This window comes from Camelina sativa, chromosome 2, assembly GCF_030686135.1.
Source record: "Camelina sativa cultivar CO46 ecotype springtype chromosome 2, ASM3068613v1".
Classification (NCBI taxonomy): domain Eukaryota; kingdom Viridiplantae; phylum Streptophyta; class Magnoliopsida; order Brassicales; family Brassicaceae; genus Camelina; species Camelina sativa.
This window is the reverse complement of record NC_141881.1, coordinates 12,377,980-12,450,068: the sequence shown is the minus strand read 5'-3', so window position 1 is coordinate 12,450,068 and position 72,089 is coordinate 12,377,980. Positions and strand designations below refer to the sequence as shown.

Genomic DNA, 72,089 nt, shown 5'->3' with positions numbered 1-72,089 from the left:
TCGGGTAGCGAGTGAAGTCTGAATTCCACAAGCCAAGCCCACTCTCGGCGAAGCCCACCAACCGAAACCCTAGCCTATTTAAGGAGGTCGAACCCTTCTCCCTCTTCATCACCGATAAGTCTCCCTCATTCTCTTAAGCTTTTCAATTTCTATAAGTTTCTATTCTTCTCTCTCGATTCCAAGCTCATTCGATTTTTTTTGGAGACTAACCCTATTAATCCCAAGAACTAGCTTTTCTTTTTCTTCTCAAGGAATCGACATGGAGCCAACCGCTAGAACCTACCAAAGGAAGAGAAGAAGATCCACCTCCGGCGCTGCTACAACCGGAGGAGACGCCACCGAAGTTCAACAACCCCAAGGAAGAGGAAACGTTCCACATTCCAGACCGTTAGGTGGACGTTTAGCCTCCCCAACCCGATGCACAACTCGATCCACCACCCGACCTGATGCTCGAGTAACCGATCGAGTAAGCCCCCCGAGTTCGCTCAACGAGTCCAATGGCGAGTGCTGTCCGCCGTTCTCCTCGACGTAGGGACCTGTCTACGTCCGAAAAGACGCTTACCGACCCTATGGAGGTTGATTCTGATGCTGGAGGAGAAAATAAGGTGAGATCCAAACCTCTCGATCAAGGAGTAGAGCCGCAATTGCAAGGGGGAAGAGACCGGCTTCAGAGAAGGCTGAGAAGGTGGTTGAGAGAGCAGTGGTTGAAGAAGATCAACACGCTGAGGAGGAGGAAAGAGAAAGAGAAGAGGAGCATAGAGAGAGGACCCGCCAAGCCTCGCAGCGGCTTAAGCAAAAGGAAGTCGACACTCCGGCGAGATTGTTCAAAGTCTTCCGGAAGATGAGCTTCGTTGGTACCCGATACCCTCACCGTGAGACAATGAAGCAATTGGGCATCGCTAGAGACGTTGAGTTTTTGTTCGATATGAGCCACCTGGGTAATATGATGCGATCCAATCTAGAAGCTTATGAAGAGGAGACGGTCCACTTCCTTTCAACCCTGAAGCTGCACTATTTCGAGGACCACCCGACCCTACTACCCGATGGGGGGATCGGGTTCATCACCTTCTCCGTTCGGAACACGGAATACCGGCTAACTTTCAAGGAGATGGAGACGTTGTATGGCTTCAAGGCTGGTAGTGGGGAAGGTATGGAGGTCAGCAAGGAAGAGATGAGGTCCCTATGGCTGACAATAGGAGACAAGCACCCCTACAAGTCCACGAGCTCCAAATCTGCTCAAATAAGGAGCCCTGTTTTGAGGTATTTTCACAAGTCCCTCGCATGCACTCTCTTTGCTAGAAAAGAGACTGGGAACGTGAACGACCATGAGCTTCAGTTATTGGATGTTGCATTGTGTGGAGTTTTGGATAGTGCTAGGGATGGAACACCGCTAGTAGGAGACATAGCTGATACTAGTATGTTGTTCGTGCTACTCGATCAATTCCTGTACTTGAAATCTTGGGCTGTGAAAAGGAGAGAAGGAGGCGGAGAGATCTCTATTGGGGGACTAGTTACACCAATCTTAGTGGCATGCGATGTGCCCTTAAAGGGAATTGTCCACAAACCAAGGTGGCTGGATACGGACTACCTCGTGCTGGCGAGATTCTTGGCCTATGAAAGGCCTAATGACATGACATTGTTCAAGTTTGTCCATCCAACCGCTGGAGCTGCTCAAATGGTTTTACCCAATATCGCATACACCAAGGTTCGGTTAGGGCACAACATTGACTTCGCACCACCGTTGGAAGAGCTGTACAACCCGGAGAAGGAGTCCGAGGCTGAGAAGAGAGAAGAGACCGGGCAAAAACAAGGAGGTAGCTAGGAGGAGGTTGATTTTGAGGAGTACGCATGCTCTCAAAAGCAACCAGTAGGAGTGAGGGAAGCTCACAAGAGAATTGGCTGCCTGAAGAAGATGAACAAGTTCCTGGTGAAAAAGGTGAAGGATCTTGCCGGTTCAGTGAAGGTAATGGGAGGTCAGATCAAGGAGTTGCAAGACAAGGCAAGCTGTGCCTCAGCTCCTACCTCGGCACAAGCACCTCCAGAACCTCAAAGAGCATCATCATACGAGCCCCAAGCTGAGGAGGATATCACCCGACCAGAAGCATCGAGGAAAAGCCACTCTGACGCTTACCCGACACCCAATCCGATGGGGTACACGATACACTATCCGATGCACCCATCGAGCACCCAATCAGGTGATTATGCTGGAATTTTTCTTCCACCGTACCAGATGCCATACACGATGCCGTACACGATGCACCCTGCGAGTGGATACACCAATGATCATTCTGTGCCTCTTCCGCCATTTCCATCCTACTACCCGATGCCCTACCCGATGAGCTACGCGATCCCATCCTCGATCAACACCTCGGATGCTGGTCCGAGCAAGTCGTCTGTACGCATATCTGAGCTCTCTGACGAGCAAACACCGACACCTGCTGAAGCCGGAGATGACCTTGACTATACGTTGGCAAGCATGGAGGCTGCTGCAACCTCCTTCTTCACCAACCCATGAGGTACCAATTTCATCCAACACTTGTATATAACATTGAATTCAGTTTCATCTTATTTTGTGTGCTTCTTGGATTCTTTTCCAGCTTTTATACACAGGGACTGTGTAATTTAAGTTTGGGGGAGGGTCCTAGAATGTATTTAACATTGTGTTTTATTTTCTTATTTTTATTATTTCAAATTTTTGCATGGTAGTTTTATTCATTTGAGTTTGCATCTATGTGCATTAAAAAACCCAAAAAATTTGAAAATTTTCGAAAAAAAAATAAAAATAAAAAAAATAAAAAAATAAAGAAATAAAAAAAAATAAAAAAATAAAAGAGTATTCATGTAGTTGCATTTACATATTAGGATTGAGTCTAGTTTGTTTCATATAGGATTGTTGCATATGCATCTTAGGGGACAATGATTAAAACCACCTTGTTTAAAATCAAACCTTAGGATTGAAGCTATAGCCCTTAATCACAGTTCATTGTTGCTATATCAGTCTTTGGAAAAAAATGAAAAATCTTTGCTTAGACCCTTTGTGTCGACTGAATGCTTCCTCCACTTGCTTGAACATTAGAACATCTCTATATTATTGGATTTAATTTGAACTTTAATTGTCTTGCTTATGGAACTTGAATACTTGCTCATGGTAACTCTAAACTCGGGTTAGAACTCCACTTTCTACCAATCTTTTCGTTTAACCCGATTCATTTGTCCTACCCATGAACCCAAACCTTTCTTTCAAACCTTGTTGTGAATTGTTGAGCGAGGCCTTTTTCATTGTGCTATAGGTTGTGAAACTTTGAGAGTATTGATAACGACAAAGAATTGCCTCTTGATTTAGCTAAGTTAGATTTGAACTAGCTAATAGATTCGGTTTTGAAGGATATGTGGTTAGAATGTTTATTTGGGAATGGGTTGTGGAATATATAAAAAAAGAGAAAAGTTCCTAAGGTTAGAATTAATTAGCTCTAAGTCTCTAAGTAAAAAAAAAAGAAAGAAAAAGTTCTTGCTATAGTCTCCTAGAAAGAAAGAAAAAAAGAATATATGTATATTAGGAATTTAGCAAAGAAACAAAAAATAAAATAAAAGAGAGATTAAGAGATAGAATTTTAAAGTCTAAAAGTCTAAACCTTAGGGAAAAAAAAAAAGAGAGTTAAAATCAAGGGTGTAGGTAGTTAAATTCTAGGAGGTTTAAATAAAAAAAAAATCATTATGAATGTATGAGAAAAGGGTAGATCATCAAGAGTTAAGCTTTGTATGCCCAAATTGTTCTCAGTCTTAGATAGTTTTCACGACTGTCTAGCATTCCACTTTTTGAGAGAAACCACCTAAAGAATTTGCTTGAAACCATCTTATCAAAAAGCCTTACCCTTGAAACCGATTGAGCTTGATTCACCTTCCATTTGCAAGAATTCGCCAAACACTTAATTGAATGTGAAAGATATGTTCCTTATCTTTAGTTGGAGGTTGAGCTAGATCGATACATGGCAATAAGCATAGAAAAATATTTGTAAGTATGTTGATTGATCTTAGCACCATTAAACTATCTTTAAGGACTATAGCTTGCATCCTTCGGTTACCATCTTAAGGTTATGAGTACCCACTTTCAAACCGTACTTTCTTACTTACTTGCTAGAGGACTAGCAATATTTAAGTTTGGGGGTCTGATAACACTCTAATTTACATATTTTTAGCATCCCTTTTTGTCCATATTTTGCATTGTTCATACCTCTAACTTAGCATTTTTTGACCATTTACTGTAGGAATCAAGTTTTAGAGCATGTAGGGTGTTGCATTTCTGCATTTGCATATATTGGATGAAAACAGGTGCTAAAGAGCCAAAAATGGGGAAAACAAGGACAACTCGAGCATGTACCCGAAGGAGCCATCGAGCTACAAGAACAAGTCCGAACCCTAACACGATCGAAGAGGATCCAAGAGCGCGGAGAGCAACCCGAAGATCCACTCGAGGAGTTACCCGACTCAAGCCTCGTGCACCCTATCGAGTAGACCATCGGGAAGGTCTGGGAAGCTAGGTCAAATGGGTTTCCATATATAAACCCCCTCTTTCCCTAGCTCGCAAACGAGCACGCCGCAGACCCTCAAACCAGAGAGCGAGAGCTTCTGTGAGAGAACTGAGCGACTCAACATTTCTTCTTGTTTTTGTACTTTTAATTTGTAGTTTTTCATAGATGTTTTATCCCTACTCTTTTCTACTCTACTCTATCTTTTTAATAATGTCATTTTCGTTTATTTCTATGGTTTTATCATTCGTTTCTATGTCCGAGTAGTGTAGCAAAGTTTCTAGGGATGGGATAGATGATTAGGTGTTCTTGATCGGTTAGGATGCTTTAGTTGATTGTTATGATAGATAAATTTCCTTCTAGGTTGATGTTCTTAATGCGGTCAACTGACCGACAGGTTGAGACTAGATCTAGGGCGTTTATGAAAGGACCGACCCTTTTTTTTTTAAATAATAAATAATAAATATAATATAATAAATTAAACTACAGCTAGTGGTCCCATACCCACTAGCCACCTAACCACAAACTCATTCAACAGCGGAAATAACCAACCAATATTTAATAATAATCCAATAATAAATTATAACCATATTCCAACATAAACAATATCCAAAACAACATGAATCATAGAACCAGCAACCTAGCAATGTTCTAATGACCCAACTCTAGCAACCTAGCAATGCCAGACAACATAAAACCGAGTCCCTAGAACATCCTCCTCTTCATTGCCTTGATTCCACGATCATACTTTGCCTTTACCTGCACCACAAACACATATTGCAATGCATGTGTATTTTATAAACACTCAGTAAGGCAATCCTCCCATCTACTGGGCTATACACACAAGCAATAGAGTATCAATAACCAACACACAACAATCATCAAACGACTAATAACAAACCAGGACTCAGCATCCACCGACGCCACACATGCATCGATCGATGCCAAATGGGGAAGCATCGATCGACACAGAAGCTGCATCGACCGATACCCAATCTGCATCGACCGACGCATGCTCGACGCAACACGAAAACCCTAGAGTTTACGTGCCGTCCTCGCACTTGCATCGACCGATGAAAGATATGCATTGATCGACGCAACGTCGAGCTCCGTGATTTCCCGAAGCTTCTCGCCGGATCTTCGTTCCTCCAACCACAAAACTCGATCCCAAGCCACAAGAAAGCTTCCTAACGTCCATAGCAATGAACTAACAAGCCTAACATCACACAACAAGCAGATTAAAGAATCCTCTAGCTTAGATAAGCCATGGTCATGCACTTACCTTTTCCAAGACGAATCTGAACCTAACACAAGGAAGAAAACGCTTCTAGGAAGCTCCTACAATGATCCCAGCTACAGATCTCTCCAGGAACAGCCTCAAATCTCCCAGAAACGCTCAAGAACTCTCACCAAGCTTTTTCTCTCTTTCTCTTTCTCAAAAACGGCCACACAACCACGAATTAGACAAAACTCGCATCTAAGGGTTTTCCTTAACCCCAAAACGCAGCGTTTGACTTAAGTCAAAACGCACAGAATTGAGCCATCATCGACCGATGCTCCTACTGCATCGATCGATGCACATCCCAAACCGGAATTCCGGTTCACAGATATTACAATTCTCCCACTCCAAACTGGATTCGTCCTCGAATCCTGAACAACCATCAGCCAAGGACTTTCGTGCAACCGTCTCCACGGCCCGCACTCCTCCGACTGATCTACAGAAGGTCACCTCTAGGCGATAGACTCACGCTCCAGGCGTCATTTGCTCTCGACTTTTTGGACTTTCCTTCACTCATAGGCCTAAACCTTGAGTTTTTATTGGCTCCTCATCAGACCTAAGTCTGCATGCCATAATGTTGGCTCCTCATCGGGCCTAGACCCGCATGCCATAATATAAGGAAAATCCAAACTCGTCTCTCGGGTTGCCACCCTACAGCGTGCCCCCGGATCGTCATCCGAAGTCGATATACCAACCATATTCCCAAGTCACAAAGTCTCTGAATATGGCAGTACTAGGAGAACCTAAGTTCCCTAAGAGTCGCGTGCAAACGATTCTGAACACGTCTGAGTCCCATCCCTATCCAGGTTTCCTTCCCGTGGCTCCCGTAAAACATCTCAATGTCCTACCAACCACATATCCCCTCACTGGAATACCTCATGACCACACAAGGATCATATACACGCCACAAGGGCCGCCACTAAGGCCAAACAAAATGTCCTAAAGAGGACCACCACCAAGGCCAAACAAAATGTCCTAAAGAGGACTGCCACCAAGGCCAAACAAATGTTCTAAAGAGGACCGCCACCAAGGCCAAACAAATGTCCTAAAGAGGACCGTCACAAAGATACTCTGGCTAAAAAGCCCGTCACAAAGACCATATGTCCCGAAGGACCGTCACAAAGACCATCTGTCCCGAAGGACCGTCACAAAGACCATCTGTCCCGAAGGACCGTCACAAAGACCATCTATCCCGAAGGACCGTCACAAAGACACTCTGGCTAAACAGCCCGCCACAAACGCCAAACAAATGTCCTAAAGAGGACCGCCACCAAGGCCAAACAAATGTCCTAAAGAGGACCGCCACCAAGGCCAAACAAATGTCCTAAAGAGGACCGTCACAAAGACACTCTGGCTAAAAAGCCCGTCACAAAGACCACACAATGTCTAAAAAGACTGCCACACACGGGCACACTGACTCAAAAGTCCGCCACTAAGGCAACACACAAGCCCCTCCAAGGCTCTCTACAACTAAAATGGACAAATTCTAACTCCCGTAAAACTTTCCATATTTAGCACTTTCCATTTTTGGAAACTTTCCACTTTTGAAAACTTCTATTTCAGGAAACTTTCCTCCAAAACCCCGCCTCACGGAAACTTTGTACCCCGAACACCACCTCATCTTGTTACTGAGTGATATGTATATATTTTACACACATTCATGATGCATTTGTCATTCATTTTGTTATCTTAACTCATTGCTTTGTATTGTTTTTAGTCTCTTTTGTACAACATGCATATCTAGGTAGTCTTTGCATTGGTCTTGCACGCATCTTGCATTTTGGAGTTGTTTCAGGTGTTTTAGGAGGTGTCCAAACCATCAAATGCAAACAAAGATCAGAAGAGCAGTTAAGCGACTCGATCTACACTACCCAGCGACGCAAGCTTCCACGTCTTTGATCGAGTCGAGTGAAGATTTTACTTTGGGATTCAGCTTTCGACGTCTTCATCAAAGTTGTAGAGAATTGAGTCATCTTTCCAGTGCAGTTTATATCAAACCAATCGGAGTCGTGGTTCATGAGTTATCTTTGTTTTAGTGGATGCATGTACGTTCAGAAATCTGACTCGACCCGCACGCAAAGGAGAGCTCCCACTCGATCGGATGTTAGCAGCAACTCGACCAAGACGTCCCCGGATGGCTCCCAAGCACCCTCAAGACGCAACTCGATCAGCAGCTCCTGAGCATCCTCACGTCGCGACTCGATCGACAGTTTCTGAGCACCCTCACGTCGCGACTCGATCGACAGTTTCTGAGCACCCTCACGTCGCGACTCGATCGACACTCTCACGTCGCGACTCGATCGACACTCTCACGATGCGACTCGATCGACACTCTTACGTCGCGACTCGATCGACACTCTCACGATGCGACTCTATCGACGCTCTTAAACCGACGTCCTGGTTATGTCCCGAAGACGCATCCGAGAAGGATTCTCAAACCGACGTTCTACATTGTCGTTTTATGTTTTAGAGATTTCCATGTTTTTCCTATAAATACGTTTTGTTAAGTTTTCACTCGGACATCTTAGCTTTTATCTTGTTTTTGTTCTTTCCCTTAAGGTTTACCCTAGCCACCTAAAACGCTTGACACTTTGTATCCCGATACCTTTGAATTTATTCAGTATTTTGATTCGATTTTTTCTACAATCTTGTTCATCTCATTTTTACCTATCTAAGAATGCTTGTTTCAATGTTTCTGAGTTTGTATCTTTGATGATGATTTTCGGATCTGAGTAGTGTAGTAGTTCTTGAGGATGGGATAGATTAGGTGGAGGATCTTAGGATGTAGTGTGTTTAAGCTTTGATTGTATGATTCCTTTCTGGACTAGAGTTAGAAATACTAGTTTCTCTCTGATAAATTGGAACTGGGTTTTAGACATTTCCGCATCCAAAAGGTGTTCGATGAAATGTCTGACCAACTAGTGCCAGAGACTTACGTTCCTAGCCTAAGAGATTAGTTGTCTAGGATGTTTGTTGACGTGAATGAACTTGTTTTTCATGCCATGCTCGATTATGTTTCTCTAGCGAGAGCTAGGTTTGGAAGTGATTGAGTTTGAGTAGCTTCTGTCAAGAGATTGGATTAGCTAAGAAATGATGTTCATTGTTTAGGGATGGTTTGCTTGTGGCATGTTAAATACTCTATAGACTAGGATACTCCACCGACATCAATTACTCCCATCCTTAGGACCTCTTTCTTTCTGAATTTTATTACATTCCTGAGACTGTTTCGTTTCTTGCCTTTTAGTTCATGCTTAGACTCGTTTATGTTTTTATTCATTTTCGCCTCTTGTCATGCATTCTTGTTTCTAATTCTGTGACTTATTTTCCTTTCGTATCGTAAATTCTAGGACTGTTAGACAAACACTCTCTTTGAATTGGCTTGACTTGTGATTTCTTGATTGCATCTTGATTGCTAGTAAAGTTTCCCATTTGGATTGACACCTTAAGTACTACAACTACATAAGGTTAATTGAGACCTGCTAGGATAGATACACAAAAATCTTAGTATCAATTTGGCGCCGTTGTCATTTGGGATTCGTTTTGCTACATTTAAGATTTCAAGTTTTGCAAGATTAAGTTCTGTTACACTTATCATTCTGGGTACTGACTTGTTTTGGTTGTCTGCTTGTTTGTTTTGCATCTCAGGTACCTATTGATTGCAACCTTGCATGCACACCAGATCAAGAGGGCATCAGAATCTCGTTCCTGTTATCGACGAAATCAACCGATTGCAATGCCCACGACAAGCTCGTCAACCCACTGATCATCCCACACAAGTCACTATGGAACAACAGCATGAACCACATCACGGACCGCGAAACATTGGTGCTGGGGATGCACCAAACACTCATACTCAGCGTGCTGGAATCGTCCCTCCCGCCGTGCAGAACAACAACTTTGAAATCAAAAGTGGCCTGATCTCCATGATCCAAGGAAACAAGTTCCACGGGTTGCCTATGGAGGATCCACTCGACCACTTGGACGAGTTCGACCGTCTGTGCAGTCTCACCAAGATCAACGGTGTGAGTGAGGATGGTTACAAGTTGCGCCTTTTCCCTTTCTCCCTGGGAGACAAGGCTCATCAATGGGAGAAAAACCTTCCTAAGGGATCAATCACCACCTGGGATGGTTGCAAGAAAGCATTCTTGGCCAAGTTTTTCTCCAACTCCAGAACAGCACGTCTCAGGAATGAGATTTCCACCTTCACTCAGAAGAGCTCCGAATCATTCTGTGAAGCATGGGAGCGTTTCAAGGGTTACCACAGCCAGTGTCCACACCATGGTTTTAGCAATGAGTCACTGCTGAGCACTCTCTACCGTGGTGTACTTCCAAAGATACGCATGCTGCTTGACACTGCTTCAAATGGCAACTTCTTGAACAAAGACGTAGATGAAGGTTGGCAACTCGTCGAAAATCTCGCCCAGTCTGATGGCAACTACCATGACGACTATGATCGCACAGTTAGAGGAGATGCTGGCTCTGAGGAGAAGTACAAGAGAGACCTCAAGAATGTTAATGACAAGCTTGATCGCCTCTTGCTCAACCAACAAAAGAGCATCCACTTCGTATCTGAGGGTGAACCTTTTCACGTCCAAGATGGGGAGGGTGAGCAGTCTGAGGAGATCAGCTACGTCCAGAATCAAGGTGGATACAACAAGGGTTACAACCCCTATCAGACGAACCCCAATTTGTCTTACCGGAGCACCAACGTTGCAAATCCACAGGATCAGGTGTACCCTCCTCAACAGCAACAACTAGGTCAACAAAAACCTTTTGTGCCTTACAATCAGGGATTCGTCCCTAAACAACAGTTCCAGCAAGGTTACCAAGCTCTCTCAGGACCACCACCAGGATTCCGCCCTCAACCAGTTCAGCCTACTCCAGCCCCAGATCAAGAAATGAAGCAAATGATGCAACAACTTCTTCAGGGTCAAGCTAGCGGTTCTCTAGATACTGCTAAGAAGTTTGCTGAACTCAGTCAGCGAATGGAGTGTTCATACAATGATCTTAATGTCAAGTTTGAAGCTCTTAGCTCCAAGATGAAGTACATGGAAGGCAAGACTGTTTCTACTTCTACCCCAACACTTGGCCAACTACCTGGAAAAGCTGTAGATGTACGGCTCACTGAGGACAATGAGAGTTTAGATGGGGAGGATTTTCTTCAAGATGTAGTTCAGATAAAGGATCCCGTCGAGGTGCTCAAGGATCCAATTAAGTCAGCCAAGCAATCTGATCCTGAAGCTACTAAAGAACCCGCTGCTCCCAAGGATAAACCTGTGAGATTCATTCCTCCACCATCAAGCCACCTCTACCATTTCCAGTGAGGTTTAAGAAGCAGCTTACTGAGAAGTATAAAACTCTGTTTGAAAACCAAGTCAAGGAGATTGAACTTAGGATGCCTTTGCTTGATGCATTTGCACTTGTGCCTCAATATCAAAAGTTTTTAACTGACTTGGTAACCGAAAAGACCAAAGAGAAGGAGGAGATAGCTAAAGGAGCTCAAGCTAAGGCTCTGGAAGATGAGAGGGTAGTGCATGACATAGGTGGGGTTATTCATGAATGCAAGGCTGTTATTCAGAAGATGATTATCCCAAAAAAGCTAGAGGACCCTGGTTCTTTCACCTTGCCTTGTTCTCTAGGTCCATTGGCCTTCAAAAAGTGCCTATGCGACCTTGGTGCTTCAGTAAGCCTCATGCCACTCTCTGTAGCTCAGAGGCTAGGATTCAACGAATACAAGTCATGCAACCTCCGCTTAATATTGGCTGATAGGACTACTAGATTGCCTCATGGTCTATTAGAGAACCTGCCCATCAAAATTGGACATGCTGAGATTCCTACTGACTTTGTGGTGCTGGGAATGGATGAAGATCCTAAAGATCCACTAATCCTGGGAAGGCCTTTCTTAGCTACAGCTGGAGCAGTCATTGATGTCAAGAAGGGGATTGATGTGATCACGGGTTCGACCCCTTGACCAAGACGCCCGAGACGTCCCGGACGGCTCCGAGACGCATGACGGAGAAGCATCGGACATGGACAGAACGCCTATCTCGAACGCGGCCAAGGCACCGGCGACCCTCCCAGGAGCCTCAACGCGACCAAGGGAGCTCCAGCAAGGCGACCAAACGAAGAATCAACTTGGAGGAGCAAAACATTTCACCTCTTGAGTACTTCAAGGCCAAGCTTCAACCTACGGACAAAGGACCCGAGGTTAGCATCACCACTTAGGCACATTGAGCCGCAACCAGCTTTGGGAAGCTTGAATTGAGTGTCTTCACCATCACGCCAGTGTGAAGACATCCCTAAGCCATTAGAAGGAGCTGTACTCTTTTTCCTACTTTGGGTTTGTCCCAATGGGTTTACCAAAGAGGTTTTAACGAGGCAGCAAACTCTAGTGCATCTCCACTTTGATCCCACTTGGCTCATGACTTGGAAACACTTATTGACATGCTTAGGAGCCAAGGAAGTGAAGATCCTATCCACGTTCAGCCAATGACGTGGCCACCCTATCCCCTTCCCTTCTTTTCTTTTGAATTTCTTCTAGATCCCTCTATGACCGTTAGATTGGTCTTTGCTTTGCTTTATCTTTGCTTTTGCTTTTTGGCCATGTGTATGGTTTAGATCATGGCCACGTCCCTAGGGTTTTTAGAGTCTCCTTATGTAAGCCTCACTATATAAAGGCATCAACCCTCATTGTAAAAATCAGACTTGAAAGAAATAGAAATTTTCACAAAGAGAGATTCTTTGTTCTTGTCTCACCTCTCTCCTTAGCCTAAGTCCGGGACTTGGCTCTTGAGAAACCCTAAGAGATTCACAAACCGGGTTTGTAATCTCTTAGTTGACCGTATCAAGAGGAGAGCCAACCCTCTTGTGTCGTCACATCAAACCACCTCTATTCCATCGCCCATCTCTTTCGTCCCACCGTCCCAACCTCGAGTTCTCTTCCGCTAGCTCTCGAGTCTATCATCGTTTCCACTTCGCCAGCCTCGAGTTCTTTACCATCAGCCCTCGAGACTTCCCAGTACCATCTCGCGTCGTTTCCACCTCCGTTTCCCACCGAGTCCTGCCATTAGCCGTATCCGCTCAGCCGTGTCCGTACGTTCTGAGAAGGCTTCACGACCGTCTTCACAAACCGTTCGTTGGAACCTCCTCAACTCTCGTTTCTATCGTTTGAATCCTCTCTGGATTCGAACCCTTGATGCTTGGCCGAGGAAAGTCCCACCGATTCTGACTTGACCGAAGATACACTCCTCCATCGATCCATAGCCACGTCCGCGGGTCACATCAGGGATGGTTGATGTCAATATGGGTAAGAATTTCAAGATGAAGTTTGATATCAAGGATGCTAAGAAGAAGCCAACTATTGATGGGCAGCCCTTCGTGATTGAAGAGAAAGATCAGAAAGCTGGGTTTGACATCTTTGAGGGTGTGAATGAGGCAGAAACAGGAGTTTGGGTAACCAAAGAAAAAACTCGAAGGGGCACTCGATCGTGTTCCAACTCGAGTGCAGTTGTTGCTCTCCCTAAGCGTCATGACCTTCTTCCTAAACTTCACCAACAGCAAGAGACAAGTCCTCCCGCGCTTGACAGTTTGTCTGAACTCCAAACTACCAAGATTCTAGGGGATTCAGTGAGAGAGTTAACAGCTATGGTGAAGGAGATGAGTGGGCAAATTAAGAAGCTCCTAGGTACAATGAGAAGTTCTCCTCCAAGGAAATTAAGGAAGAGGTTTGGGATAATGAAGAAGAGGAGTTCATTTGTTGTTGAACCTGGGCAGAATGTTAAAGAGCATCTGGCTAGACAATGCATTGTAGAGGGGTGTCTGAAGCCTCTCTATGAACCTCCCAAAGCATAAGGAGTATGCAAAGTCAAGCTAGAGACTTTAAACAAGCTCACTTGGGAGGAAGTCCCAAAGGTATCTCTGTAAATACAATCTAGGATCTTGTGTTTTTAATTTTTGTTTTTCGTTTCCTGCTGTTCAGCAATCCACAGAAGGGAGTATGGCCAACTAAAGTGGCAAATGAAAAAAAATACAAATAGCAGAGTGTTGGGTTTAGCAGACATGGAATGAAGCAATAGAAGAGGAGCTCTCGTGAAGCTCTTGCTGACGACTCGAACTAGCCACAACTCGACGACGTTCTGACTCGATCCGGTGTTGAAGACTCCCACTCGATCGACGACGAACCAGAGCTGCTCCTGGAACCAACCATCACTCCCACTCGATCAACGATGAAGCGGAGCTGCTCCCGGAACCAACCAAGACTCCCACTCGATCAACGACGAACCGGAGCTACTCCCGGAACCAACCAAGACTCCCACTCGATTGACGACGAACCGGAGCTGCTCCCGGAACCAACCATCATCTCACTCGATCCACCGTCGCGAGCACCGACTCCTTTTTCTACTACTGAGGTACTCCAACATTTCCTTTGTATATACCATATCATCCTTGCATTTGTTTCTATTATGATTCTCAAATCCTACTTCAAATTTTTCTTACACAGAGGACTGTGTAATTTAAGTTTGGGGGAGGGTTTGAGATGATGTATCTAATGTTGTCTTCTGTGACTTTTATTTCAAATTTTTGCATCATATCATGTTTGAGTCTACATTCATCTATTTGCATAGAAAAGCTATAAAAATTTGAAAAATTTCAAAAATTTCCACAAAAACAGAGTGTTCATGTAGTTTACATTTGCATATTAGAATTGAGTCTAGTGTTGTTCATTTAGGAATGTTGTATTTAGCATAAGGGTTGATGATGATTGTAACCTTGTTAACATGTTGAATTCAATAGGATAGGATCAAGGCCCTTGTTATTAGTTCTTTGATGCATGTTGATTGAACTTGAAATGTAAGACTGAACCAGGTTTTGAATTCTCAAAATTGCATTCTAGTCTTGATTCAAGCTTGTTTTGAATTGACATCATTCCCTATCTACCTGAACCTAATCCTGACTTGAAATTATCATGTTATGCATTGAAGTTGAACTCATGGATACCACATACATACTTGGATTATCTTTCTTCGTTTTACCACCCTTGTTAATCCAAGTAGCTGATTCTCATCTTTGGAACAGTTTCCCGCACCCTTAACCAACCCTTCTTTCAAGCCAATTGTATTTTTTGAGTGTGAGGCCTTTTCCGAGTTGAGCTTGTTAGAAAGTGTTAAGCCGACAAGAGTAGGATCCTGTGTAGTTCTAGTTCGCGCTATCCGGACTAGTAGGACTAGGTGAGAACTTGATTTTGGGTTTTGGGATTGGATTTGTTCTGAAAAGAGAAAAACAAAAAAAAATGGGTAAAGAGTCATTAGGAGGGGGAATGTGTTTTCAAGGTTTACAAGTCTAGTAAAGGATGTTGGTTGTGCAATGTAAAAGAGTTATTGGTTCTGGCATAGAAAGAACAGTTTAGACAAGGAAGAGAAAGCAAAACGCTTAAGAAGTCTAGAATTCTAAGAAGAAAAGAAAGAGAACCATAGTGATAAAAAAGTTTCCCATCCGCTAGATTTATATGAAGTAACCTCCTCCTAAGGCTACGTTAAAAGAATCAGAGAATGGGTTTTAGAAGAGATATCGACGAAGGGTAGAGATAGGACCAACTTCTGGGTTAGAAAGTTAGAGCTAAGTTTCCTTGGGACCTTTGGGTAGACGGGTACTGCTCTTGTATGTATCAGTTGGTTTCAACCTTTAGCCTTCTCTTAAGCTCAACTCATTTTCGTGAGAGATCCCTGTTCTATATTGTTAAAACCACTTGCAAAGGAGACCATTTTTGTCTCTACCCTTTTCACCCTGGCCAAATGAGTTTGATGACATTGCATAGCTTGATTCATGGTTCTTTGTTAATGAATGTTAAAGGGTATGATAGAAATGATGGCATGTGTAGACTAAGGTTCGGAATCGTTTCAGGTTGTGATGAGCTTGTCTAAAGTTTTTAAATAGAGTTCCTTCACCATGCATCATAGAACTAATAACAAGGACCTTGATTCTAACTACTCTATTCAGCATGTTTTAGGTTCTGAGACCCCATCTTCAAACCTCTCTTCCATACTTTGTTCTTGGTTGTTTGCTTGAGGGCAAGCAAAGAATAAGTTTGGGGGAGTTGATATGTATATATTTTACACATATTCATGATGCATTTGTCATTCATTTTGTTCTCTTAACTCATTGCTTTGTATTGTTTTTAGTGTCTTTTGTACAACATGCATATCTAGGTAGTCTTTGCATTGGTCTTGCACGCATCTTGCATTTTGGAGTTGTTTCAGGTGTTTTAGGAGGTATCCAAACCATCAAATGCAAACAAAGATCAGAAGAGCAGTTAAGCGACTCGATCTACACTACCCAGCGACGCAAGCTTCCACGTCTTTGATCGAGTCGAGTGAAGATTTTATTTTCGGATTCAGCTTTTGACATCTTCATCAAAGTTGTATAGAATTGAGTCATCTTTCCAGTGCAGTTTATATCAAACCAATCGGAGTCGTGGTTCATGAGTTATCTTTGTTTTAGTGGATGCATGTACGTTCAGAAATCTGACTCGACCCGCACGCAAAGGAGAGCTCCCACTCGATCGGATGTTAGCAGCAACTCGACCAAGACGTCCCAGGATGGCTCCTAAGCACCCTCAAGACGCGACTCGATCAGCAGCTCCCGAGCATCCTCACATCGCGGCTCGATCGACAGTTTCTGAGCACCCTCACGTCGCGACTCGATCGACAGTTTCTGAGCACCCTCACGTCGCGACTCGATCGACACTCTCACGTTGCGACTCGATCGACACTCTCACGATGCGACTCGATCGACACTCTTACGTCGCGACTCGATCGACACTCTCACGATGCGACTCTATCGACGCTCTTAAACCGACGTCCTGGTTATGTCCCGAAGACGCATCCGAGAAGGATTCCCAAACTGACGTTCTACATTGTCGTTTTATGTTTTAGAGATTTCCATGTTTTTCCTATAAATACGTTTTGTTAAGTTTTCACTCGGACATCTTAGCTTTTATCTTGTTTTTGTTCTTTCCCTTAAGGTTTACCCTAGCCACCTAAAACGCTTGACACTTTGTATCCCGATACCTTTGAATTTATTCAGTATTTGATTCGATTTTTTCTGCAATCTTGTTCATCTCATTTTTACCTATCTAAGAATGCTTGTTTCAATGTTTTCTGAGTTTGTATCTTTGATGATGATTTTCGGATCTGAGTAGTGTGGTAGTTCTTGAGGATGGGATAGATTAGGTGGAGGATCTTAGGATGTAGTGTGTTTAAGCTTTGATTGTATGATTCCCTTCTGGACTAGAGTTAGAAATACTAGTTTCTCTCTGATAAATTGAAACTGGGTTTTAGACATTTCCGCATCCAAAAGGTGTTCGATGAAATGTCTGACCAACTAGTGCCAGAGACTTACGTTTCTAGCCTAAGAGATTAGTTGTCTAGGATGTTTGTTGACGTGAATGAACTTGTTTTTCATGCCATGCTCGATTATGTTTCTCTAGCGAGAGCTAGGTTTGGAAGTGATTGAGTTTGAGTAGCTTCTGTCAAGAGATTGGATTAGCTAAGAAATGATGTTCATTGTTTAGGGATGGTTTGCTTGTGGCATGTTAAATACTCTATAGACTAGGATACTCCACCGACATCAATTACTCCCATCCTTAGGACCTCTTTCTTTCTGAATTTTATTACATTCCTGAGACTGTTTCGTTTCTTGCCTTTTAGTTCATGCTTAGACTCGTTTATGTTTTTATTCATTTTCGCCTCTTGTCATGCATTCTTGTTTCTAATTCTGTGACTTATTTTCCTTTCGTATCGTCATCATTCTAGGACTGTTAGACAAACACTCTCTTTGAATTGGCTTGACTTGTGATTTCTTGATTGCATCTTGATTGCTAGTAAAGTTTCCCATTTGGATTGACACCTTAAGTACTACAACTACATAAGGTTAATTGAGACCTGCTAGGATAGATACACAAAAATCTTAGTATCAATTTGGCGCCGTTGTCATTTGGGATTCGTTTTGCTACATTTAAGATTTCAAGTTTTGCAAGATTAAGTTCTGTTACACTTATCATTCTGGGTACTGACTTGTTTTGGTTGTCTGCTTGTTTGTTTTGCATCTCAGGTACCTATTGATTGCAACCTTGCATGCACACCAGATCAAGAGGGCATCAGAATCTCATTCCTGTTATCGACGAAATCAACCGATTGCAATGCCCACGACAAGCTCGTCAACCCACTGATCATCCCACACAAGTCACTATGGAACAACAGCATGAACCACATCACGGACCGCGAAACATTGGTGCTGGGGATGCACCAAACACTCATACTCAGCGTGCTGGAATCGTCCCTCCCGCCGTGCAGAACAACAACTTTGAAATCAAAAGTGGCCTGATCTCCACGATCCAAGGAAACAAGTTCCACGGGTTGCCTATGGAGGATCCACTCGACCACTTGAACGAGTTCGACCGTCTGTGCAGTCTCACCAAGATCAATGGTGTGTGTGAGGATGGTTACAAGTTGCGCCTTTTCCCTTTCTCCCTGGGAGACAAGGCTCATCAATGGGAGAAAAACCTTCCTAAGGGATCAATCACCACCTGGGATGGTTGCAAGAAAGCATTCTTGGCCAAGTTTTTCTCCAACTCCAGAACAGCACGTCTCAGGAATGAGATTTCCAGCTTCACTCAGAAGAGCTCCGAATCATTCTGTGAAGCATGGGAGCGTTTCAAGGGTTACCACAGCCAGTGTCCACACCATGGTTTCAGCAATGAGTCACTGCTGAGCACTCTCTACCGTGGTGTACTTCCAAAGATACGCATGCTGCTTGACACTGCTTCAAATGGCAACTTCTTGAACAAAGACGTAGATGAAGGTTGGCAACTCGTCGAAAATCTCGCCCAGTCTGATGGCAACTACCATGACGACTATGATCGCACAGTTAGAGGAGATGCTGGCTCTGAGGAGAAGTACAAGAGAGACCTCAAGAATGTCAATGACAAGCTTGATCGCCTCTTGCTCAACCAACAAAAGAGCATCCACTTCGTATCTGAGGGTGAACCTTTTCACGTCCAAGATGGGGAGGGTGAGCAGTCTGAGGAGATCAGCTACGTCCAGAATCAAGGTGGATACAACAAGGGTTACAACCCCTATCAGACGAACCCCAATTTGTCTTACCGGAGCACCAACGTTGCAAATCCACAGGATCAGGTGTACCCTCCTCAACAGCAACAACTAGGTCAACAAAAACCTTTTGTGCCTTACAATCAGGGATTCGTCCCTAAACAACAGTTCCAGCAAGGTTACCAAGCTCTCTCAGGACCACCACCAGGATTCCGCCCTCAACCAGTTCAGCCTACTCCAGCCCCATATCAAGAAATGAAGCAAATGATGCAACAACTTCTTCAGCGTCAAGCTAGCGGTTCTCTAGATACTGCTAAGAAGTTTGCTGAACTCAGTCAGCGAATGGAGTGTTCATACAATGATCTTAATGTCAAGTTTGAAGCTCTTAGCTCCAAGATGAAGTACATGGAAGGCAAGACTGTTTCTACTTCTACCCCAACACTTGGCCAACTACCTGGAAAAGCAGTTCAAAATCCCAAGGACTATGCTACTCTCCATGCCATCACCACCCAAGCTGTAGATGTACGGCTCACTGAGGACAATGAGAGTTTAGATGGGGAGGATTTTCTTCAAGATGTAGTTCAGATAAAGGATCCCGTCGAGGTGCTCAAGGATCCAATTAAGTCAGCCAAGCAATCTGATCCTGAAGCTACTAAAGAACCCGCTGCTCCCAAGGATAAACCTTTGAGATTCATTCCTCCACCATACAAGCCACCTCTACCATTTCCAGTGAGGTTTAAGAAGCAGCTTACTGAGAAGTATAAAACTCTGTTTGAAAACCAAGTCAAGGAGATTGAACTTAGGATGCCTTTGCTTGATGCATTTGCACTTGTGCCTCAATATCAAAAGTTTTTAACTGACTTGGTAACCGAAAAGACCAAAGAGAAGGAGGAGATAGCTAAAGGAGCTCAAGCTAAGGCTATGGAAGATGAGAGGGTAGTGCATGACATAGGTGGGGTTATTCATGAATGCAAGGCTGTTATTCAGAAGATGATTATCCCAAAAAAGCTAGAGGACCCTGGTTCTTTCACCTTGCCTTGTTCTCTAGGTCCATTGGCCTTCAAAAAGTGCCTATGCGACCTTGGTGCTTCAGTAAGCCTCATGCCACTCTCTGTAGCTCAGAGGCTAGGATTCAACGAATACAAGTCATGCAACCTCCGCTTAATATTGGCTGATAGGACTACTAGATTGCCTCATGGTCTATTAGAGAACCTGCCCATCAAAATTGGACATGCTGAGATTCCTACTGACATTGTGGTGCTGGGAATGGATGAAGAGCCTAAAGATCCACTAATCCTGGGAAGGCCTTTCTTAGGTACAGCTGGAGCAGTCATTTGATGTCAAGAAGGGGATGATTGATCTCAATCTGGGTAAGAATTTCAAGATGAAGTTTGATATCAAGGATGCTAAGAAGAAGCCAACTATTGATGGGCAGACCTTCGTGATTGAAGAGAAAGATCAGAAAGCTGGGTTTGACATCTTTGAGGGTGTGAATGAGGCAGAAACAGGAGTTTGGGTAACCAAAGAAAAAACTCGAAGGGGCACTCGACCGTGTTCCAACTCGAGTGCAGTTGTTGCTCTCCCTAAGCGTCATGACCTGCTTCCTAAACTTCACCAACAGCAAGAGACAAGTCCTCCCGCGCTTGACAGTTTGTCTGAACTCCAAACTACCAAGATTCTAGGGGATTCAGTGAGAGAGTTAACAGCTATGGTGAAGGAGATGAGTGGGCAAATTAAGAAGCTCCTAGGTACAATGAGAAGTTCTCCTCCAAGGAAATTAAGGAAGAGGTTTGGGATAATGAAGAAGAGGAGTTCATTTGTTGTTGAACCTGGGCAGAATGTTAAAGAGCATCTGGCTAGACAATGCATTCTAGAGGGATCTCTGAAGCCTCTCTATGAACCTCCCAAAGCATAAGGAGTATGCAAAGTCAAGTTAGAGACTTTAAACAAGCTCACTTGGGAGGAAGTCCCAAAGGTATCTCTGTAAATACAATCTAGGATCTTGTGTTTTTAATTTTTGTTTTTCGTTTCCTGCTGTTCAGCAATCCACAGAAGGGAAGTATGGCCAACTAAAGTGGCAAATGAAAAAAAATACAAATAGCAGAGTGTTGGGTTTGGCAGACATGGAATGAAGCAATAGAAGAGGAGCTCTCGTGAAGCTCTTGCCGACGACTCGAACTAGCCACAACTCGACGACGTTCTGACTCGATCCGGTGTTGAAGACTCCCACTCGATCGACGACGAACCAGATCTGCTCCTGGAACCAACCATCACTCCCACTCGATCAACGATGAAGCGGAGCTGCTCCCGGAACCAACCAAGACTCCCACTCGATCAACGACGAACCGGAGCTACTCCCGGAACCAACCAAGACTCCCACTCGATTGACGACGAACCGGAGCTGCTCCCGGAACCAACCATCATCTCACTCGATCCACCGTCGCGAGCACCGACTCCTTTTTCTACTACTGAGGTACTCCAACATTTCCTTTGTATATACCATATCATCCTTGCATTTGTTTCTATTATGATTCTCAAATCCTACTTCAAATTTTTCTTACACAGAGGACTGTGTAATTTAAGTTTGGGGGAGGGTTTGAGATGATGTATCTAATGTTGTCTTCTGTGACTTTTATTTCAAATTTTTGCATCATATCATGTTTGAGTCTGCATTCATCTATTTGCATAGAAAAGCTATAAAAATTTGAAAAATTTCAAAAATTTCCACAAAAACAGAGTGTTCATGTAGTTTACATTTGCATATTAGAATTGAGTCTAGTGTTGTTCATTTAGGAATGTTGTATTTAGCATAAGGGTTGATGATGATTGTAACCTTGTTAACATGTTGAATTCAATAGGATAGGATCAAGGCCCTTGTTATTAGTTCTTTGATGCATGTTGATTGAACTTGAAATGTAAGACTGAACCAGGTTTTGAATTCTCAAAATTGCATTCTAGTCTTGATTCAAGCTTGTTTTGAATTGACATCATTCCCTATCTACCTGAACCTAATCCTGACTTGAAATTATCATGTTATGCATTGAAGTTGAACTCATGGATACCACATACATACTTGGATTATCTTTCTTCGTTTTACCACCCTTGTTAATCCAAGTAGCTGATTCTCATCTTTGGAACAGTTTCCCGCACCCTTAACCAACCCTTCTTTCAAGCCAATTGTATTTTTTGAGTGTGAGGCCTTTTCCGAGTTGAGCTTGTTAGAAAGTGTTAAGCCGACAAGAGTAGGATCCTGTGTAGTTCTAGTTCGCGCTATCCGGACTAGTAGGACTAGGTGAGAACTCGATTTTGGGTTTTGGGATTGGATTTGTTCTGAAAAGAGAAAAACAAAAAAATGGGTAAAGAGTCATTAGGAGGGGGAATGTGTTTTCAAGGTTTACAAGTCTAGTAAAGGATGTTGGTTGTGCAATGTAAAAGAGTTATTGGTTCTGGCATAGAAAGAACAGTTTAGACAAGGAAGAGAAAGCAAAACGCTTAAGAAGTCTAGAATTCTAAGAAGAAAAGAAAGAGAACCATAGTGATAAAAAAGTTTCCCATCCGCTAGATTTATATGAAGTAACCTCCTCCTAAGGCTACGTTAAAAGAATCAGAGAATGGGTTTTAGAAGAGATATCGACGAAGGGTATAGATAAGACCAACTTCTGGGTTAGAAAGTTAGAGCTAAGTTTCCTTGGGACCTTTGGGTAGACGGGTACTGCTCTTGTATGTATCAGTTGGTTTCAACCTTTAGCCTTCTCTTAAGCTCAACTCATTTTCGTGAGAGATCCCTGTTCTATATTGTTAAAACCACTTGCAAAGGAGACCATTTTTGTCTCTACCCTTTTCACTCTGGCCAAATGAGTTTGATGACATTGCATAGCTTGATTCATGGTTCTTTGTTAATGAATGTTAAAGGGTATGATAGAAATGATGGCATGTGTAGACTAAGGTTCGGAATCGTTTCAGGTTGTGATGAGCTTGTCTAAAGTTTTTAAATAGAGTTCCTTCACCATGCATCATAGAACTAATAACAAGGACCTTGATTCTAACTACTCTATTCAGCATGTTTTAGGTTCTGAGACCCCATCTTCAAACCTCTCTTCCATACTTTGTTCTTGGTTGTTTGCTTGAGGGCAAGCAAAGAATAAGTTTGGGGGAGTTGATATGTATATATTTTACACATATTCATGATGCATTTGTCATTCATTTTGTTCTCTTAACTCATTGCTTTGTATTGTTTTTAGTCTCTTTTGTACAATATGCATATCTAGGTAGTCTTTGCATTGGTCTTACACGCATCTTGCATTTTGGAGTTGTTTCAGGTGTTTTAGGAGGTGTCCAAACCATCAAATGCAAACAAAGATCAGAAGAGCAGTTAAGCGACTCGATCTACACTACCCAGCGACGCAAGCTTCCACGTCTTTGATCGAGTCGAGTGAAGATTTTATTTTCGGATTCAGCTTTCGTGATCTTCATAAAAGTTGTAGAGAATTGAGTCATCTTTCCAGTGCAGTTTATATCAAACCAATCGGAGTCGTGGTTCATGAGTTATCTTTGTTTTAGTGGATGCATGTACGTTCAGAAATCTGACTCGACCCGCACGCAAAGGAGAGCTCCCACTCGATCGGATGTTAGCAGCAACTCGACCAAGACGTCCCAGGATGGCTCCCAAGCACCCTCAAGACGCGACTCGATCAGCAGCTCCCGAGCATTCTCACATCGCGACTCGATCGACAGTTTCTGAGCACCCTCACGTCGCGACTCGATCGACAGTTTCTGAGCACCCTCACGTCGCGACTCGATCGACACTCTCACGTCGCGACTCGATCGACACTCTCATGATGCGACTCGATCGACACTCTTACGTCGCGACTCGATCGACACTCTCACGATGCGACTCTATCGACGCTCTTAAACCGACGTCCTGGTTATGTCCTGAAGACGCATCCGAGAAGGATTCCCAAACCGACGTTCTACATTGTCGTTTTATGTTTTAGAGATTTCCATGTTTTTCCTATAAATACGTTTTGTTAAGTTTTCACTTGGACATCTTAGCTTTTATCTTGTTTTTGTTCTTTCCCTTAAGGTTTACCCTAGCCACCTAAAACGCTTGACACTTTGTATCCCGATACCTTTGAATTTACTCAGTATTTTGATTCGATTTTTTCTGCAATCTTGTTCATCTCATTTTTACCTATCTAAGAATGCTTGTTTCAATGTTTTCTGAGTTTGTATCTTTGATGATGATTTTCGGATCTGAGTAGTGTGGTAGTCCTTGAGGATGGGATAGATTAGGTGGAGGATCTTAGGATGTAGTGTGTTTAAGATTTGATTGTATGATTCCCTTCTGGACTAGAGTTAGAAATACTAGTTTCTCTCTGATAAATTGGAACTGGGTTTTAGACATTTCCGCATCCAAAAGGTGTTCGATGAAATGTCTGACCAACTAGTGCCAGAGACTTACGTTCCTAGCCTAAGAGATTAGTTGTCTAGGATGTTTGTTGACGTGAATGAACTTGTTTTTCATGCCATGCTCGATTATGTTTCTCTAGCGAGAGCTAGGTTTGGAAGTGATTGAGTTTGAGTAGCTTCTGTCAAGAGATTTGATTAGCTAAGAAATGATGTTCATTGTTTAGGGATGGCTTGCTTGTGCCATGTTAAATACTCTATAGACTAGGATACTCCACCGACATCAATTACTCCCATCCTTAGGACCTCTTTCTTTCTGAATTTTATTACATTCCTGAGACTGTTTCGTTTCTTGCCTTTTAGTTCATGCTTAGACTCGTTTATGTTTTTATTCATTTTCGCCTCTTGTCATGCATTCTTGTTTTTAATTCTGTGACTTATTTTCCTTTCGTATCGTCATCATTCTAGGACTGTTAGACAAACACTCTCTTTGAATTGGCTTGACTTGTGATTTCTTGATTGCATCTTGATTGCTAGTAAAGTTTCCCATTTGGATTGACACCTTAAGTACTACAACTACATAAGGTTAATTGAGACCTGCTAGGATAGATACACAAAAATCTTAGTATCACTGAGTCGCACAACCAACCACCCCAAGCGACCGAGTAACAAGAGAGATGAGCTGGAATACTCCATTCCCGCTCCAGCCACGGATTACAGATGGGACCCGGCTAAACAAGCTCAAGTCGCGGCTTGCTTCTCATACCACTTCTTGAACCTTGCCTTCATCTTTGCCTCAAGCTCCCAAGTCTGCTCCTCAACACCATCACAGTTCCACAGGACTCTCATCAAAGGAATCTTCTTCTTCTGAAGTTCCTTGATCCTCCTCTCGAGAACGCTCACTTGTCTCGCCTCCAATGTCATGTTAGGCTGAAGATCCTACGGAATCTTAGCCAACACCTGCTCATCCTCACGATGACACTTCCGCAACATAGACACATGGAAAACCATATGGAATGCACGCATCACCTCAGGTAACTCCAATCTATATGCTACTGGCCCAACCCGCTCAATCACTCTGAATAGACCCATATACCTCGGACTCAACTTAGTCTCTGACAATGACATGTTCGAACCCTGCAACATGGCCATCTTGAGGTACACTCTGTCTCCTACCTGAAACTCAAGATCTCTCCTCCTCCTATCCGCATAACTCCTCTGTCTATCCTGAGCCTCCTTCATGTTCAGCTTGAGAACCCGGATCTTCTCTGAGGTCTCCTGAACAAAACTAGCACCAAACATGCTCCTCTCCCCCACCTGAGTCCAGTATAATGGTGTACGACATTGTCCCCCATACAAAGCCTCATAAGGAGCCATCTTAATACTCGCCTGATAACTGTTGTTGTAAGCAAACTCTACCAGGTTCAGGTGATCTGCCCAATGGCCACCCAAATCCAACACACACATCCTCAGCAAATCCTCCAGCGTCTGGATCGTCCTCTCAGACTGTCCATCTGTCTGGGGATGATAAGCTGTACTCATATGCACCTTAGTGCCCATCTCTGCCTGAAATGCCTTCCAGAACACCGAAGTGAACTTAGAATCTCTGTCAGGCACAATGCTCGCTGGCATCCCATGCAATCTGACTATCTCTCTTACATACTTCTTAGCCAAGACCGCTGCTCCATCAGTCTTCTTAATGGCCAGAAAATGTGCTGACTTAGTCAACCGGTCTACAATGACCCAAATAACATCAAAGGTCCGTGACACTGGAAATCCTACCACAAAATCCATGGTGATCATATCCCACTTCCACTCAGGAATGGGTAAACTCTTCAGTAACCCGCCAGGAACCTGCTGCTCAGCCTTCACCAGCTGACACACATCACACCTCGAAACCCAACTAGCCAAATCCTTCTTCATCCCGACCCAATGATAGTACCTCTTGAGGTCACGGTACATCTTAGTCGCTCCTGGATGAATGGACAACTTGCTCGCATGAGCCTTTGCTCAGAATCTCCTGCCTCAACTCCTCATCCTTGGGCACACAAACCCGATCGTGCACCAAGATAGTACCATTATCTGAGACCTGATACTCTGAATCCACATCCTTAGAGGCATTCACCAGCCCCAAATCCTTCTCCTGAGCCAACCACACCCTACTCAGAAGATCTGCTCTATCTGCTGCTTCCAAACCCAACGGTTCCTGTGAAACAGCACATAAGCTCAAAGCAGTGATCTCCCCTACCTGAGACTCCATCTCCTGCTCCTGAGCCGAAGCTACCCTCTTCCGACTCAGAGTATCTGCAACCGTGTTAGCCTTACCAGGATAATAGGCTATCTCCAAATCATAATCCGCCACAAGCTCCATCCACCGCCTATGTCTCAAATTCAACTCAGGCTGAGTGAATATATACTTCAGGCTCTTATGATCTGTGAACACCTGTACCTTTGCACCATAAAGATAAGATCTCCAAATCTTCAGGGCAAAAACTATAGCACCCATCTCCAAATCATGAGTAGGATAGTTGCCTTCATGCACCCGCAACTGCCGTGAAGCATAGGCAATCACCCTCCCATGCTGCATCAAAACACACCCCAAACCAACTCTAGATGCATCTGTATAAACCACATAGGGTTCTCCCTGCTCATGCAAAGCCAACACTGGTGCAGTAGTCAACATCTCCTTCAGGCTTGCAAAACCTTCCTCACACACTTCTGACCAGACAAAAGGAACATCCTTCCCTGTCAACTTAGTCATAGGACGTGCTCTGCTTGCAAACCCCTGCACAAATCTCCTGTAGTAACCTGCCAATCAAAGAAAACTCCTGATCTCTGTGGCATTCTGCGGTCTAGGCCAATCTCTGATAGCCTGAATCTTCTTTGGATCTACTGAAATCCCCTCAGCAGAAACAATGTGACCCAGAAAGCCCATCTCACGCTGCCAAAAACTGCACTTGCTCAACTTAGCAAACAACTTCTGCTCCCGCAGCTTCTCCATAACTGCCCTCAAATGCACTGCATGCTCCTCAGGACTCTTAGAATAAACCAGGATATCGTCAATGAAAATGATGACAGACACATCCAGAAACTCCTGAAACACACTGTTTATCAATCTCATAAACGCTGCTGGCGCGTTCGTCAACCCGAAAAGCATCACCACAAACTCATAATGCGCATACCTAGTCCTGAAAGCAGTCTTCTTCACATCTGCCTCATCTATCGGTATCTGATGATAACCCGACGCCAAATCTACCTTAGAGAACCAAGTAGCACCCCTCAACTGATCCAACAACTCATCGATCCTAGGAAGAGGGTACTTGTTCTTCACAGTGACACGGTTCAAACCCCGATAATCAATGCACAACCTGAAACTCCCATCCTTCTTCTTCACAAACAACACCGGCGCTCCCACGGTGATACACTAGGATGAATCCCTTACTCAATAAATCCTCTAGCTGCTTCTTCAGCTCTGCCATCTCTGCTGGAGCCATCCTGTAAGGAGCCTTGGATAACGGCATCGTCCCTGGTTCCAGTTCAATGGTAAAAGGATCCGACCGAGATGGTGGTAATCCCTGCAAAGACTGAAACACATCTTCAAACTCTTCCACTACTGGAATACCGCTAACCGTAGACTTCCCCACTGACTCTGGCATAGATATAGTAACCAGATAAGCCTCACGGCCCTTCTCGATCATCTTCCCAGCCTGAATGGCTGAGATCAAGAGACTCCCCGAAGTCGGTCTAATACCCTGAAAAACCAACTTCCCTCCTGAACGCTCAAACTCCACTCTGCCCCGATGGCAATCCAAATGCACCCTATGCCGATGCAACCAATCCATCCCGAGAATAACATCATAAAGCTCCACTTGACTGATAAGCAAATCCGCTGGCCACGACTCCCCTGCGATCTGAATATCAATTCCTCTAGCCCATCCAATCACTCTCAGGAACTCACCTCCCGCAACCCTGTCAACTCCTGCACGCTCTCCAGGATCCCCGCTGATCCCTGCACACTCTACGCACTCCGGAGTAATGAAGCTATGAGAAGCTCCAGAATCAAACATAACATGGGACTTAAACCCGCCCACCAACAAGGTCCCTACACAAACCTCATGTGTTGAGAACCTAACACTTTATTACAGGTAAACATAAAATCTGACCCTACTAAAATTCACAAAGGTTAAGTACCAGAAATTATACCTGTGATCGCCCCAGCACTGGTTCCACCAGTCTCTACTGTCGTGTAAGCACGTGGCGTCTGCTCAATCCGTGCCACCTGCTGACCTCCAGGCTGCACCTGCTGCAACGCTGCCACTGCTGCCGGCTGCAACTTGGGACAAAAAAGCCTGATGTGCCTTGTCTCCCTACAATGATAACATACCCGAGGTCCTGTCGTCGGGACACTCCTCTTGGGACAACTAGCAACCCTGTGATCCTTTCTCCCACAACCGAAGCAACCCGCACCACTCGGCTTCTGCTTAGCCTCCCACTTCCTCTTGGTTCCCTGAGCATGCCTACCGCCCCAGCTGTTGAGCCTTACTAAGCTGAACTGCTGGAGCTACGGCCATTGACTGTGCCCGGATATCCTCCTCAATCTCTGCTACAGTCTCAACCAGTTCTGCACGCGTAGCATAACTCCGCCCTCTACAGTGAACTCTCAACTCATCACGTAGAGCCCTCAAAAACCTCCTGATCTAAGCCTCCTCAGACTCCAAAGCCCGACCCTCATAACAAAGAAGTCGACTGAACTCCAAGTCCAGCTCCGGCACTGACCGTGTCCCCTGAGACAACTGAAGGAACTGCACCTCCAACCGGTCCAAAGCCTCTCTAGAAAAATACTTGCGGTTGAACTCCAAGACAAAGTCAGCCCAAGTCATCTCCCGCTGCACTCTCCTAGCAGCCATTGATCTCCACCACAACTCAGCATCACCACTCAAATAGTAGACCCCTATGTCCACCCAAAACTCCTCAGGACATCTCAGAATATGGAAGTTACGTTCCACACTCGTCCTCCACGCATCCGCAATAGTAGGGTCTGTACCATCCGAAAACCTCTCAGTGAACAGATCCTTCATCTCCTTAAGCATAGACAAATAACGTCTGTGTGCTCGCAAATCCGCAACCACTGGCTGCCGCTCCTCCGCCACCACTGGTGGCACTACCTGAGCCTGAGCCGGTACCACTGGTGGTAACCGCTCTAACACCTGTGCTAGCATAGCCCTAAAGTCAGTACCAGGAACTCCTCCCGCCGGGACTCCCAAACTCGGAACCCTAGCATCACTGGCCACTGGAGCATCAACACCGCCCCCTCCTGCCACACTCACGGAATCCCCCGGAACACTCTGCGACTCGCCAACACCCTCAGCTGTCACACTCTGGTCCTCTATCTCACTAACCACTGGGACTCTGCCCCTACCCCAACCACGTCTGCGTCCACGACCACGTCCGCGTCCACGACCTCGACCAGCCACAGCATCCTCTCTAACCATCTGCACTACCATGAACAGAAGGCTAAGCAAACAATTTCTATCATAACACAGAAACATAAACTCACCGTGGAATCAGACAGTCGGCTCGAAGAGGATGTTCTAGGACTCCATGCCACACACAATTGATTAACTCACATAATCAATCAAGACATGCAATCCCAAACATCTACAACAGGAACCTAGTGAACCCAAACCTAGAACTGTAAGGGCTCTGATACCAAAATGAAAGGACCGACCCTTTTTTTTTTAAATAATAAATAATAAATATAATATAATAAAATAAACTACAGCTAGTTGTCCCATACCCACTAGCCACCTAACCACAAACACATTCAACAACGGAAATAACCAACCAATATTTAATAATGATCCAATAATAAATTATAACCATATTCTAACATAAACAATATCCAAAACAACAGGAATCATAGAACCAGCAACCTAGCAATGTTCTAATGACCCAACTCTAGCAACCTAGCAATGCGAGACAACATAAAACCGAGTCCCTAGAACATCCTCCTCTTCATTGCCTTGATTCCACGATCACACTTTGCCTTTACCTGCACCACAAACACATATTACTGAGTATTTTATAAATATTCAGTAAGGCAATCCTCCCATCTACTGGGCTATACACACAAGCAATAGAGTATCAATAACCAACACACAACAATCATCAAACGACTAATAACAAACCAGGACTCAGCATCGACCGACGCCACACATGCATCGATCGATGCCAAATGGGGAAGCATCGATCGACACAGAAGCTGCATCGACCGATGCAAGTGTAACTTGCCTCGACCGATACCCAATCTGCATCGACCGATGCATGCTCGACGGAACACGAAAACCCTAGAGTTTACGTGTCGTCCTCGCACTTGCATCGACCAACGCAAGATATGCATCGATCGACGCAACGTCGAGCTCCATGATTTCCCCGAAGCTTCTCGCCGGATCTTCGTTCCTACAACCACAAAACTCGATCCCAAGCCACAAGAAAACTTCCTAACGTCCATAGCAATGAACTAACAAGCCTAACATCACACAACAAGCAGATTAAAGAATCCTCTAGCTTAGATAAGCCATGGTCATGCACAGACCTCTGCCAAGATGAATCTGAACCTAACACAAGGAAGAAAACGCTTCTAGGAAGCTCCTACAACGATCCCAGCTACAGATCTCTCCAGGAACAACCTCAAATCTCCCAGAAACGCTCAAGAACTCTCACCAAGCTTTTTCTCTCTTTCTCTTTCTCAAAAACGGCCACACAACCACGAATGAGACAAAACTTGCATCTAAGGGTTTTCCTTAACCCCAAAATGCAGCGTTTGACTTAAGTCAAAACGCACATAATTGAGCCAGCATCGACCGATGCTCCTACTGCATCAATCGATGCACATCCCAAACCAGGATTCTGGTTCACGGATGTTACAGTTTATAATGCTACAGGCCGAAAGGAGTAGATAAAATGCTTGATTAGGTCAATGGTAGAGGTATACTTAACTTTGAGTGACAAAATCAGATAAGTCTAAGTATATTGACAAAAAATGAATTGTTCTTAATGCCTGCTTGTTCATATTGCTAGTGCGACAGTGTGGTAGTATGTTCAAGGTTGATTGTTACTAGTGCGACAGTGTGGTGACAAGGTTTTAGAGGTTCATTGTCTAGGAAATAATTGCTTGAGGCATGTAAGGCATCCGTATTGGTCTAGAACACTTAGGATTCGATTACCCCCATCCTTAGGAACTTTCGTATTTCATTCCTTGCATTTTCCTTACTTACTTGACCACTTACCCAATCAGGTACACGATAACCTGCATCGAGTAAAACCTCGAGCTGTTCATAGTTCACTTGCATACTCGATCACCCCACTCGATCCTGTACTCGATTGCTTTCATCGAGTGCTTAGGTCATGTGGTTTACTTATCTATATTCTTTTACTTTGTTTATATTAGAACTGTTAGAACCAAACCCCTTTATTGCTTGGCTTGACTTGCTTGATTATGATTGCATCCTATCTGTTAGCATAACAACCATTTGGATTGATAACCCTTTGTACTACAACTACATAGGGAATTGATACCCTAGGTGAAAACTAGTCTATAACACATTAAGCTAACTATTATGTGTCTTTTTACTTTAACTTTTGCATTGTGTTTTTAATTACTAAAATTATTGGCTTAAAAAACATTTTGAATTAAAAATATATTACATAGTATACTAATCAATGATGATTCATCACAATAGTGTATAACCAACCATGGAGAGAACATTGACTCCGCCCTCCTCCCTATGGAGAGAACCTTACGTCTAATTTTCTCCACCATGAAGAGAACCTTGGCTCCACCTTCTTTCCTCGGGGAGATAACCTTGCGTCCACCTTCCTCCCTTAGGGAGATAACCTTGCGTCCAACCTCCTCCACCATAGAGAGAACCTCGGCTATGCCATCCTCATGTGTGGAGAGAACATGTTCACGTCTTTTAGCTATCTCAGCTTGCTCCGACAACCAATGAAACTAAAGACCCTTTTTCTAACGTCACAAAATCTTTTGATAGTACCTAATGTTAAATTTTCCAAAATATTCGTGGAAGTATTTTTCACAACATGATGTAGCCTTTGTCTCTGGAACGCCCGACTGCCACCTTGCTTAGTGGGCCCTATGTCTACTCCTGGCCCATCTATATATGACGGCCGGTCTGTTAAGTCCGCGAGGCTTTAAATACTTGGTTACCGACCCTACAAATCACCATATAATCTTTCCTTTTTCTTTGTCCTCACTCGCACAGTTCCGACAATCACTTTCCAAAAGGTCATCCATCCTGAAACTATTCCAGCTCAAGCACGCTTAACTTTGGAGTTTTCTCGGGACCCTTAATCGAAAAGATAAGTGCACTTTGGTGACATAGGTGACTAAATCAATTCTTTTAAACTTATCCGAAAAACAAGGGTGTCACAGTCTCTGAACTCCTATGGATCTAAAAACAATAATTTATGTTTTTTCAATCTATCTATCTATGTTTGTTGTAAGCTTGTGTTTGATTAGCCTATTTTATCTAACCATTAGGTTGATGAACTTTTACTCTTTATCTCCCTTTGGGATTGAATGAATGGTAACAATTATGTTTGAACAAAAAGGATCTATGACTAACCAATCAAGGTTGAGAAATTAGAAGAAATTAATTTGACATAAATATAGAAATCATAGAAAATTATAAGCAAGATAATATATGAATCCCAAATAATTCAAAGGGGTAAAGATAAATTAAATAAAACAATCTAAAAGTACTACATTAAATTTAGAAATACAGTATTAGAAAAAAAAGACGCATATATTAATCTTTTTTTTTGGGTCAACATATTAATCTTACCTAGAGGTGTCAAGCGGGGCGAGCATGGATAATAAATATTAGGCCCGTTAAAAAGCGGACCTTTCAAGCTTAGCCCAAACGGGTTGCGGGTTTTAGCATGTTATACCCGCGGGTTGGTGGGTCGATCTGCAGTCTTCAAATATTTAATAAAAATAAATATTTAATATAGATACATAATTATTTTATATTATTTTAAATATATATCTTTTAAAAATATGTGGTAATACAAATAAATTTAATGTAAAAATGAAAACATCTATAAAAATCAATATAAACATTAATTTTATTTAAAATTATTGTTAGAATTATTATTTATTAATTTTATTTTATTATTTTGATATATTATTTAGACCTGCGGGCCAGCCCGCTAACCCGTTGGATTTAGCGGGACGGGCTTGGACATAACTTTTATGTCCGCGGACTTAGCGGGCCGGCCTGTCGCGGTCATGAAGATAAAAATTGCCTGCGGCGGACGGTCCAAATGAACGCGGGCCGGCCCGTTTGACACCTCTAATCCAAACTGAAAAAAAGAAAAAGTAGGAGTAAATTTTGGTTTTAGAAAAAAAGAAAAATTTACCTTTCCATAAAATAAGTTTTACCAATAGAACAAAGTTGAAAACAATATTTTTGAATAAATTATTTTGTTAGATGAAAAATATGAGAAGATCTATGTTTATATAGAAGTGAGTATTTACAAATTTAGAATTAATAATTAACTGTATGTTTTCGTTATTCCGATTTCTACTTTTTTGTATAATTAATAACTTAAAATTAAAAATAAATTTTATAATTTTGTATTTTATGAAATATATATATTCCAAACTGTCATGTGTAAAAGTTCATATTTAATAGGAGGGATTGGAGATTACAACAAAAAATAAAATATTTTGTTTTAAACAATATTAATAATGTAAAAATATAATTATCAAAAAATTACAAAAATTACAAAAACTATTTAAAAAAAAAATTGTAAGGAGATATATGTATATATTTCATAAAATTCTAAATTATAACATTTATTTTTAATTTAAGGTATTAATTTTACAAAAAAAAAAAATGGGATTAACGAAAATATATAGTTAAATATTAATTCTAAATTTGTAAATACTCATTTCTATATAAACATAGATCGTCTCATATTTTTAATCTAACAAAATAATTCATTCAAAAGTATTGCTTTCAACTTTGTTCTATTGGTAAAAAAAATTTTGAAAAGAAAATTTTTTCTTTTTTTTAAAAAACCCAAAATTTTCTCCTACTTTCACCTTTTTCAGTTTGGAATAGGTAAAATTAATATGTTGACCAAAAAAAAATTAATGTATGCGTCTTCTTTTTCTAATACTGTATTTCTAAATTTAATATAGTGTTTTTAGATTGTATTATTTAATTTATCTTTACAGTTTTGAATTATTTGGGATTTATATATTATCTTGCTTATAATTTTCTATTATTTCTATATTATGTCAAATTAATTTCTTCTAATTTATCAACCTTGATTGGTTGGTCATAGACCTTTTTTGTGCAAACATAATTGTTACCATTCATTCAATCACAAAGGGGGATAAATAGTAGAAACTCATAATCTAATGGTTAGATAAAATAGACTAATCAAACACAAACTTACAACAAACATAGATAGATAGATTGAAAAAAACATAAATTGTTGTTTATAGATCCATAGGAGTTCAGAAACTGTGACACCCTGGTTTGCGGATAGGTTTAAAAGAATTGATTTGACAACCTATGTCACCAAAGTGCAATTATCTTTTTGATCAATGGTCTCGAGAGAACTCCAGAGTTAAACGTTCTTGAGCTGGAGTAGTTTCATGATGGGTGACCATTCGGGAAGTGATTGTCGGAACTGTGCGAGTGAGGACAAAACAAAATGAAATATCATATGTGATTTGTAGGATTGGTAAATAAGTATTTAAAGCCTTGCAGACTTAACTGACCGGCCGTCGGATATGGATTGGTCAGAAGTAGACGTAGGGCCCACTAAAGAAGGTGGTTTTGTGAACATGGGTTCACTAAGCAAAGTGGCAGTCGGAAAAGCTACATCATTGTGTGAAAAACACTACTACAGACACATTGAAAAATTTAACATTAGTTACAATCAAAAGATTTTGTGACGTTAGAATCAATACAAAACAAAAGAAAGTTACTTTATGGATAAAGACATCGTCATTCACTCATTTATCACGTTGATTGCTTCACCTAATCTTGTCCCATCTCACCTAATCTGTCCTATTTCAGTGAAAAAGAATCAAAGCAAGTGGCCAAAGAAAAGAAAATCAAAGAAGTAATTCTTAATTATTGTTGGATCCATTGTGATTGATTTTTGTAACGTTCTTCTTCGCTGTCTTGTCTTGTCTTGTGACATGTTTTTTGCTGTGTCCTTCTTAATTAGCTATTCTTTTCATTTGACACATGTTCTTCTTGCTTCTCTCTTGTGACACATGTTTAATTTTATAGTGAATTATTGACTCTCTTCTCTAGCAGTGATCTTGTGACTTGGTTTTGTAGTATTCTTCTTAATTAACCAGTTGTTTTTTCTCTACACATGTGCTTCTGTAATCCACTAACTTCTCACTAAACATTTTAATCCACCAAGCCAGTCTCCAATTTCATATAAGGGTGTTTCACTGCACAACAATCAGAGCAAGAGACGAAGATAAAAAAGAAGCATATACTTGATTTTGAATTTTTGAATACTTCGTTTAGTTGTTTTGTTTTGTTTCCTTTTACAATTTGGGGAAACGAAATGGATTCGAAATTCCATGCTTTTATGTTCCCCTGGTTTGCTTTTGGTCATATGATTCCTTTTCTACATCTTGCAAACAAACTAGCTGAGAAAGGTCACCGAGTTACATTCTTGCTACCTAAGAAAGCTCAAAAGCAGGTGGAACATCACAACCTGTTCCCAGACAGTATTGTCTTTCACCCTCTTACAGTCCCTCATGTTAATGGCCTCCCTCCTGGTGCCGAGACAACCTCGGATATCTCAATCTCGGAGGATAATTTATTGTCCGAAGCTTTAGATCTCACTCGCGGTCAGGTTGAAGCTGCGGTCCGTGCTTTGAGACCGGATTTGATCTTCTTCGATTTTGCTCACTGGATTCCAGAAGTAGCGAAAGAGTTTATGATCAAGAGTGTGAGTTACATCATAGTATCTGCAACAACTATAGCTCATACGCATGTCCCTGGTGGTTCATTAGGTGTTCCCCCACCAGGTTATCCTTCATCAAAGGTGCGTTTCGGTGAAAACGATGCTCATGCCTTAGCAAAATTGTCGATCTTCTACAAGAGACTTTATCATCAGATTACTACTGGTTTTAAGAGATGTGATATCATTGCATTGAGGACATGCAAAGAAATCGAAGGTAAATTCTGCGACTATATAGCGCATCAATACCAAAAGAAGGTTCTCTTGACTGGTCCAATGCTCCCTGAGCCAGACACAAGTAAACCACTTGAAGAACGCTGGAGTCATTTTCTGAGCGGGTTCCCACCGCGTTCAGTTGTATTTTGCGCACTTGGCAGCCAAATCGTTCTTGAGAAGGATCAATTTCAAGAACTTTGCTTAGGGATGGAGCTGACAGGTTTACCCTTTCTTTTAGCGGTAAAGCCACCGAGAGGATCATCAACGGTCCAAGAAGGTTTACCAGAAGGGTTCGAGGAGCGGGTGAAGGGGCGTGGTGTGGTCTGGGGAGGATGGGTGCAGCAACCATTGATATTGTCTCATCCATCAGTAGGGTGCTTTGTGAATCATTGCGGTCCAGGAGCAATATGGGAGTGTATGATGAGTAATTGCCAAATGGTTTTGCTTCCATTTTTAAGTGATCAAACTCTCTTCACAAAACTGATGACCAAGGAATTCGAGGTCTCTGTAGAAGTGTTGAGGGAAAAAACAGGATGGTTTTCAAAAGAGAGCTTAAGAGAGGCGATCAAGTCTGTGATGGATAAAGACAGCGACCTCGGAAAGGTAGTGAGGAGTAACCACGCCAAATTGAAGGAGGTTCTTGTTAGTCCTGGATTATTGACTGTTTACGTGGATAACTTTGTAGAGGCATTGCAAAAGTATCTGATTTGAAACATTAATTTGATCAATGTCGCCGATTTCACTTACTTTGGTAATTTAATTCTGAAATTATTTGGTTTGTACGATTGGATTTGGAGACGGGAGTTCTTCTTGAGTCGAATTTGGCCTACATCATGGCCTGTTGAGTAAATCCCTCTATTAATTCATGCATCTTATAAACCAGTCAGCACAACCTTTCACGATGTACAGTTTCTCCTCTATAATTTTTTTATGTTATAGGCTTTAGACCATCATTAACGGTGGAACTCATACGGTGGAACTCATGAGCCTTACTCAGAAAAAAAAAATAGTATTTTAATTGAAATAAGTGTAAACTAATAACAAGTGGACAGCTGTATAAACTGTAGAAGAATCGTTTCTTCTCACAGCAATCTGAGAAACAATTTCTTTTTTTTCTCTTATCTTTTTAATATTTTATATTTTTTATGCATTAAATTTTTGGTAAAGCAATCAGAGAGTAACCATCACTAATAATGCTCTTAGAAATGTAATTTTTGATAAACGAACTGGTCCTTACTCCCGAGAACCATAAATTTTCCATTTTCTATACGTCTCAGATGTGAGGGGAGTGCCTCCAAGGACAATGACTTGTACAAAACCGGCTAGAGCGAACTCTCACAAGTAAATATAGGTTTCTAAAGAGAAAAAAGGGGCGCATGGGAGCTTCCTGAATTCAACTCTCACGAGTAATTATGTATCTAAAGGAAACGATCCTATAAAACTCAACAACGTAACTTTGGTATACTTTAGATATGGTCAATGATGGGGTAGTTTTGTTGTCACTATCGCAGTATTGTTGTGACCTAAACGTGTGGAAGAACTTGCAAAAAGACAAGATTTTTAATCTTGTTTTCACACAAAGCCCGAGGTAGTTAGTATCAACTAATTAAAACTAAAAATATGATTCCAATCTTCTTCAGAAAGCAACAGCATCTAATTACTAAACTGAAAGTTTTGACTCATACAAAAGGAAAAAGAAAACTACACTTGGACTAGTCGAGTTTGAACGCACTCTTATCTTCCCATCTCTCATGTACAAGTTGAGTGGACAAGGCCCATGCATCTTTCAGGAGGGTCCAAACTGTTCGCCCTAGATCCCCTACTTAGGGGAAGAAGTGGAACCGGTGGATTCTGGAGGTAGAGCAGTACTAGTTTCTTCCAGCATGGCTTCAGCAACTTCCTTAGCAAGAATCTGGCTATACGAATGGGCAGCTTCTGAAGTGTACTTTGCCTCGATATCGCCACTGTTTGTCCATCCATATTGCTTGAAGAACTCCTGAGCAGCACAGTAGTTGCCACCAAGCATCTGTCAAGTGATTAGTGATGTGAAGGAAAGTGTCCTGTTATGTTTTGAGATACTGCTAACTCTGATTACAGAATCTCTCGCTTACAAACTGATAACAAACCTCTATTTCCTTTATTGATAAAACTAACCATGACACACCATAGAAGAAGCTAGCACATCACAAGCTCTTCACCTAACAAAGATCAGTGATATATCATGGTTTTTGTGGTTTTTGACCATAATATAAGGAGTCTTTCAGAGTCTTTTGATGTGTTTTTAGGTTCTTTGAGAGTCTTTACAGGTTTTCTAGGATTTTGGCATGGATGGAGCAAAGTAGAGCAATTTAGATCATTTTGGAGCATAAATCTCGAAGAGTCAATTTGGACTCGGATCAAAGCAATGGCATCGATCAACACCACTTAGGAGCATCGATCGACACCCTCTTTAGCCGACGGAGAATCACAAATTTGGAAATTTTACAAAGTTGCCCAAAGTCTTCTACAATTGCAACACAAGTCCCTAACGTGTTTTAGGACATATATAAAATATTTTTAGGTTTTAGAAACTCTTAAGTTATTTTCTAGCAAGTTTTATTTTCTGCAATCCTGAGAGATTTTGAGAGCTTTGGGAGAGAGAGATCTGAACGCCTTTGTAGAGAGAAGAATTTCTAAACTCCTTCTTTACTCCTTTAATATCTATTGTTTATTATTCAGAATTATGTTTTGTTCTTCATTGAATATGTCTGAGTAGTTTGCTTGTTAGGTTCAGAGTTTTTCATAGGGTTTTTATGAATTATTAGATCTGTTTATTTAGAATTCATTATCTTTCTAGATCTTTATCAAAGGTTGTTCTTCATATTAATTCTTGATTGATCACCTAGAATTAATAATTTAGGAAAATAAATTGATATGAAAATATAATTGATTTTCCTGATAAAACTTTTTGATGAGCAAAATTACTTTCTGCAAAGAGATTTGATTTAGTGATTTTGTGAACAATCTAAACTTGTTTTTAAAGCTGATTTATTACCTTGAATTTTACAAAGAGATTTGGATTTTCTGGTTTTACATTTAGATAATATTTGCAGTGAGAAGTGATTTATTTTACAAAAGTGTTTAGAGTTCAAGATCTGTTCTTAATTGCTTGAATCCTATTTATTTCTTGATTTAATAATTTGTAATTTTCTGAGAAATTTCCTAGGCCTAGCTTTTTGATCTATTGAATTTTCACAAGCTTTCATTTAATATTTTGCATTGTTATTTCCATTTAAATTAATCTGTTTAGCATAATTATAAAACTCTATAATTTATTGTGTAGACTTGAGTCCTTGTGGTATTCGACCCCTAAGTACTACATTGATCTCTTAATTTGAGAGAGTAGCTCTAGGGTTTAATTTGAGCATATCAATCAGAAACGAGAGCACATCACTCTCGCACTAACCATCAGAGAGCACATCACTCTCTCACTAGCACATCGCTAGAACATTCAATAACAAAAAGCATAATCCTCCAAGTACAAGCCGAGTCTCTATTAAAAGAAGAAGAGCTTCAACTGCAAAGCCTCTGATAGAGAAAGAGTCTTTGCCCTCCTTTGCTAAGTTGTCAACACTTCAGTTGAATTTCTCTGTGCTCTACACACCAGCGTTTGAATCATGTGTGTCCTCTCCTTTTGTTGTGTTGCTGGTTTGTACTGAGCCAAATGCATTGGGAATGCTGTTGGAGATCAGCCAAAACATCACATTCTTTAGAGTCACCAGAGTAAACAACCTCACGAGCACTTGTTGGAGGCAGATACACAAGATCATCACTGTCCCATATTGTTTGAATCCAATATACTTTGCAGACATTGATGTTGCTGTTGCATCAATAACTTCATCACTACTAGTGGCGCCATGAGTTGCAAAGAAAGATCCAGGGTCGAATTCTAAGAAGCTTATCCCTTCTCTGGACTGAGAATACACCCGTCCCAACTGCAAAAGTTCTGAAAACGGCTGCAACTTCCCAACCTTGTGATCCCAACAGTGCCAAACTTGGAGTATTGCAATCCCCATATGTGTCTTTCTATGCTGATATGATCTTGGCAAGCAAGGAGCCAGAGGCTGCAGAGCAACCAGAGGTGGTGGGAAGGATCACTCATTCAAGAGCTAAGGAGATGGTCAAGGAAGCTCATTCACTCATAGTTGACGGGTCATTCAGCCTACCAAGGATCCAAGTCTTCAACATATCCACCTTGAAGACTTCACCCGGTAATGAGGACTAGGTAACTTAGGTGTGAAGTTTGTACTCTTTTTCCCATAGCTGAGTTTTGTCCCAATGGGTTTTCTCAGCATGGTTTTTAATGAGGCAAATGGATCACTACGTCGAGTTATCTAGAAATCATTACCAAAGGGGGAATAATGTACTTCTGTACTAGTTCGGCCGACTTCTGTACTACTACAGGTCGCCTAGACGTTTTGCTGTTTTTCCTTAAAACATCTTGTTGTTTTGGTTTTGCACTTCTTGTTGTTTGGAGTGTCGAGCCCTAGGGTGTTTAAAACCCAAAGCTACGCCTCTTTTGTTCTTCAGCAAAGAAGTATGTTGTAAACACGTTTTGTGAACTTTCTTCTCTCAATCTGATATCTTGAATGCGTTCTTGATTTCTGAGTTTCTATACACGTTGTGAATTAAGAAAATCTTCCACCTTTTGGAACCATCTCATCATTCAAACACTTCTCACCATTGACATTGTTACTTTGTTCGATCATCACTTATATTCATTCACAATCTCACTCGATCATCATCACCACCGAATCCACGTTGCCTATCACCTACCATCAGCCTTCATCAGAGTTTCTATCCTAGGGAGATCGTATCATGTGGTATCAGAGCCAACTCTGTGCCAAAGGCTGAGCGATTCTAACCCTAATCTCGATTTTGTGTTGTTTAAATTTTGTTCGTTTGTTTAATTCTTTGTCGTGTTGGTCTCTGCGTTTTCGTGTGAGTCTTGTTTAGCGTTAGGGTGTGATTTTTGTTATCGAGTTCTGTGAGTCTAGGATTTAGTTTTGTGTTGTTTTCAAAATTTGATAGCATTAGGATCTAGTTTCTGTCGAGTCCTTTTCGTATAGGGTTTGTTCATGTTAATTTTTCTTGTGGTATTGTTCGACATTAGGTCTGCAGTCGTGTTTTCTTGCTTCAAATTCAGAGTCTTAGAGTTTATTGTCGTGTTTCTCATTCAAGGAACAACTTACTGCGAGTTTCTTCTTTAATTTGCAGGTACAATGGAGCTTTCTCCAGAAGCTGTGGAAGCTTTGAATCAAGCCATGGTTAAGCAAATAACAGAGGCAAACAAAGCAATGTCTACTCAGTTCCAGCAACAGATGGAGCAGCTCAGTAACAAGTTTGAGAAACAGTTCAAAGATATAGCTCAAGCAACCAGTGCTTCAGATCACAGCTCGTCAGAACCACCTAGCCCTAATGAGGCGATCCGCCTAGCTAAAGGAAAAGCACATGTGGGAGCTTCTTCAAAGCACACTCGGATCAAAACAGCTAAGTCACCTACTGGAGGAAGAGAAACTTGTTTTAATCAGAGAAGAAACACTCAAAGCACAGAAAGAGAGCATCGCAGAACCGGCAGGGATCGTACACGCCCACGTCGAACTGAACAAGTAGCTGGGCATCGAATATACTTTGATTCAGAGAGAGAGTATTCAGAAGAAGATGAAGCTTCAGATCATAGCCAAGAGACAATGAGGAGACGCAGAAACAGAGATCCTGGCAGGGATTATGATCCTTTGAGGCAGCAGTTGAGTCATCTCAAGATTCAGTATCCTTCTTTCCATGGTACCAATGACCCAGAGACTTATCTAGATTGGGAAAGGAAGATGGAGTCGAATTTCCAGGTACAAGGAACCTATGAGTTGAACAAGGTGAAGATAGCTATATCCGAATTCAATGGTTATGCTTTGTTGTGGTGGGAGCAGTTGGGGCTCACTAGACATCGACAGAGAGAGCCTGCTATCACTACATGGGAACAGTTAGTCACGCAGATGAGAAAGAAGTTTGTTCCTACACACTACCAGCGAGAGATCCTTAACAAGCTTAGGCGTCTCATTCAAGGTACCAAGTCTGTTAGAGACTACTATCAAGAGCTGGAAACACTTATGATCAGGGCTAATCTAAGGGAAAGTGAAGACATGGTTATGTCAAGGTTTCTTGGGGGTTTAAACAGAGAGATTCAAGACAAGGTAGAGTTGCAGGACTATGAGGATGTGCAAGAAATGGTACATAAGGCAGAGCTGATTGAATCGCAGATCAAGAGAAAGGGAGTAAGGTCTACATTCACGCCTAACATCTCCAAGCCAAGAGAGTTCAGTAAACCCGCCTTCACCAAGGACAGCAAACCCGCAACAGCTACAATCAAAGAGGAGGTTACGAATGATTTCAAGCCCAAGAGTAGCACTTCTACAAGTCATATCAGGTGTTTCAAATGCCAAGGAATGGGGCATTATTCTAGAGACTGTCCTAACAAGAAGATGTTTCTTCTGCAAGAAGGAGGAGAGATTGTGCCTGTAGATAGTTCAGAGAGTGAACCAGAGTCAGAATTCGGTGAAGAAGGTGAACCAGCAGTAATGGGAGAGATGTTGGTAGCACGCCGAGCTTTAAGTGTTCAGAATCACCCAGATGATAGAGGTATTTACCGTGATCACTTTATAGCCGTTGCGATAAAGAGAAGAATAGTCTTGGGCGGTGCATTTAAGGGTCGAGTTTAAATTTGGGAAGGACTATATCTCCTTCCTTATTCCCTATGTGATTTATTAGGGTGTTGCCCTAGTTTTCTTGTTATATATATTCCCTTGTAAATCTTTGTAAGTGTAACTTATGTAATATAAGTCTTTTCATATTCTCTTTGCCGAGTTCTCTTCTTCTTTCTTCTTCCGCTTAAATCTCAACATGGTATCAGAGCAATTCTTCGATCCTTGATTCTCTATTCATATTCTTATTCTCTGTTATACTTAAAATCTCTTTTATTCTTTTCAAATCTTGTTTCCTATTCTCGGTATACTTGTGTTCTTTACTCTCTGTTTGACTCCCTTGTCTCAATACTCCTGATCTCGCTCATGGACACTACCAAACCTATTGTTACGCCAATTGTTCTTAAGGGAACAAACTACTTGCTGTGGACAAGAACCACAAGAACTGCCCTTGGAGGTCGTGGTCTTTGGAGTCATGTCGAAACTGACTATGTTCCAAAGCGGAACCTCAAAGGAAAAGATGAAGGCACTTCCGAGGTGGAAGTAGAGGAAGAGAGCGAGAGGAAGGCTAAGTGGTTCCAAGAAGACCAAGTTGTCCTATCTGTTCTCCAAAACTCTCTCGACACGTCAATTCTTGAAGCCTACTCTTATTGTGAGACGGCCAAGGAGCTTTGGGAAACGCTCAAAAGTGTTTATGGTAATGTCTCTAACCTGACTCGAGTGTTTGAGGTCAAGAAGGCCATTAATGAGCTCCATCAAGAGGAATTGGAGTTCACTAAACATCTCGGTAAGTTTAGAGCACTATGGTCCGAACTCGATATGTTGCGGCCAAGTAAACTTGATCCGGCGGTACTGACTGAAAGGAAGGAGCAAGACAAGGTCTTTGGTCTTCTTCTCACCTTGAATCCCTCCTTCAATGACCTCTTGAAGCACATTCTTAGAGCCGAGAAGCTTCCTTCTTTCGAAGACATTTGTTCTCAAATTCAAAAGGAACAAGGATCTCTTGACTTGTTTAGCGGTAAGGGGGAGCTTGCTACGGCTAACAAAGGAGTGTATAGGCATGAAGAGAGGAAGGTGTTGATCTGTGACCATTGCAAGAAGCGAGGACACATGAAAGATAAGTGCTGGATTCTTCATCCTCATCTCAAACCGGCCAAGTTCAAGGCTAACCTCTCGAAGGAAGCGGCTAGCGACAAAGGAACTGGTTCGTCGAGGCAGGGAGATGAGGCGGCTATGACGGCAGCCTATGGAGAGGTGGTAAGAAAGTCGGACCTAGAGGCCCTCATCAAGTCTATTGCCGCTCTAAAGGACTCCGGTATCAATTTCTTTGCTTCAAAACCTAGTACCTCTCTTGTTGTAGATTCGGGTGCTTCTCACCACATGATTAGTAACCCTAGTCTTATACACAACATAAAACCGGCTCTAGGTAATGTTATCATTGCTAATGGAGATAGAGTACCGGTTAAAGGAATAGGTGAACTGAAGTTATTTGATAAAAGTTCTAAAGCTTTCTTTATGCCTTCTTGTACCTCGAATCTTTTATCAGTAAAGAAAGCTACTACGGATTTGAATTGTTATGCAATTTTTGGACCTAACAGTTTACATTTTCAGGATATTGAGAGTGGAAAGGTCCTTGGAGAAGGAGATGGTAGAGGAGATCTTTATGTCCTAGAGAAAGCTTCATTTCCTTCTAATTCGTTTTCTTTTGCTTCGAATCTCCGTAATAATTTAAGTGACGTTTGGCATGCTAGACTAGGCCATCCTCATTCTCGTGCTTTTGAATTAATGGTGCCTAATGTTTCATTTGATAACTCCACTTGTGAGTCTTGTATTCTTGGTAAACATTGCAAAACCGTTTTTCCCAAATCAAGTACCTTTTATGAACATTGCTTTGATTTAGTGCATTCTGATGTTTGGACATCTCCTTGTCTCAAGTATTTCGTGACCTTTATTGATGAGAGATCTAAATATACTTGGCTAACCTTGTTACCTTCTAAAGATAAATTTTATGATGCCTTTGTCAATTTTCAAAATCATGTTACTAATCAGTTTAATGCAAAGATAAAGGTACTCAGATCGGATAATGGAGGAGAATACACTAGCCACAAACTTAAAGAGCACCTAGCTAAGCATGGAATCCTTCAACAGACCAGTTGTCCATATACGCCTCAACAAAATGGAGTGGCCGAGAGGAAGAATCGACACTTAATGGAGGTGGCTCGGTCGATGATGTTTCTTTGAATGTCCCTAAGCGGTTTTGGGGGGATGCGGTCATGACGGCATGCTACTTGATAAATTGGACACCAACAAAAGTCTTAAATGACGCATCACCCTATGAGGTACTAAACAAAATTAAACCTTCTCTTGATCACTTACGTGTGTTTGGGTGTGTTTGTTTTGTATTAGTACCCGGAGAACAGAGGAATAAACTTGAGGCCAAAAGTACTAGAAGCATGTTTATCGACTACTCAACAAGCCAGAAGGGGTACAAGTGTTACGATCCGATCAATGGTCGCACTCTGGTCTCGCGTGATGTCAAGTTTCTTGAACAACAAGGCTACTACGACAAGAAGGATTGGGAGGGCTTAAAAGACTTATCTCAATCTAATACTGACCGGGCAGCTAACTTACGGTTCCTTCTTGACCATCTCGGCATCACTAAACCAACACCGCCTGGCGCACAGAACATCAATGCTGATCCTTTACCATCATCTCCAATCCAATCCAAAGATAGGCTGGATACGAGTGCGCCTATTGCAAATCCATCATTGGAACAAGTTTCCGAACCCATTGCTTTTTCAACTACGGAAACACCTACTGAGTCTGATCATGTCGAACAACAAACAGAGAGCACAGATAGAGAAGAGACACTTGATCCACCGGTTACTCAACCCTTGCTCCGGCGTAGTACCGGGATCCGATCTCATCCGTCTACATGGAAAGACAAGAGGGTTTACTACAACAATCAGGCTGTTGCTCATCCTATTCAGGCTGTTTGTTCACTTGACCTTATTCCCTCAGCTCATGCTGCCTTCCTTGGTAAGCTGGATGCGCACTTTGTCCCTCAAACCTACGAGGAAGCTAAGCAATATAAGGAATGGCTTGATGCGTTGGACGATGAAACAGCAGCTATGATCAAAAACAAGACTTGGGATGAGGCCGATCTTCCGAAAGGTAAAAAGGCTGTCAGCTCAAAGTGGGTGTTTACTATCAAATATCTTAGTACTGGTGAGATAGAGTGTTACAAAGCCCGTCTAGTGGCCCGGGGCTTCACTCAAACCTATGGTCTTGACTACACCGATACCTTTGCACCGGTAGCCAAACTCCACACAGTCAGGGTGGTCCTATCCTTGGCTACTAACCTCTCTTGGGAGCTCTACCAAATGGACGTCAAGAATGCTTTTCTTCAGGGGGAGCTGACTGAGGAAGTCTACATGCATCCTCCAACGGGTTTAGAACACATCGTTTCTCCGGGTAAGGTTCTCCGGCTCCACAAGGCAATCTACGGTCTCAAACAATCTCCGAGGGCGTGGTACCACAAGCTCAGCTCTACACTGCGTACGAATGGATTCAAACGCTCTGAGGCTGATCATACGCTGTTCACTCTCTGCACTAACGGTGGCCGTGTCGTCGTTCTCGTCTATGTTGATGACATCATTATCACCGGCGATGATAAGGACGGTATTTGTGCCACTAAGGCTCTTCTTAACTCTGCCTTTGATATTAAGGATTTAGGTGAACTCAAATACTTCCTTGGGATAGAAATTTCTCGCTCTCAGGAGGGATTATTTCTCTCTCAAAGGAAGTATACACTTGATCTTTTACATGAGACAGGTAAAATGGGTGCAAAACATGTGTCCACGCCACTTGAGGAGGGTTACCAGGTCAAGCGAAAGGGGGAGAAGCCAACACCCGGTGCTCCAGTTCCCAAGTCGCACCAACCATACAAAGATGTGGGACGCTACCGTAGGCTGGTGGGCAAGCTTATCTATCTCACGATCACAAGGCCGGACATATGCTATGCGGTGAACCAAGTCAGCCAACACATGAAGGCCCCAACGAACTTTGACTGGCAAACGCTTGAGCGGATTCTATGTTATCTCAAGGGTAGCCCAAGGCAAGGTATTTGGATGGGAAAGAACAACAACACGGAACTTGTCGGCTACGGTGATGCAGACTACGCTGGTGATACAATGGATAGGAGATCTACGACAGGGTATTGTACGTTTGTTGGAGGGAACCTAGTAACCTGGAAGTCGAAGAAACAGAAAGTTGTGTCTCAATCTAGTGCCGAGTCGGAATATAGGGCAATGAAGAAGCTAACCAACGAGTTAACATGGCTCAAGAGTCTCCTTAAGGATCTTGGAGTGGAGTCTGATCAACCAATCACCATGCATCATGACAATAAAGCCGCAATACACATTGCAACCAACTCAGTCTTCCATGAAAGGAAAAAGCACATTGAGGTTGATTGCCATAAAGTGCGAGAAAAGATTGAAGAAGGTGTCGTCTTGCCGTGTTACACTCCAAGCAAAGATCAACTGGCAGATATCTTCACCAAAGCCACAAGCTCTCAGATTTACGAATACATCTCCAGCAAGCTCGGACTTGTTGATCCAACTCATCCGTGAAAGAACTCTTCTAACCCGTGGAGATCATACTCTTTTCCTTAACATGGTTTTGTCCCATGTGGTTTTCTATGTTAAGGTTTTTAATGAGGTGATCTTTTGCGGGTTCCAAGCTTAGCCGTCTCCCATGGCTAAGTTTGAGGGGGAGTATTGACCGTGATCACTTTATAGCCGTTGCGATAAAGAGAAGAATAGTCTTGGGCGGTGCATTTAAGGGTCGAGTTTAAATTTGGGAAGGACTATATCTCCTTCCTTATTCCCTATGTTATTTATTAGGGTGTTGCCCTAGTTTTCTTGTTATATATATTCCCTTGTAAATCTTTGTAAGTGTAACTTATGTAATATAAGTCTTTTCATATTCTCTTTGCCGAGTTCTCTTCTTCCGCTTAAATCTCAACAAGAGGACAGCGTGAGAACCTATTTCACACACGGTGTATGGTTCAAGACAAGGTCTGCACCTTGATCGTTGATGGTGGAAGCTGTACTAATGCAGCTAGTGAAGAAATGGTACAGAAGCTTAATCTCAAGACTACTTCACACCCGAGACCTTATCAGCTACAGTGGTTGAACAACAAGGGTGCTTTGACAGTTTCGCAGCAAGTGATGGTGAAACTAGCGATTGGGAAGTATGAGGATGAGTTGCTTTGTGATGTTATTCCAATGAAGTCAAGTCATATCCTTTTGGGAAGACCATGACAGTTCGACAGAAGAGTGTTCCATGATGGTTACACCAACAAGCAGTCATTTGAGTTCAAAGGACGCAAGGTCACTCTTCTACCGCTTACACCCAGTGAAATCTATAAGGACCAGCTTCACATGAACCGCAAGGATACAGAGAAAGTGTCTCACAGCCTGTACATCAATCACAGCGAGTTCAACAAGCTATTTGATCCAGAGATGACCACATTCATGTTTGTGTACAAGGAAACACTCACCAGTACTAAGTCAGCAGGAGAGCTTCCACGCGAGATGATAGAAATTATAGAGGAGTACAAGGATGTGTTTCCAGAAGAAATACCTCCAGGTTTACCTCCAATCCGTGGGATAGAGCATCAGATTGATTTGGTACTAGGTTCAGCTCTACCGAACAGACCAGCTTACAGAACTAATCCTGTAGAAACTAAAGAGCTTCAGAAGCAAGTAGAGGAGCTGATGAGCAAGGGACACATCAGAGAGAGTCTCAGTCCATGTGCAGTACCAGTTTTTCTTGTACCTAAGAAAGATGGTTCATGGAGGATGTGTGTTGACTGCAGAGCTATTAACAACATTACAGTGAAGTACAGACATCCAATTCCAAGATTAGATGACATGTTGGATGAGTTATGTGGATCAACAGTCTTCTCAAAGATAGATTTGAAGAGTGGGTATCATCAGATCAGAATGAAGGAAGGAGATGAATGGAAAACAGCTTTCAAGACCAAGCAAGGGCTCTACGAATGGCTAGTCATGCCGTTTGGTCTCACCAATGCTTCTAGCACCTTCATGCGATTAATGAATCATGCTCTCAGACCGTTCATAGGCATCTTTGTGGTTGTGTATTTCGACGACATACTCATCTACAGTAAAGGTCTAGAAGAACACTTAGAACACATCCGCCAAGTTCTAAATGTTCTTCGTTCTCAATCCCTCTTTGCTAATTTCTCTAAATGTTCATTCTGTACTACTGAGGTTGTTTTTCTAGGCTTTGTTGTGAGTGCAGAAGGAGTTAGAGTGGACGATGAGAAGGTCAAGGCTATCAAGGAGTGGCCAACACCCAAAAACGTGGCAGAAGTCAGGAGTTTTCATGGACTAGCAGGCTTCTACATGCGATTTGTGCAAGACTTCAGTACTATTGCCGCGCCACTTACAGAAGTTGTCAAGAAGGATGTAGGATTCAGATGGGAGGAAGCACAAGAGAAGGCGTTTTCAACCTTAAAAGAGAAGCTTATCTCTGCCCCTATTCTCTTACTTCCTGATTTTATGAAAACTTTTGAGATTGAATGTGATGCTTCCGGAGTGGGTATAGGTGCTGTTTTGATGCAGGATAGGAAGCCAGTAGCTTACTTCAGTGAAAAGCTAGGAGGATCAACGTTGAACTATCCTACATATGACAAGGAGCTGTATGCTTTGGTTAGAGCTCTTCAAACGTGGCAGCATTACCTGTGGCCCAAGGAGTTCGTTATTCACACTGATCATGAGTCCCTGAAGCATCTCAAAGGACAACAGAAGCTCAACAAGAGACATGCCAGATGGATGGAGTTCATAGAGACTTTTCCCTACACGGTTAAGTACAAGAAAGGTAAAGATAATGTAGTTGCAGATGCATTATCCAGGAGGTACACTTTCATCTCTACATTGTCTTCTAAGCTTGAAGGTTTTGATGAGATAGTAGAACTTTATGAGACTGACATCGATTTTGCTGAGAGCTATGGTAAATGCCATAAGTTTGCTTTTGAAAACTATTATAGGCAGGATGGATATTTGTTTTATAAGGACCGATTGTGTATACCAAGAGGATCCATAAGAGAACTGCTGATTAGAGAAGCTCACGGAGGTGGATTAGCTGGGCATTTCGGAGTATCAAAGACTCTACTTAGACTGCAAGAACACTTATATTGGCCTCAAATGAAGAAAGACGTTGAGAAGGTTTGTTCTAGGTGCCATATCTGCAAAATGGCGAAGGGTAAGGTACAACCTCATGGCTTGTACACTCCTCTACCGATTCCTTCTCAACCTTGGACTCATATTTCTATGGATTTTGTTCTTGGCTTACCTCGAACCAGAAATGGTAGAGATTCTATTTTTGTTGTGGTTGACAGGTTTAGCAAGATGGCTCACTTCATTGCAAGTCACAAGACGGACGATGCTGTTATTGTAGCTAACTTGTTTTTCAGGGAAGTAGTACGCCTACATGGAATGCCTCAAGTAATTGTTTCAGACCGAGACACCAAGTTTCTAGGACACTTCTGGAGGATGTTATGGGCTAAACTAGGAACCAAGCTTTCATTCTCAACCACATGTCACCCGAAAACAGATGGACAAACCGAAGTGGTGAACAGGACGCTATCTACACTCCTCAGAACCTTAGTGAGAAGCAATCTCAAATCATGGGAAGAATGTCTACCACATGTGGAGTTCGCATACAATCACGCTAAGCATTCTGCTACCCTATTTTCTCCTTTTGAAATTGTTTATGGGTTTAATCCACAATCACCTCTAGACTTGATCCCTTCACCTTTAAGTGTGAAGTGTAGCTTTGATGGCAAAGAAAAGGCTGAACAGGTGAGGAGGATACATGCTAAAGCTAAGGAGAACATAGAGAAAAGGACCAAGCAATATGAGAAGCATGCGAACAAGGGTAGTAAGGAGCTCATCTTTGAGGAAGGAGACTTAGTGTGGATTCACTTACGCAAGGAAAGGTTCCCAGAAGAGAGGAAGACCAAGCTTCTACCACGAGCTGATGGTCCATTTGAAGTCATCAGGAGGATCAATGACAATGCATATCAGATTGATCTTCAAGGTAAGTATACCATATCATCTACATTCAATGTTTCTGACTTGCTCCCTTATTATGCAGATTCGGATTTGAGGACAAATCCTTTTGAAGAGGGGGAGGATGATATGATCGTGGCAAGCAAGGAGCCAGAGGCTGCAGAGCAACCGGAGGTGGTGGGAAGGATCACTCGTTCAAGAGGTAAGGAGATGGCCAAGGAAGCTCATTCACTCATAGTTGACGGGTCATTCAGCCTACCAAGGATCCAAGTCTTCAACATATCCACCTTGAAGACTTCACCCGGTAATGAGGACTAGGTAACTTAGGTGTGAAGTTTGTACTCTTTTTCCCATAGCTGAGTTTTGTCCCAATGGGTTTTCTCAGCATGGTTTTTAATGAGGCAAATGGATCACTACGTCGAGTTATCTAGAAATCATTACCAAAAGGGGAATAACGTACTTCTGTACTAGTTCGGCCGACTTCTGTACTACTACAGGTCGCCTAGACGTTTTGCTGTTTTTCCTTAAAACATCTTGTTGTTTTGGTTTAGCACTTCTTGTTGTTTGGAGTGTCGAGCCCTAGGGTGTTTAAAACCCAAAGCTACGCCTCTTTTGTTCTTCAGCGAAGAAGTATGTTGTAAACACGTTTTGTGAACGTTCTTCTCTCAATCCGATATCTTGAATGCGTTCTTGATTTCTGAGTTTCTATACACGTTGTGAATTAAGAAACTCTTCCACCTGTTCGAATCCATCTCATCATTCAAACACTTCTCACCATTGATTCATTGTTACTTTGTTCGATCATCACTTATATTCATTCACCAATCTCACTCGATCATCATCACCACCGAATCCACGTCGCCTATCACCTACCATCAGCCTTCATCAGAGTTTCTATCCTAGGGAGATCGTATCATATGCCGAACTACTGCGGAAACAACAAGAATACATGGAACTTTCATTTTTGGAAGAGAGGTAAACAGCACATGATACTTATTCTTGTTCGTATTCATCCTCCAGAATCAAAGTTCTTTACTTCTCCACATGTGAAACACTTGAAACTTCTCATCACCATGGATAAACTGTGTTAGTAGTGTTGTATCACGGTCTTGCAAATGTGTGTTGAACGCAGGAACCCTTAGTAAGCTAACTTCATGCTCTTGAATATCAATTGCTAGTCTAGTTTGTAGTTGTAGCTTCCCATACACCATTGGAGAAGCTTTCAAGACAGTGTATCTGTGGAGAACTGACACCACAAGCACATTCTCTTGTAGCCTGTACTGTGCATCAGAAGAAGTTAAAAGACATATACCCGTTTTTCCTTCCTCAAGTGTAAAAGCAGTCTCTTCCCCTAATTCCACTTTACTCCAGAACTTAGGCTGCATATCAGAAGTATTAAATTGCTTCATGTTGCTTGAATCATGTCTCAACCTCAATCTACACATCAACCGATTCATATGTGTATGACTCATCCTCTTATGAGACTTAAGAGTGTGTCTTTCCCCATTTGATCCAACACAAGCAAAATAACAAGAATCCTGAGCTCCTGAATACCTGACCTCAATTTGAACTTAAACCGCCAAGCCTTAAGATACTTTCTCTGTTTAAGTTTTTGTTTCCTTCTTTTGTCTCCCACCAGCATTTTAGTGTTCTTGACACTTGTTAATATTTCAGAAAGCTCAACCACTTCTGGAGCATGAACAACAACATGTGATTGCTCGCAGAACACAGATGAATCCTCCATGGCATCCAATGACTCATTGCTAAATTTAAGGCTAGGTTCCAAGGGAGAATCTTGTACCTGAAACTGTGAAAACGTTTCCCTTGAAGCTGAAGCATGTTGTGGAATCAATTTTGCCAGCAACACAATGTCACCACTTGATTCTATCTCTTGAATCACGTCGACACTTGTGCCCAAAGTGTTTTCTGACTTCTGATGCTTGCAATCAAAATCATTTATCAACTGTTCTAGTTTGCGATCCAGCTCCAAACCTACACGCTTTTGATCCCTATCATTTCCAAACATTAACAATAAACCATCTTTCACCTCGCTCCAACTATTGAAAGGAATCCAGGATTGTTCTTTGTGGAACCAAGATTTTGCTTGGCCGCCGAGAAAGTTGGAAACAAACGCCAACTTCTCCTTCTCTGAACACTCACCACCAAAAAATTGTGCTTCAATCCTTGCGATCCACTGTTTTATATCACCTCCGATGAAGATCGGAAGCTGTGAAGCTTGATGCGAAGACTCTGGTTGCTTCAGACGTTTCTCCAGGTGATTCGACAACGCCGATAAAGCTTGCTTCATTTTTTCAATGTCAAATCCAATCATTCGAACCTCACCTCATGTTCCGCCGAAGTCTGCTGCAAGCCTAGCATCGACCCAGAGATATGGCTTAGAAAATCAACTTTGATTGATGTTCTTATTGAAACTATGATTCTCACTATATATATGGTTTTGATTATGATTTTGATGTTGGCGAGGACGTGTGTATGTTGCGTGTGAGACAATTAACTAGAGCATCAAAGGTGGTGGAACTCACAGAAGCTGGAAACTGATTATATGAACCTTTGTCACCAAAACACTTATCCAGCTTGCATTGCATCGATGGTTTATATATCATGCCTCCCGAAGTGAAGCTATTACCATGACTTTTAAGCTCAGAAAAACCACAACCCTTCATTATATTGGCAAAAGGCTAGAATGATTCATTGCTTCTCTCCATTCTCGAGTATAATGAACAACACTAAAGTTGGTTAAAAAATGCACCTCACTGACCAAACCCACCAGCTCAAGAATATAATCGATTCTACCGTGAAATGATGAAATGATTAATTGGTAGATTTCTCAACTGGACCCACACAAGAATAAACCAAAGAAAACCGTCCACTGGTTGAACGACTAAACACCTTTATTGAGTATGGTTTCCAAGTCATGCTCATTCATACCTGAAGATGAACTGAACCTTTCTCATTTGTTAGAGCTACTCCAACCTGTGGAAATAATAAGAGAAGGAAAAAATATCTCAGCCAAAGCCTTGCACTTTCTTAAGCCAAAGACTCTAAACAAGAAAGAGAGTATTGAGCCACTTAGGGGGGTGTATTCAACTTGACATTTTAAGTGATTTGTGTAAAAGTTATAAATCCTATGTTATTCAATCATGAATTTTTAAAAGTCTCCTGAAATCTACTGTTATTCAACTGATGATTTAAATATCTACTTTAAAATCCACTGTTATTCAACACAGTTTGTGGATTTGGATTTTAATAAGTTGTAGGGATTCTGGAGGATTTGAGAGGATTTGTTTAGTTAAAAATACAGAAATTCAAATCTCATGGTTTTAGGTGGGATTTGAAAGAATTTTACCATAAATCATATCAACTTCCATAAAATCTATCAAAATTCCAAATTTTCTAAATCTAAAATTCCAAATTTTCTAAATCTCATAAAATTCTCCAAAATTATTGTTTCAGTACATCCTCCTTAATGTTGTATTCGGACTAGTAATTATGAATTGTTATGTCAATAAATTTATAGAAGCATTAGAGAAACAGCTAGTATAGATGATTGAAAAAAAAACACACACACACAAGAATTAAATACTTTGAAAAAAAGAACATGGATAGCTACAATCACGGCATATATATGGACGTTTATGTTCTCTTTTTTTTTGACGATGGACGTTTATGTTCTATTGTCAATTTTTGACATGTATTTTCGAATTTTTTAAAAATACAATAAACAGCGTACAAACCAGTACAAAACAAAAGAAAGTACTTTATGGATAAGAACATTGTCATTCACTCATTTATCACGTTGATTGCCTCACCTAATCTACCCACAATTGCCTCACCTAATCACCTAAAAACAGTCTAAGGAGAGGAGTGAGTAATCCACGATTACTCAGTGAGTTGAGAGACTCTCTAATATGCAATATTCTCAATCCAACTATCCCCAAACATCTACCCACAATCACAATCAGAATCGCACTATGCGGAAGCGATTAGCAAGCAAGTAAGCAAACAAGCAATCAAGCAATCAAGCAATCAACATGCACAAACTAGAAATGACCCAACATGACACTTCTAGACTCATAGCCACCATAGGCTATCTCAACACAACTCCCAAAACTCATGGGAATGAAAGTACTAGTGATGCTGCCACCCTTGGTACACACTAAACTTCATCTCACACACGCAACCTAGGGCCCCAGTGACCTTCTGTCCCATCTCCCCAAACCATACCGCGTTGAAACCACAAAGGCTACCAACCAGATCACCACACATTTGCATCGTCATGCACAAGAATCGGTCTCGTCTCTCACTAGACGCCGATTTGTCCAGCCGCGAGACCTCAATGGTTAACTCGCCGGAACTCCACATTCTCTTGGGGACAGAAGTCGATTGCTAGTCCAACATGACAAATGAGAACTAGCTAGACAAGTACTTATTCTAAGTCTACCGACACCAAGAATCAAGTACTTAACCAGCAAATAATTTCCAAGCAAGAAATTCAAGCAACACATGCAAGAAATCAAGCAAGAAATTCACCAAAAAATTCTTAACATGCAATAATTAAAATTCAAGCACTTAAGACCACATCCACATGCATGCAACCCATTCAACTCTCAAGAAAAATTAAGAACCATTTCTTAAATATTTTTCCTTGACATGCAAGTGATGCTACCTCAATTTTCTCCAAATTCTATCATGCATGCTACTCAAATAAATTCTCAAAATTATGCAAATAATTATTGCAAATTTCATCCATCTCACCCTTTTAATTTCTCTTCCCAACCCGGTTGAGAAATAAATCACAAAGGATGCATGCATGATCATCCATTTTGGATCTGACCTTGCATGCAACCAACTTACTCAATTCTTTATGCATGCATGATCTTTTAACCCCAAACAAGACTATATGCAGCACTAAATATATGCATGTTAGTCTCCCTCCCCCCAGATCTTAACTTGTCGCCATAGATCTAAAAGATAAACATAGAACACTCAAGAAAAACAAGAAAATCACATGAGCCCCCAAGCTCATGTACTCTCTAGACTCACACCATGAGCAAAACTCAAATAATCTAGGGTCACATCCTCAACTCACAGTGATTTAGGCCAAAGATTGACTGAGTCGAGCTCCACCTCCACACCGCAAATCCAACAGCGCTTTGCCTCTTCTTCCTCCTCTAGCTCCGCCGAGCTTCTTCCTCTTCCTCCCTTGGAAGTCTCTTGATTTTCTTCAAGAAATATGTTGAGAGAAAATTTTGCAAGAGTTTTGTGTTTGAGAGAGGCTTTGTCGAAAATGAGAGACCAAAGAGGCTATTTATAAGCCCCAGTCGAGTTCTCTGTCTAGCAAGTGGCAACTTGTGTTTGACAAGTGGCAGAAATTCTGCATGCAAAACTCTTCCAGTCTCACTCACTCGCGCGTGCATCTCACTCTCTGGCGAGAGAGCATGCGATGGCGACACGTAGTGTTTCTCAGCCCTTGAGAGACCTTTACACTTCTCTCGTCCTTCCTTCGTCTCTCTTGCGTCCCAAGCTCCCGCGCTTGTCCGTAATTTCACATTTTTACGTCCGAGATTATTTCTCTTCGCCAGTCTTCGATTCTCTTATCAAACTATGACTTTTCTTCATCAGTTCTCAGTCCTTCCGTCCGAGACTTAACTTTTCTCGTCCGTCCCCGGACCTCCCGTCCGTGACATCCACTTCTCTCGTCCGTCCCCGGACCTCCCGTCCGTGTCTCCTTTTTTTTTTTGCCAATTCCACGACCACTTTTCTTCCTTTGTTCCTTTTTCCATCATCCTTGACCATCCCTTGTCCAATTTTATCGGATACTCTAACGACTCCCGTATTTTCCTTGGTCTCGGGTCATCTATAGACTTGGTAACTTCTCCTGCAAGTCTCTAAATTTTTTCTCGAGATTTTCTTATCTCCCTTTCCCCGAGGTTCCTCCTTGTCATTTGGACACATTTCTCCGTCTGGTCCACATTTCTGGTTACGGGTCATTACAGGGTATCCTTGGCACAGTCCTTTAGAGCCTTTAAAATAACCACACTTCTCTCCATTGATACAAAGTGAGAAGATCACAGTGGATACACATTGGTTGATCCAAGATACGAACTGGTCTGGAAAGTTCATCGCTCGGAGGATATTGATGAGGAAGCCCCAGTGCACCGAATCGAAAGCTTTCCTTAAGTCGACCTTTAGCATGCCTCTTTGTGAGATATTGTCCTGATTAAAACCTTAAACTAGTTCTGTAGCGAGTAGAACATTCTCCACTAGAAGTCTACCAGAGATGAACGCAGACTGGGAAGTAAAGATCATATCTGGTAGAACCGTTTTTAATCAATTTGCCAGCAGTTTGGAGACAACCTTGTAAAGGGTGTTGCAGCAAGCGATAGGCCTAAAGTCCGTAATCCTTTGCGCATTTGGAGATTTAGGGATCACAGTGAGAATGGTGGAATTCCATTGCTTGAGGATCTTACCTGTGGAGAGGAATTCGAGGACTGCCTCTATTAGAGACTGACCAACTGTATCCTAGTGCGCAGTGAAGAAATCCACACAATAACCATCTGGGACAGAAGCTTTATTCTTAGGAAGAGAGAATACTGCACTCTTAATCTCCGCAGGGGTAAAAGGAGCAGAGAGAACTAGATGTCTGCAGCAGAACACCGTTGGGGGACCAGAGCAGCGATGTCAGATACCGAAACCTTAGGGTTCATTTCCTGGGCCCCAAGTAAGGTCGTATAGAAGTCCACAGCTAGAGATTGAATACCTTGCCTTGAATCCACAATATTATCATTATCATCAATCAGAAAGATAATTTCATTTGTGCCTTGCCTGGATATGATTGATCTGTGGAAGAACCTTGAGTTCTTGTCTCCTTCTTCCAACCAACCCACTCATGATTTCTGGCTTAGGTAAGATTCCTCAGCCAATTCTAGAAAACACCACTTCTTGTGAGCCTCTCTTTCCTTCTCAATCAAAAAATGGGTTGGTGTGATTAGTAAATCATGTTGGCAAAGGTGAAGGTCCGAGTAAGCCTCTGTCACTCGCATCTCTATTCATGAGTAATTTCCTTTGCTAAAGTCCCTGATCACCCCCCCCCCTTCAGTTCTTTCAGCTTCTTGGAGATCTTAAACATTTTTGAGCCATCAAAATTCAGTGCATCCCACCAGAGTTTTATAAGAGGTGCGAAATCAGGATGCTGGTTTAGCAAGACAATGTTGTAAAACACTTGGAGTGGACTTCCATAACCGGCCCATATACACGTCCAAGACCATAAGGCCCATCGGCCACTATCCTTGTACTAAGTCGGTTTAAGTGTTTAGTGTTTCCTATTGTGATAAAGCTTTGACCTTTACTATATACATGTAACATTACCTATTGAATCATGAATAAGAATAAGAGAAAACCTCCTTCGAGTTTCTCTAGTTTACAACATGTTATCAGCACGACTTGCTCTAAAGTCCAACTGAGGAAACCCTAACACCCTAAACCGCCGCCGCACATAAGTCCTTGTTCATCCAAGCTCGGCGATTGTCCAAACTCTCGGCGATCGGTTCCTGTTCGTGACGAGTTCGTGATTGTTCCAGATCGGCGATTGGTTCCAGTTCGTGTTCTGTTCGTGATCAAGCTTTTGTCCAAGATTGGTTCGAGGTTCGTGGTCAAGTTCAAGGTAAAACCGAGGTCTTTAGCTCCCGGTTCCATTCCAGTCAACTCCTAAACGGTGGAAGGTAAATAAAACAAACCCCCTTAGAACCTATAAATCGAACCTGATCTTTTAAATCTATCGGAACCTTAAATCTACAAGTAAACAATCAACAAACAAGTTCATAAGCTTTGAGATCCTAAAACCCTAAAACTTTAAAACCGGTTGTTATGATGCTTAGGGTTGTTTAGATTGCTTGCAATTAAACTGTTTATGATATGATTAAAATCCGGTTGTGTTTGATTGTTTGCTTGATGCATGAGAACCTTAGAACTAAAACCATAAACTCGAAATCCATAAGAAAATATTAATTTGGCTGTTCTAGGTTGCTAAAATCCGATTGTTCTTGATTGTTTGTCTAAAATGAAAACTTCTAAAATTAAAACATTAAAATCGGAATTGTTCTAAAAAGATCAAAACATAAATTAGGATAACTTCTAAATTAATTCTAATCATTATCCTAGAAAATATTTCCTAAAATTTGTGTTAATCCTAATTAGAAAAGGAAAAGTTAAATAAAAGGAAATCCTATCTAGTAAAAAGGAAAACTTCTAAAACATTAAGATTATATGTTCACTAGATAAGGACCCGCCCGATGTGCGGGTTTAAAGTTTTATAAATTGAATTAAATTTAACAAAACGTATATTAAAATTTGTTACAAATATATTTTTTATCACCACCTAGAAAATGTCTATATGAACACATTAAGCCAACCATTTTACTTTCACTTCTGCATAGTTTTTTAATTACTAAAATTGTCGGCTCAAAAATATTTTAAATAAAAAATATATTACATAATATACTAATCAATGATGTATCATCACAATAATGTATGACCACCATAGAGAAAACCTCGGCTCCGCCCTCATCCCTTATGGAGAGAACCTTGCGTCCAACCTCCTCCACGGTGGAGAGAACCTTGGCTCCGCCTTCCTCCCTTGGGGAGATAAAATTGCATCCAACCTCCTCCACCTTCCTCCCTTGGGGAAATAACCTTTCGTCCAACCTTCTCCACTATAGAGAGAACCTCAACTCTGCCTTCTTCCTGTGTGGAAAGAACATGTTCACGTCTTTTTGCTATCTCAAAATGGCTTGCTCCGACAACCAATTAAAGTAAAAAAACTTTTTCTAACGTCACAAAATCTTTTGATAGTAACTAATGTTAAATTTCCCAGTGTATTCGTGAAAAAGTCTTTGACACACCATGATGTAGCCTCTGTCTCTGTAACGCCTCAACCGCCACCTTGCTTAGTGAGCCCATGTCCACTCTCAGTCCATGGGCCTACCTTCCTAAGTAGGCCCTACATCTATTCTCGGCCCATGGATCCACCCATATTCGATGGCCAGTTTGTTACGTCTGGGAGGCTTTAAAAGCTTGTTTACAGACCCTACAAATCAACAAATGATATTTTCATGTGTTTTGTCCTCACTCGCACAGTTTCGACAATTACTTCCAGGAAGGTCACCCATCATGAAGTTCTCTCAGGACCCTTGACCGGAAAAATAAGTGCATTTTGTTGACATATGTGGCCAAATCAATTCTTTTAAACCTTTCCGCAAACCAGGGTGTCACAGTCTTTGAGCTCCTATGGATCTATCAACAACGATTTATGTTTTTCTAATCTCACTAGAAAAAAAAGGCTGTATTGCATCAATTAAATTGTATCAGAAAACTAAACAAAACTAATTTAAATTACTTATTTATAACTGATACAAAATATCTAATTTAACATCAGTTATGATAATCGATGTTAATATTAATTTTTTTGACATCAATTCATCAAAATTGATGCAACTTTATATTAGTTTGTGTCACTTTCAAAATACTGATACAAATATATATATTTCCATCACATATATAATTGATGTATTTATTACTTTTTACTAACATCACTTAAAAAATTTAGAAAAAAATTTACATCAATAAAAAATGATGCTAATAAAAAATTTACATCAATAAAAAATTTAAGGGGCGGAAGATTTTTAGCAAACATAATTGTGATTTTCTCACTTACCAAAGAAAAACATAATTGTGATATTCTAGTTTCCTTAGTTAACCAAAATTGATGGCTAAAAAACATCTTTTTGATCAATCTCTAGTTGATACAGTATCTTCTAATTCAAATTCAAATCTTTTTGTTACAAGGAACTGGCCTAATATCTAGCAGTTACAATATCTCCTAATTGATAAACCCCATGTACGAGAACGAAAGCTAAAAAAAAACTTCTCCTCATCTTCTATGTCATATACTTATGTGAAATCATACTTCTTTGTGAGTCCAGCTTTCTCCGAATAAGCTGTTTTCTCAAGGTGGATGGCTGTTTTGGTGATTAGGGATGGTGGCTTGTTGTTGAGAAGAGGTGGACTTTGATAACGGCTGAAGCAGTGATTAGGGACGGTGGCTGGCCGCTTGAGTTGCCATAATCTCTTTTATTATCCTTTCTAATTTTTTTTGTTTTTAATTAAGTAATTTTGTTGTTTTAATCAACTATTGTTATCTAATTATTATTCTTGTAATGGTACGTTTGTAACATAATTTCTTCTGTTACTTTAATTTGGAAAAATTATTCTATTTTATTTTTAGCTGTAGTTATTTATGTAAATGACTCAATAATCAAAATTATTTATAAAAATTGAAATTAATTTTAACATTGATTTATGGAAATCAAATAATTATTAAAATCAAATAGTCAACCGATATTAGTTTTAACATCAATTATTATAACTGATAAAAATATTTAACATCACTTACTATAACTGTAACAAATATTCACATCATTTATATTAACCGATGCAAAATTTAGATCACTTTTTGTAACTAATGCATGTTAACATCATTTAGAAAAATTGATGTAAATATTTGTATATTAACATCAGTTTGAAATAAACTGATACAAATTATTTGCATCAACAAAATGTAAATCGTTTGTTAAAGTGATACAAATTATTTCTACATCATTTAAATCTGATGTAAATATATAAAATAAATGATGTTAAACAACCTTTTTTTTGTAGTGTCTGTCTATCTATGTTTGTTGTAACCTTATGTTTGGTTAGCCTATTTTATCTATCTATTAGGTTGATGAGTTTCTACTCGTTATCTCCCATTCGGATTGAATGAATGAATAATGACAACAATTATGTTTGCAAAAAAAAAAAAAGGGTTTGTAACCAACTATTGAAAAATTAGAAGAAAATTAATTTGACATAGTTAAAGAAACAATAGAAATTTATAAGCACTGCAATATATGAATTCCAAATAATTCAAAGATAAAAATATAAATTAAATAAAACAATCTAAAAATACTACAATAAATTTTAAAATACAGTATTAGGAAAATAAAACGCATATATTAATTTTTCTTTTAGGTCAACATATTAATCTTACCTATTCCCAACTGAAAAAGTAAAAAGTATGAGAAAATTTTAGTTTAAAAATAAGAAAAATTTACTTTCCCATAAAAAAACATTTTCCAATTAAACAAAGTTGAAAGCAGTGTTTTTGAATAAATTATTTAAATATGAGACGATCTATGTTTATATAAAAGTGTGTATTTACAAAATTTCAAATTAATAATTAACTGTATATTTTCCTTAATCCCTTTTTCTATTTTTTTGTACAATTAATAACTTAAAATTAAAAATAAGTAAATAATATTATAATTTCAAATTTTATGAAATATATATATATATATATATATATAATCTCATTATAATTATTTTAAAAAACTTTGTATTTTTTAATAAATTCTGTAATTTTTGATAATTATCTTTATTTTTTAATAAATTCTGTAATTTTTGATAATTATCTTTTTACATTATTAATTTTTTTAAAACGAAATATTTTATATTTTTGTTGTAATTAAATTTCTCCTTTTAAATATTAACTTTTATACTTGTCAAAATCTGAGATTGATAACTTGACACATGTCAAAATCTTGTTAATGGCTAACTTTCAAAACCCATAAGATACTAGAATATAATCTATCTAGGATTGTTGTCTTGCATGCATACTAAAACCACAAAAAATTTGAGTGTAATAAGATGGCATGGTTCGGTCTCAAATACCGCATGACCCTAAGTAATTGGCATGGTTCAGTCGCAAATACCGCATGGACTAATATTGATTGCATTGTTCGGTCTCAAATACCGCATGCTAATGAACGGATGTTATGTTCTGTATTGTGTAGATGGCAAAGCTCAACAACGTCTCCTATGCTGCCCTTAATGTTTCTGGAGATAATTACTTGCAATGAGCATTGGACACAAAGATCCATCTGAAATCAAAGAGCTTATGCGAATGCATTGACGAAGACTTTGAATGTTCTGAAAAAGAAAAGTATAAGGCGATTATGCATATATACCATCACCTTGCTGAGAGTCTCAAGAACCAGTACCTCACTATTGAAGATCCTCTTAACCTTTGGATAGAGCTGAAAAGCATATATGGACACCAAAAGACGGTGCTCCTACCAAAGGCTCAATTTGATTGGAAAAACCTAAGGATCCTGGATTTTAAATCTGTGGATGAGTATAACTCAGAGCTATTTAAGATAGTCTCGATTTTGTAGTTATGTGGTACTGAGGTTACTGAGAAGGACTTGCTAGAGAAGATATTCTCAACCTTTCTCACAAATAACATATTGCTTCAACAACAGTATCGTGAGAAAGGGTTTAAGACATATGCAAGCCTCATCTCTTGTTTGCTGCTTGCTGAGCAGAACAATGAGATATTGATGATGAATAGTGAATTGAGACCTCCTGGTACAGCTCCATTACCAGAAGCTCACAAGGTTGACATGGCAAAGAAAAATCCTCAAGAGCCTATAGAGCCAAAAAAGACTAAGGAGTCTAACTATGTCCATAGGGACAAGAGTGGCCGTGGCCGTGGAGGAAGTGGACGTGGTGGTTCTGGTCGTGGGACTTACCAAGGACATAATTATGGTGGTCAAGGCCGTGGAAACCGATTCAGCTTTGGCCGAGGTTGGGGTAGAGGCCGCGGGTTATTTAAACTGCAACATAAGACCAAGTCCACTTGTAATAGATGTGGCATGGAGAACCATTGGATAAAGACATGAAGAACTCCTAAGCACCTTGTTGATCTCTATCAAGAGAGTTTGAAAAAGAATCCATAAGCTAACCTGGTTCATCTCGATGGTGAAGGTGATTTCGACCATGAGAAGGATGACCTATTGGATTATGAAACCTCTGATTGTTTAAAAGAGGATAATTAAACTCAAATGTGGTATTGATTTAATTTTATGATTTATGCTTTGCATTTGATTGAATTATTATTTTGGATTATTATTTTGGTTTAAATTCAATTATTTTATTTCCTTCAATATATATATTTGCTTGTTTTATTACTTTAGAGTTTAAAACACAAAATTCTTATCCATATTGGAAATGGCTAAGGACAAGAACATAATTGTGGTGGATAGTGGATTAAACCACACAATTTTGAAGGATAAGAGATATCTTGCAAAATCTCATAATAAAAATGCCAATATTAGCAAGATAGCGGGTATAGCAAGCCTAAGTGAAGGCTACGGCCAGGCATATATATTTTATGGCACACATTTTGAACTAAGTGATGCTTTGTATTCACCCAGCTCAAAGAGAAGCTTATTGAGTCTAAAGGACATTCGTTTGAATGGTTTTCATGTTGAAACAAAGGGTGAAGGAAACAAAGAGTTCCTATATATTACTGAAATCACCCATGGACATAACAAAGTCCTAGAGTCTATACCTGCACTAGCCACTGGTCTTTACCATGCTAAGGATTAATATGATAGAGGCTAATTTGGCCATGAATAATTCAATGAACAATTCACTCTATGGCATGACCGGCTTGGCCATCCGGGTTCTAACATGATGCGTAAGCTAATTATGATTTCAAATGGGCACACTCTTAAAGAGAGACGAGTTATCCCTAAGAATCTCACGGGTGTAGCATGTACACAAGGGAAACTCATTATAAGGCCATCACCAGTAAATGTAACTAAAGAGATTTTCCACTTAAGACTATACGTTTGGATAAGGCTGGTGAGTTTACATCCCAAGCGTCTGGAAGTGTGGAACATCATGTGGCAAATGTACATACAGATAATGGATTAGATGAATCCTTCATTAAACGTATTCAATTAATTGCTCGACCATTACTCATGAGGTCGAAGCTTCCTGTGTCGGCTTGGGGACACGCAGTATTACATGCAGCAGAGATTATATGCATCAGGCCATCTAGTGAGAATTAATATTCCCCATCCCAATTATTAACGGGTCATGAGCCAGACATATCCCATCTAAAGATATTTGGGTGTGCCGTTTATATATACCGATTGCATCATCACAGAGAACTAAGATGGGACCTCAGAGGAGGATGGGAATACATGTTGGATATGATTCTCCCACCATTATTATGTATCTTGAGCCAACTACAGGTGATTTATTTAAGGCCAGATACGCGGACTGTCAGTTTACAGAATTCGAATTTCCTATGTTGGGTGGAGAGAGAAGCAAGCTGGTCAAGGAAATATCATGGAATCAAATATCCTTAAATTGGCAAGATCCTCGGACTCTAGCATGTGATGCAGAGGTCCAAAAGATTATACATTTGCAAAAGCTAGCTATTCAATTGCCAGATTCCTCTGCTGACCCAAAGAGAGTAACAAAATCGTACATACCAGCTTTTAATGCACCAGTACGTATTGATGTTCAAAAGGGACACAATAATCAAGTTGCTACAGAGTCTAAGGCACGTTTGAAACGTGGTTGACCATTAAGTTCCAAAGATCAGAACCCTCGGAAATCTAAGAAAGGTGCAAATAAAACCGAGGTTAAGGAAATTATAGACATTGCCGCGGCAAATCCTAAGGTACCAAATGAGGTTTGGGACGCTGAACCTCAAGGACCTGAAGGTATTGATAATAATGAGATCTCAATCAATTATATCATGTCTGGAATACAATGGAACCGTAAGAATGTCGACATTGATGAAATATTTGCTTATAAGGTAGCACTTGAAATAAATGAGGATCATGAACCCACGTCTATATTAGAGTGCACTCAAAGTAAAGATTGGCTAAAGTGGAAAGAAGCCATTGACGTGGAGTTAAACTCTTTAAAGAAGAGGAATGTGTCTGGTCCGATCTTAAGGACACCATTTGATATAAAGCCAGTTGAACATAAGTAGGTCTTTGTAAGGAAGAGAAATGAGAATAATGAAATCGTGAGATATATAAGGCACGGCTTGTAGCACAAGGATTCTCTCAAAGACCAGGAATAGATTATGAGGAGACTTACTCCCCTGTGATGGATGCAACGACTTTTAGATTTCTAATAAGTCTGGCTATAAGAGAAAAACTGGATTTGCGGTTAATGGATGTTGTAACTGCATACTTATATGGTCCACTGGATAATGAAATATATATGAGACTACCAGAGGGTTTTGAGCTCAAAGATAAGATGGGTTCTCGAGAACAATACTGCATAAGGCTAGACAAATCCCTTTATGGACTGAAACAAAGTGGGCGTATGTGGTACAATAGGTTAAGTGAGTACCTAGCCAAAGAGGGCTATAAGAATGATCCCATCAGTCCATGTATATTTATAAAGAAGTTTGCAAACAAAGGATTTGTAATCATAGCAGTATATGTGGATGATTTGAATATCCTAGGAACCTCTGGGAAATCGTCCAAACAGTTGAATATCTTAAGAAAGAATTTGAAATGAAAGACCTAGGTAAAACTAAGTTCTGTTTGGGATTGCAGCTTGAGTACATTGATCATGGAATCCTTGTACATCAAATGGCATATACAGAAAAGGTACTCAAGAGGTTTAATATGGACCAAGCTCACCCATTGACTAGCCCAATAGTTGTAAGGAGCATTGATGTGGATAAAGATCCATTCGGTCCAAAGAAGGACGATGAAGAGATTCTCGATCCTGAAGTGCCATACCTCAGTGCTATAGGAGCGTTAATGTTCCTGGCTAGCCACACTAGACCAGACATTTGCTTTGCCGTGAACCTCCTAGCAAGATTTAGTTCTTGTCCGACCCAAAGGCACTGGAATGGCTTCAAACATGTGTTGCAGTACTTACAATGAATTTTAGATTTGGGTTTATATTATACTAAACATAACAAAGAAGGTTTAGTTGGTTTTGCTGATGCAGGTTATTTATCGGATCCACATAATGCAAGGTCTCAGACCGGTTATGTGTTTACACACAATGGTACAGCTATGACAAGGAACCAACCGTACTATATGAGGACAATATCGCCTGCATCGCACAGCTCAAGGAAGGATATTTCAAGGGAGATCGGACGAAGCACATTTTACCTAAGTTCTTCTTCACACATGCGACAACTCAGCCAATCTCTTCACCAAGTCATTACCGACATCAACATTCAAGAAGCTCACGCGCCAGATTGGAATGCGGAGACTTAAGGACTTCTAGTGATGCTTGGAACAGGGGGAGCAATACGTGTTGTACTCTTTTTCCTTCACCATGGTTTTGTCACACTGGGTTTTCCTGGTAAGGTTTCAATGAGGCAGCACCCCCAAGCGTATTGCACTGATCCTTTAGCATCAGCACGGTTATGTCATCCAAGGGGGAGTGTTGTAAAACACTTGGAATGGACTTCCCTAACCGGCCCATATACACGTCCAAGACCATAAAGCCCATCGGCCATTATCCTTGTACTAAGTCGGTTTAAGTGTTTAGTGTTTTCTATTGTGATAAGGCTTTGACCTTTACTATATATATGTAACATTACCTATTGAATCATGAATAAGAATAAGAGAAAACCTCCTTCGAGTTTCTCTATTTTAGAACAGGCAAAGAATTTGAAAGCCCTTTTCCGCTTTGGTTTGTGGCAATCCAGAAAGAGACAGCAGGGGCTATGGTCAGAAAAACCAGGTTCTCCAAACACTACCAGTTAGGATGGGAAGAGTGAGAACCACTCATCATTGACCACAATTCTATCGAGTTTCTTAGCGACTAGACCAATGTCTTGCTTGTTCGTCCTAGTGAAGGTGTTACCGCAGTATGGGAGATCGGATAAAGCAGTATTTCTAAGACAGTGATCCAAGTCACGCATACCACTTGGAGAAGAGCACGGGTCTGCTGTGGAGTGCTCATGAGGATACAAAACCTGATTGAAGTCCCCGAGAATAGTCCATGGTTTACTCGAGATAGCAGAGGTGACAGCAAAGTCTTCAAGCTCAGACCACAACAACTTTCTTGAAGAATTTGATACCGAGGAAGCATAGACAATGGATACTACCAACTCAGCCGAAACAAAAGGCAGTTTGACTAGGCAGGTTATCATTTGCAGAGATTTACTTAAAATAGATACCTGAACGGTTGGATGCCATACAACCCAGATCTTTCCAAGATATGAAAATTCATAATTTGCTTCAAAAGACCGGCCTGGGAACACGCGAGATACTATAGCTTGCGCATTCAGAGGGCTGACATGGGTTTCAACTAATCCTCCAAAAAGCAGTTAATTGAACTTCAACCATTTCCTAAAACTCCTACGCTTTCTTGAATCATTAAAACCTCTTACATTCCAACAAAAAATATCCATAAGAGATATGGGGATTTAGAGTATTGAAGGGCCTCAAGCCATAGCTCTGCAAATTTTCTTTCTCAACATTCTTTTTGAAATGACTTTCAAAAAATGGTCGGATTCAGCTTCGGGGTTATCATCATCCTCAGATATGCTGTCTGCGGATTCTTGAGAAGAGACATCTTCTAGGTTAGCACATTGATGATGAATGGTTGCGAAAAGGTTGTCGCTAAGGTCTCTACCGACTCTCATCAAAGACATCAATGTGCTCTTTGGAAGAAACCGGGGGCTCTACCTTTTCTTCGGTGAGAGCTGTTGGTCCTGCCTCTTTTGTATGACCACTTGTACCATGAGCATCCTGAGCCGGACTCTTGCTCTGCACAGCCAGAGCGTTTGGACCAATAGGACACACAGGGTTCACTTTTGTTTTAGCTTGCTGTATGGGGGATCTCCTTCCTTGGTTTGCCACTTCCGAAGGATCAGAGGTGATAGGTGCCATCTCAATTATTGGCAATTGGATTTTGATTGGTCTTTTCCCGTGAAGATTATTTTTCCTTACACGTGGACAGGCTGCAGCTATATGCTTTATTGAGCCACAGGCAGTACTTGAATCTCGCGTTAACTGCTTTAGGAAGAGGCTTCCTCGGGTCGATTATTGTGTAAACTTTGGCTGCCTCAATGTTTATCAGGTTCTCAGTATGCGGGTGAAGGTATACAGAGTGACCCACTAGACCTGCAATATGTTCCAGCCCCTCTCTGTTGAAGAATTCCAGGAGAACACCAACAAAGTCCAGCCATATCGGAACCTTCGAGAGCTCAGTTTTTGATGGTTTTGTCTCCGGTGACCACTTCGCTACAAACATAGATTGGCCATCTATTTGCCAAAGGCATTGGCTCAAGATTCGGCGTCTGGTGTTTAGACAGGGGACTTTGAATAAGAAAGAGTTGCCTTCCAATTTAGAGACTGTAATGTCCTTACGCTGGCGGCTCCAGATTCTATTCACAATGGCATGAACAGCTCCTCGGGGAGGAGGGTCTTCATAGGATTGACCTAAAATAAAGCTATCCCAGGCGTTTTTGTTTTTCTCAATCACTGCATTTGGGATAGTAACACACGCTTCACATGAGTCTAGAGTGAAAGAGGTGCCTTTTTCTCCAGTTTTATCGAGTTCCATTAACAAGATTCTTCCAAGGGAAGTCGTGTTTTGAAGTGGAAGCCGTCGGATCTTCCGCCTTCGCAGCTAAGGGGATATTAGAGGTCCCCGTAATAGCTTCAATTTCATTTGCAGGTATTGTCGAAGGAGAGACCGCAATAGTAGCTGGAACCGTGGAATTAGGGTTTTTTGTAGCCGCAATTTGCTCCTTTAGGGTGAAACTGTTGCAGGAATCCGGAGTACTTTGGTTAGCTGAGACTTTGGGAGGGCCAGGTAACTCAAGGGATTTGGAGATCCCAACATCTACACCAGCTGACTTTGGCGAATCAGGCGGTAGAGATTTCGAAACTGAAGAGGTCGGAGTGATGGATCCAGTGGGGATACCGCCCGAAGGGGGGTTTTTAGGTTTTTTTTGCCATGGGGACCAGAGGTAGCCGTCGCCGAGATCGACGAAGGTGATGGACGAAGGAGAGGGATCGCCTTTTTGTCGCCTTTTGGTCGTCTTTTGTCGATCAATTAAATATAATTCGAAAAAGATTCATTATTTGTATAGAATAATCAATTTAATTTGAAGAAAAACCTGCAAAATAAATCAATCATATAAAATGACAAATCATTTACTTACCGAAGATAGATTGAAGAAAATATACAAAACAAAGAGCCAATATGAGGAAGAAAACATATTAATATGCAAGAAAATGCTAATGCATTATTCACATCTTAAGACATAAGCTCCCAACTCGTGGTTAGCTGATTCGAAGCTGGAGCATCAATGCCATAATATTTCATTTCAAACTATCGTAAGTAAAATAGGTAAAGAAGATAATCAAAAGTCTTTTTGCTCTTCTCACACTACAAGAAAACATGTATTTTATGACTGCAGTATAGTCGACTAGTAGTCGCTAAATCAGATATAATGACTACTTTAAGTCTAATCACTATAGTTGTCAATCGTTAGTCAGTAAAAAATTCAGTCGTAAAATAGTCGGTAAATAGCAACCATGTAACGACTAAACACTGTAGCCGTGATATAGACGTAAATATTTATGACTATTTTATGATATTTTTACGATTACTACGATGTGAACTTTTTTTATATATAGTAGTTGTAATGTAGTCGTTAAATATTTACGACTATTTTACAATATTTTTACGATTAATGCGATGTGAACAAGAGTAGTTTAAGAGTAATCGTGATGTAATCGTTAGATATTTGGGACTACTTGACTACAAAGTTATGACTACTTGACTACTACATTATGACTACTTGACGACTATGTGGCGACTTTTTTCAAATGTTTTAGTGACTATTTGCCGACTGGTTTGACGACTATAGTGATTTTAAACCATAATCGTTTTTCTTGGTTTTGTATTATAACTCGAATTTCTAATCAATGAAAACCCGAAAAGTTCAAAAAAATTGCAATAACCACACGTAGACCACATTTGTAATAACCAAAAGTTTACCACATGTGCAATAACCAAGAGTAGACCACATTTAAAATAACCAAAAGAGACAACAAAAATGATCACTCTAAAACTAAGATTCTCACAAGTCACAAGGAACAACACATACACCAAAGTGACAAGTTCTTGAGAGTTAAGAAATAAAGATAAGTAACCTAAGAAATAACCTAAGAAATAACCTAAGAAATAACCTAAGAAGGAGATGGTCTTTATGTTGGAGGCTCGGTGGATGCATTGCTTGATTAAGACACAAAAAATTTCACAAAGGCCAGATCAGTTTGGCACAAGTACTTTTCCATGTACTCTATCTTCTTTTGTTTCTCAGCCACAACTTTGGAATGTTCTGCTTCACGAGCAGCAATCTCAGCATCACGTTTTGAATTATAGGCAACTTGTTCTTCAACTATATGTTGAGCTTCCTTTATTTGCTCTTGCAATGCTACAAACAATGAGGACTCTCCTCGGTGATTGCCCTTGGCATGGAGAAGATCCTGAAGATGATCCTTGAGGCTTCCATGTCCATAAATATTACCTCGTGAATCCTACTCAATGGAATGAGAACAGAAAAAGTGAAACTGTAAAAAGAGAAAATGAAAGTTTTGAATATAGATTGTGAAAAATGTTACTTTACCTGAAGAAAGATGGTCGTATAATCTTCTGTTGTGAGCTCCTGAGCTCTTGAAGGATCTGCCTCGATCTCAGATATCTTAGCTTGTAAGTTTTTCTCATAAGTTGTAATGATCTTATCGGCGTTTTGATCGACATGTGTACCATCTGACTTT

At 41.0% G+C, this 72,089-nt stretch overlaps 3 protein-coding genes and 2 non-coding genes across 5 annotated transcripts; 3 read left to right on the top strand and 2 right to left on the bottom strand.

Moving 5' to 3' along the window:
- Window positions 1-259: 259 nt before the first annotated feature.
- On the top strand, window positions 260-1,822 carry LOC147948503 (uncharacterized). Its single transcript, XM_087467338.1, has 2 exons — window positions 260-466; window positions 734-1,822. Exons 1-2 carry the CDS (start codon window positions 260-262, stop codon window positions 1,820-1,822), a joined length of 1,296 nt encoding a protein of 431 aa, XP_087323464.1.
- Window positions 1,823-9,983: 8,161 nt separating this feature from the next.
- LOC147948502 (small nucleolar RNA R71) lies at window positions 9,984-10,090 on the bottom strand. Its single transcript, XR_015586006.1, has one exon. It is a non-coding gene; the product is annotated as a small nucleolar RNA R71 (small nucleolar RNA).
- An 8,356-nt stretch (window positions 10,091-18,446) lies between these two features.
- On the bottom strand, window positions 18,447-18,553 carry LOC147948501 (small nucleolar RNA R71). Its single transcript, XR_015585965.1, has one exon. It is a non-coding gene; the product is annotated as a small nucleolar RNA R71 (small nucleolar RNA).
- A 16,908-nt stretch (window positions 18,554-35,461) lies between these two features.
- LOC104722008 (UDP-glycosyltransferase 79B8) lies at window positions 35,462-37,410 on the top strand. Its single transcript, XM_010440110.3, has one exon. The coding sequence runs from the start codon at window positions 35,943-35,945 to the stop codon at window positions 37,269-37,271; it is 1,329 nt and encodes a 442-aa protein (XP_010438412.2). The 5' UTR covers window positions 35,462-35,942; the 3' UTR covers window positions 37,272-37,410.
- Window positions 37,411-41,821: 4,411 nt separating this feature from the next.
- Window positions 41,822-47,925, top strand: LOC147948500 (uncharacterized). The gene is made up of 6 exons (XM_087467335.1): window positions 41,822-42,208; window positions 42,344-42,469; window positions 42,590-42,823; window positions 44,318-44,609; window positions 44,721-45,113; window positions 45,701-47,925. Exons 1-6 carry the CDS (start codon window positions 41,822-41,824, stop codon window positions 47,923-47,925), a joined length of 3,657 nt encoding a protein of 1,218 aa, XP_087323461.1.
- The last annotated feature ends 24,164 nt before the right edge of the window (window positions 47,926-72,089 follow it).

Excerpts from the sequence above, each read along its gene's own strand:
- LOC104722008 (XM_010440110.3), top strand. The coding sequence starts at position 35,943 with ATGGATTCGAAATTCCATGCTTTTATGTTCCCCTGGTTTGCTTTTGGT.
- LOC147948503 (XM_087467338.1), top strand. The coding sequence starts at position 260 with ATGGAGCCAACCGCTAGAACCTACCAAAGGAAGAGAAGAAGATCCACC. Across the intron at positions 467-733 it reads ATGCTCGAGTAACCGATCGA|GAAAGAGAAAGAGAAGAGGA; the intron begins GTAAGCCCCCCG and ends GCTGAGGAGGAG.
- LOC147948500 (XM_087467335.1), top strand. The coding sequence starts at position 41,822 with ATGGAGCTTTCTCCAGAAGCTGTGGAAGCTTTGAATCAAGCCATGGTT. Across the intron at positions 42,209-42,343 it reads GCCCACGTCGAACTGAACAA|CAGTTGAGTCATCTCAAGAT; the intron begins GTAGCTGGGCAT and ends CCTTTGAGGCAG. Across the intron at positions 42,470-42,589 it reads GAACCTATGAGTTGAACAAG|ATGAGAAAGAAGTTTGTTCC; the intron begins GTGAAGATAGCT and ends TTAGTCACGCAG.